The sequence below is a fragment of the Ricinus communis genome, chromosome 2 (genome assembly GCF_019578655.1).
Source record: "Ricinus communis isolate WT05 ecotype wild-type chromosome 2, ASM1957865v1, whole genome shotgun sequence".
Classification (NCBI taxonomy): Eukaryota; Viridiplantae; Streptophyta; class Magnoliopsida; order Malpighiales; family Euphorbiaceae; genus Ricinus; species Ricinus communis.
In genome coordinates this window covers 19,892,193-19,964,281 of record NC_063257.1, presented here as the reverse complement: position 1 = coordinate 19,964,281, position 72,089 = coordinate 19,892,193, and the positions used below count along the sequence as shown (strand labels likewise).

Here is a 72,089-nt window from a genome sequence, read left to right as displayed (position 1 = left end):
CTTTATCATGAGTCTACAAAAGACTTATAAAATCCAAAAAGAGTTAGAACATGTAGTTCAGTTTCTAGGATTGAGATCTATAGAGAAAGGTGCTTCAAACTGCATGAATGTTCTAAACTTCATTTATATAGACATATATGTTAAAAGGCTTAACATGGAAGAATCAAAGAAAGTTTATTAGCGATGTCTCATGACATATCTCTTTGCAAAGAAATGTGTTATGTACACTCATTGAGAAAGAGGTTATTAATAGAATAATTTATACAAAAGCATAATATGCTATTATGAACATATGTCATGTTATGTACTACACTTTATGGTTATCCTAGATTTCGATTGTGAATCATATAGAATAAACTCACAAGATAAATTCATTTCATTTTTTAAAGGAAGGCATGACTTTTGGAAAGAGTTCCGAAAAGATCATTCTTACAATTTGAGCTCAATACATTCATTATATTTGAGGCAATATATGAGAGATATTTGGATCTTTAATATTCTTTTTAAGATTAAGGTGTAGTTGTTAAGTACTATTAATCTAAAGAGTTAAATAGACAATAGAGCCGTTTTCAAACAACCTAGGTCTCAACTGCTATCCAGAATATTGTATTGAAGAATTACCAATAAAATAACTTATTAGTAAAATATAAAGATAAAATAAATACCCATTGAGGATAACAAAGTTGATCCTCCAATAAAGTTGTTTGACCTAGCAAGATCATGATCATCATAAGAAAGAATTTGGTATTAGATACCATGATGATTAACTTTGATTGTGCTTTAGTGCAAGTGGGAGATTGTTAGAGTATGCCCTAAAAACAAAGAGTTGTTAGATCATATGTGTTAATTCATACATCACAATTGATGGTATATAATTATACTAAAGGCATTGTTCGACTCTAATGGTACGAGTAGTTGGGTATTATCAATGAATAATCCAAACCGTGAGAGATGAACACAATGAATGTAAACACAAATGTAAGAGAAATTATAAAGCGAGTTTAAAATGACGAGGTTCTCATTACATACGTTCCTAAACTCTTTTCACAGTCTATGTTTGATTAAGAATTAGATATTAATCTTTGAATATTAATCAAACGCTCGAGACTACCATAATATGTTATCACTTACTTATGAAGTAATCAATTTATCTCAGAAGGTTGAGGAATAGGGATTCCAAGATAAGTATAGGGGTGGTTGTTTGTTGGGAATTGATATTAAAATATAAGAAAAGGTGCAACTGAAGCAATTTATAGTTTTCTCAATTCCCACCAACGATCTCATTGATTAAAATAGTAATAACACACAAAACAAGCAAAAGATGGAGAAGGCTTACAAAGGGAGTTTTTGGCCAATCCAAAAAGTGATTCTTGCTTTGTTGATTCTTGATTCTTGATTCTTGAAGGATGATTAATGCACTTTAAAGCTACTCAAGTGACCAGCCTCTTTTGGTTATCGAAATAAGCTTCTAAGCAAAGAGCTAAACCACTTTTAGGAGATTAAGAAGAGATATTGGAGATTGAATGCTAATTCCAAGCAAGGGAAATAAATCAATTAATCTTATTGATTGATTCACTTAGGTATTTATCTCAAAGAAGACATTTTTCTCTCTTAGATGTGTAACCAACCTTTTCCCTTAACCTTGTCGCCCCATATGCATCTTTTTCTATATATATGGCCTTTACTCAAAGTACTTATAGGTTAAGGATTTCTATAAAACCCTAACTTACTTTAAGTTGGGCTTTGTTATCCTAAATGGACTTTAATTAAAGGAGGAAATAGAATCGAATAATCTACCTTCTTTTTTTCTTCCCGTTGATTCCCCCCGACAATCAAGCTGTACTTCCTTATAACAAGTGGCTGAGAGTCGAGCCTTTTTGCTATAGACACTTTTGCCAATAGATCTGGCACAAGGAAGATTTGTCGCTCTAAGATCTATGAAGATCAGAAACTACTAGCTCTAACAAAGATCGGATTCACCGCATCGCACACTTTCCATTAATCCATAGATAATAAGCCATCAAGGCATCTCATATATAATATGTCTTTGATTTCCATCAGTGCGCATAAAATCATGATATACCCCATTAGGTAACACGTTCTGCTAAAGCTCCCATCCCACGTACAGATCACATTTCATTGATAAAATAATGGCTTAAATAAAAATAACACTTAATAAAAATAGTAGCACAACAACTTTAACAATAATAATAAACATAATGATAATCATAATCATAATAATAATCATAATAATAATAATAATAACAATAATAATAATAATAATAATAATAATAATAATAATAATAATAGTAATAGTAACAACAATTATAATAAGGCCTAATTATAAATAAAATCAAAACTTTTAGCATGTTTTGCAAATTTAACATGACTTCTAATTTTAGCAATTTAGAACAAAAATTCACTTTTGCAATTCGAATATTGATGCCTTTTTTTACATGGCAAGTAGAAATGTGCAACATGTTAAAACTTGTCGAAATAAGGTTCCACGTCATATCCATGTCAATTATAAATAAGAAAATGAATATAATTAATCTACAAACACGACACCATTTCATTTTCTATTAGTTTCTCATTCACCATTTGAACTTAATTTCACGTTTGTAATCAATTTCACAAACCCTAAATCCTTTCGTTCTCTTTGAACATCATTCTATTTAAAAACCTCAAGTGAAATATGAAATCCTTGTAATTGTGTGAAATCAATGATTTTTCTTTCAATTTCAAAGATACGTCACAAGTTGATGGGGATAATGAAATCAAAGCTTTTATGGTCCCAAGGTGTTACACTTTTAGAGACAATGATGAAAAAGTATGATATGTCTTTCTTAAGCAATGGTCCCTTATATATGCCATAAGGTTTTATGTTTCGATTAGTCCATGAATAAAAATCTAGGGTTTTGAAAGACATTTGAGAGTTTTACTGAATATTAGGATTTTTACTAATGAACAATGGTTGATTGAATATTTATTAAGTAATTTGAAAATCATGTGTATATCATAGCTAAAACACTTTGAAAATCATGCATTCATTTCATGAAGAAGGACTGTGCAGATTTTGTTGATCAAGATTTCAGTGTACAACAGTGCATTGCAACTTACAGATATACTTTAGAGCCATTAAATATACAAGAAGTTATGGCCATTAGCAAATGGAAACCCTACAAAGCACCACCCTAGAGGAAAATGCCAAGACGACCCAAAATAGTTATGAGAAAAAGCACATAAGGAATAGCCAAAAAAAATGGAAATAAACTATCAAAGGCTACAACTTAAATGAAATGCCAAAGGTGTTTTGCAGTCTAGGCATAACAACGTAGTTATATCAATGTAGTAATGGACAGACCACCATGTTAGAAAACACATACAGGGTGCAAAGAAGCTAGAACATTTCACATCTTATGGAAATTACGGTTACAAGTAGTAATTGAGGATTTAAGTTGAAAAAAAAAAACTTTTCTTTTATGAACGTGAAGAACACAAAGAAACAAAAAACTAAACCTTTGAAGAGCATAATTCAATTCTCTGTTAGAGAATCAAAGGGCGATTCAAAATTGTAAATCCTCTAGATTATCTAACACAACCAAACTGAAGCAAAGCTATTTAATCCTTGAATATGAAGAACTCGTTCTCCTATTTTAAGTTTCCCATAGTGATAACCTTACTTTGATAACTTAGTTAGTACAACAAGTATGTTGATAATGATAATAGAACTCTCTTGTATAGTGTTAAGAATTAATAATTTTTAACACAGTTGTACATATACATGTCATTATAAAACTCTTTTATGATGACATGTGCCTATTATTATTAATACATTTCATCATCATAAAACTCTTTTATGATGATATATATCAAACTATATTAACACATGTCATCATAAAATTACTTTTTTGAGGACATGTGTCATGCTGTTTCTTAACATATGTCATCATAAATCTTTTTATAATAACATTTGTCATGTCATCATAAACCCTTTTTTTCTAATGACACGTGCCAAGCTTTTTTCTTAACACGTCATTATAAAACTCCTTTTCTAATGACATGTGTCAAGCTCCTGCAACATATAACACTTATATATTTATTATCCATTATCATTAATTAGACATTTATGGACTTTAACTTCGAAAGATGCTAGTGTTCCTACTCGAGGTATAAGTTAAGTCCATCATCATGCTTGAACTGATCTTAACATGTGTGAATTTCTAGGTTCATTATTAATTGATAACAGAAATTTAATAAACTCTTTAATATTATTTAAAGCACTTCAATCAATTAAGGGAATAATTAATCAATTATCCCTTAATCGTCTCCATAAATTATAAGTAACATCTGGCAACATATTATAATTACATATCCAATTAATAACAAAGGTATTGATTGTCCATGAAACCTTTATTTTATGATTACCGTGTAATAAATCCTTACATTGAATAATATCTTAATCAAGTGAGGATTATGGTGTAGTTAAATCCACTAACTTGATTATATGAACAAATCCATAATATATCTTGACTAAATATGATTAATGCAATAACTCTTTTTTCCATTAATTATAATTACCTTAGCCAAGGATTCATAATCAAGATGTTACTGGATCGCATAGGATATTTTCCTTGTTTACTCAAGGCTATGAATTCTTATTGATGAACACCTATCTCCATGCATATGCAACTAGAGCCACTGGCTACAAGTACTTATTCTAGTTATGAACAGATACCTAAAGTATAAGCAAATTCCAATTACATATATATAAGACAATTTTGTCACTTCAGTTCTAAGGATTAGTTACACCATTATAACTTAATAATCAATCAATGACTTAAGTAAAATTATCAATTTGATTCATTATTTGTTAAAGTCATGTTCAGTCCACCTGTTTCATAAGTAACCCATAATGATTAACTTAGTAACTCATACTAAATAGCATAAGACTCACCATCCAATAAATATGATGTTCGGAATTGAAAGTAAGACATAAGAAAAGGTGCAAAGAAAGCAATTTAAAATTTTTCTTTAAAGTGAACAATCTCACAATGTAATTCAATCTTTTCATTGTACTTTTATCCCAATTGATTCATAGAACATGGATACAAGTCTCAACTATAGGAAAAACACATGCAATGGCGCAGTAGAAGCTCTAAACATTTCACATCTCATGAAATTATGGTTACAAGTTGTAGTTGAGGATTTAAGTTGAGAGAAGGAAATAACTTCTCCTTTATGAACATGAAGAACATAAAGAAAAATACTACAACCTTTAAAGAGCAGAAGTCAATTCTTGATTGTTGATGATGTTGCTGTTAGAGAATCAAATAGAGATTTGCAATTGCAAATATTCTAAATTATCTCACACAACCAATCTCAAGCAAAGCTATTCAATCCTTGAAGATGAAAAACTCCTTCTCCTCTCTCAAGTTTGTTACTATGATAACCTTGTTATAATAGTAAATATGTCCAATTATCTTTCTTCTTCTTATGATAATAGGAGTAAGAAACTCTCTTATATAGTGTTAAGGATTGATAATCCTTAACATAATTGTATAAACATATGTCATTACAAAACTCTTTTATGATGATATGTGTCGAGCAATATGGACACATGTCATCATAAAACTCTTTTGTGATGATACGTGTCAAGCTGCTTTCTTATCACATATCATCATAAAACCCTTTTGGTGATGACACGTGTCAAGCTGCTTTCTTAACACATCTCATCATAAAACCCTTTTGGTGATGACTGATGTAGATGATTCTATGCATGTTTATTGACTGTTTATCGGTCATTTATTCGCATATTTGAGTCATATTTATTCCTGTTTGATCGCACTTTAGTATGTTTATGAATTTTTCAGGTTTTCAGACTCTTTGATAGATATTGATTCATTTACGAGCAGAAATAAAGATATTTGGATGATTTATGCATATTAGATGTTATCAGAGTTGATTCCTTATTAACGCGCATTTCGAGGCTTTTGCACGACCTTGGACAATTTTAGAAATTTGGCATTTTATGGAGGTTGGTGGCCGGGCCGTGCATATCTGCACGGGCCGTGCATATTTACACGGGCCATGGCACTGCTATGGCACTTCTGCCTATAAATAGGTGCACGCAAAACGAGACATGGTTCCGCTTCTGATTTCTGGACTTCTTTATGAGCGCGACCCCTCACTTCTGCATCTCTGTTCTTGACATTTTGGGAGACCAACGTCAGTTCAAAGGATTGATTCGGAGGATTCAAGCAAAGATTGAAGTTTCTAGACGATTGACCGAGACATCCGAGATCCATACTTGAGGCTGGTTTCAGAATTGGCACTTGCGACATTCCCACTCTGATTCGATAGAAGAGCGGTTATATGTTTCATTTTCTTTTCTATTATTTATTTCCTTTTGTATTTGTTTGTTTCATTATGAGTAGCTAGGATTGCCGAACCTATTGGGGTTCATCTTTGTTGATGGTTTGTGTTTAAATATTGGATTTTTTATCTGCCATTTTTGTAATCTTCTTACTGTTTAGTAATAAAATTTGATTCAATTAATTTGAGACATTAAATTAATTTTCTTTTGGATTGTTTCTTGACATTGAGAAATGCTTTTTATAACTGGAAATTAAATAGTAAGAACTGGTAGTTAACATTTAGAGATAAGGTTAATTCACTCGTCGGATTAAGAATTAACAACTCTTAATAGTTCTAAATCACGCTTAATGCTAATCTGTAATAATCTGATAGGAAGAGATTCCATTAGGTTAGTGCAGATTTAGGAACTCAGTGAGCTCGAGAGAGGAGCAGAGTTTGATTCAGGATTTAGGCACGGGTAGCAAGATTGGTAGTTTATAAAATCAACCTTAGAATTCCATCACTTAGGTCCCCTTTGGGTTTGCTTCTTTGTTACGGTTGTTTTTCAATTGTTAGTTGTTGTTGTTCCTTTATTTGCATTCATAAGCATTAGTTAATTAATTTAGACTTCTCACACCTTATTTCAGATTAAATAACATAACGAACAGTAGTAACTTTAGGTTTACCCGATCTCCAAGGATACGACCTTGATACTCACTAGTGCTAGACCGCATCGATAGGTTCACTGCCTTAAGTGTAGGTTGCATAAGTAGCCCATCAAGTTTTTGGCACCGTTGCCGGGGAACAGTAACAGTAAACTAGAGTGAATTGTTTTTGTGTTAATTTAGTCATTATCTGTTTATTCATTCATTCTTTATTTTTTTTTTTTTATTACTTTTGTTGATTGGTGGTTGTTTGGTTTTCCGTTTCAGGTAGTTTATGACCAGGAGCTCTAACCTTGACCCCATAGCACCCTTATCTGACCCGGAGCACTCTCTCAGATTATTGAGACGACGTTTGCAGGCAGTTGAGGAGGAGGACGGAGTTACAGTTCAGGTTCAAGGAGTTGACGCGATGGAGAACCTCAACCCCCAAGCCGATGACGATCAAAGGACGATGTACGAGTTTGCTCGACCATCTTTGGATGGGACGAAAACTAGTATAGTCAGACCTGCTGTAGTGGCCAACAATTTTGAAATAAAAGCCAACATTATCCAAATGATCCAGCAGAGCGTGCAGTTTGGAGGATTGCCCAGCGAGGATCCCAATGCACATATTTTTAATTTTTTGGAGATTTGTGACACATTCAAGATAAATGGAACAACTGGGATGTTTGCTTATAGACGGATGCCATTCGAACTGTGCAATGCACCGGCTACATTTTAGCGGTGCATGATGGCTATCTTCAAGGACATGATTGAGGAGTTTTCTGGGCCATGCAGGGTTTTATAGGAGATTTATTAGAGATATTGCTAGGCCTCTCACTCAGTTGTTAGTTAAGGATGTACTTTTTATTTTTGATGATGCATGCTTGGCTGCTTTTGAGTTACTTAAGAAACTTCTAACTAAAGCCTTGATCATGGTTTCTCCTGATTGGGGGCTGCCTTTTGAACTGATGTGTGATGCTAGTGATTATGCAGTTGGAGCTGTGCTTGGACAGAGGATTGAAAAGAAGTTCCAACCCATTTACTATGCTAGCAAGACTTTGACAGGAGCCCAGGAACACTACACCACCACAGAGAAGGAGTTGTTGGCTGTTGTTTATGCCTTCGACAAGTTTAGATCATACCTCGTTCTCTCCAAAACCATTGTCTTCACGGACCACCCGGCGTTGAGGTACTTATTCCTGAAAAATAATGCGAAACCGAGATTGATTCAGTGGATTCTTTTATTGCAGGAATTTAATGTCGAGATCAAGGATAAGAAGGGCGCAGAGAATCTGGCAGTGGACCATTTATCGAGATTGGAAAATCCTCACTTGGATGCACTTGATGAGATGGCCATAGACGATCGATTTCCAGAGGAGCATTTATATATCACTTAGGTATACACTGATACTCCCTGGTTTTCAAATTACGCTAAGTATTTGGTTGCTAGGGTTCTACCAAAGGGTATGACTTATCAGCAAAAGAAGAAATTCTTTGCCAATTTGAAGTACTACATTTGGGAAGAACCCTTTCTGTTTAGAGTCTGTGCAGATCAGGTGATTCGCCGTTGTGTTTATGGCGAAAAGACTCTCCAAATATTGAGGCACTGCCATGAAGGACCCACTGGAGGTCATCAAGCAGCAAACCATACAGCGAGGAAGGTGCTAGAGGAAGGATTCTATTGGCCTACACTCTTCCAAGATGCACGAAAATTTATTCAGGTTTGTGACGCTTGTCAGCGCGCAGGTAATATCTCTTCTCGTGATGAGATGCCCCAAACTAGTGTGCAAGTCGTTGAGATTTTTGATATTTGGGGCATCAACTTCATGGGACCCTTTCCCTCTTCATATGGTAATAAGTACATTCTGGTTGCTGTTGAATACTTCTCTAAGTGGCCTGAAGCTCAGGCTTTGGCCACTGATGATGCCAAGGTTGTTTGCAGGTTCCTTAAACGATTGTTTGCTAGGTTTGGCACACCTAGGGCGCTTATTAGTGATAGAGGAACACATTTCTGCAACACCCAATTAGAGAAGGTACTTAAGCGGTACGGAGTTACTCAGCGATTCTCTACTCCCTATCACCCCTAGACTAGTGGGCAGGTTGAGGTAACTAATAGGGGTATTAAATGTATTTTAGAGAGAACTGTTAGTACTAGTAGGAAGGATTGGACTCTTAAGTTAGATGATGCATTATGGGCGTTTAGGACTGCTTTTAGGACATCTATATGTTTTACGCCTTATCGCCGTGTTTATGGAAAGTCATGTCATTTACCTGTTGAGTTAAAGCATAGGGCACTTTAGGCCCTTAGGACTTGTAACTTTGATATTCATTCTGCAGGTAAGGAGTGACAGTGGCAGCTGAGTGAGCTAGATGAGTGGCGCCAGCAGGCGTACAAAAACTCATTATCTTACAAAGCAAGAACGAAGAAATGGCATGATCAAAGGATTCGTGGGCATAAGGAGTTTCAAGTCGGGGATCGAGTGTTGCTGTGCAACTCTCACCTTCATCTGTTTCCTAGAAAGCTGGGAAGTCGGTGGTCTGGACCATTTCAGGTCAGACGGGTCTTTCCATATGGAGTGGTGGAGTTCCATCATCTCGAGAAGGGAGGTTTCAAAGTGAATGGGCATCGATTAAAACTTTACCATGGTAACTCATTGGATGGTAAGCAACGAGTTGACCTAGTTTTGTATGCATAGGAGGGTTGATCCGGATGAGTCAAGCTTAGGACTCAGCAAAAATAAGTATTTCTGTACATTCGATTTTGGCGATGCTTTTACATTTTTGTTTTTAATTTTTGTTATTTCGTTATTTTCTTTGGACTTATATTTATTTTGATTTACTTGCTTGAGTATGTTCATAATTTGTTTTTATTCCTCTGTTTCGAAGTTTTTGAATATATCTAGTGTCGGAAAAATATAAATATTTTTATATGTAAAAGGTGATTTAGACCAGCATTCCAGGAAATTTCGGGCCCATATGCGCATTCGGGATCATGCACGGCCAAGTGCACGGCATATATCGTATCGCATGACCGGTACAAATGCGCATTACGAACCCTATTTAAAATGAAGTTTTTCATCATTTCACTGGTTTGGCCGATTTTTCTCTCCTTCTTTACTTTTTCTCTACTATTCTACTTTGTCAGAGACAATCGCAGTAAGTAATCTGTATTTTACACTTAATCTTGCTTGTTTTGTTTTTCTGTTCATACATGATTGTCATTTTGTTTTTCTTATACTTTTGTTGATTTCCGTATCATTGCTTTCTCGTTCTAGTTTCATTTCCTGCAAATCACATTTTTTTCTTTTCACCTTAGGTATGTCATTTCTGACTTTAATGCATATTCCATTGTTTATTTGTGTTATTTTAATTTTGTTCTTCTTGCCCTTATTTTTCACTTTTGTTTTCATATTACTTTTTATTTATTCTGTCCTTATTCCATTTTGGATGTGCTACCATTGGGTACGTTGTGATGTTATGCACTGAAATGTCATTGGGCATTGTATATGTAATTATCTGTTATTTTTGTTCTCCCTTTGCACCCTATATTTTCAGCCTTGCAGGATTTCGGCGGTTAGGGTACCTTACCCCTAGCTTCCTGGGTTAACAACTAATTTGATATACTACCGAATTTCTGTTAAATTTTATGTAAATTGAACATGGTCGATCTATTACAGTGTTTTGCTACTTGTGTTGCTATCTAACATTGCATTTTATCATAAAAGTATGGCCAATGATCAGCAGAAAGCTGCTGGGAAGCGAGCTAAAGTTGAGGATGGTTCTTCTAGTCACCAGACCTCAGGCCAGACAACTGCTACACTACTTCCTAGATGACAACCTCGGGCAACCGATCACCCGAGAACCCGAGCTCGACTTGTCCTTACACCTGCAGCTGGCAGGCATCCTTACTTGATCTTCACCAACCAGGCGCATATTGATCGATTTCAAGTGGTAAGGACCAAGTCACTTCTGACTGGGAGGTGCATCGATTGGCAGGCCTTGAGAGATGTTAGGCTTTTTGAAGAAATTTCTAGTTTGCTGGAGACAGTACCATGGAATAGGTTTTTTGACATTAGAGAGCCTACTTACAGAGAGCTAACTTTGGAGTTCTTCAAGCACCTTTTGGCTTCAACCGGTTGTTAGGGACTTAACCCGCCAAACACAGTTTCTTTCAGGGTAACTGGCAGAACCTACAGGATGTCCCTAGCTGAGTTTGGAATAGCTTTAGGGATATGGACTAGAGCGGAGGTGGATTCTGATTTATTTAATCAAGCAGTTAGACATTTGGGGACAGATATAGATTCATATTGGGAGGATATTAGGGTGGTCCGACGCTCTTTCTCTTCGAGCCGGACCAAGGCTTCATGTATTTCAGATAGTTTGAGATACCTCCACAATATTTTAGCGCACACATTGGCTGGTAGGGGTGAGAGTTAGGGAGCTCTCAATAAGCTTGATGTTGCTTTACTCTGGCATATTCGGCAGAGGACCTATTTGGATTTAGGGTTTCTGATGGCTGCACAGATGGATGGGATTCAGAGATCGGCTAGGAAGGCAGTTATTAGCTGTGGACCATATGTGACTAGGCTAGCTAGGAATATGGGGGTGTTGACTCCAGCCGCTGTTTAAAGTATGACAGAATCGGGTTCTATGCTGGCTGTTGGAACACAGCAAATGTACAACATGCGGATGGTTACTCGGACTGAGTCTACCTCAGGCGGTTTCGAGTACCACTTGACAGGTTCCACTTCAGCTAGCCAGACGGGTGGCGATGGTGTTGATGAGGGTGATGATGATGATGTTGACATCACCAAGGAGCAGCTTGTACCCCCACCACGTCCCTCATCTAGGCCCACTGATGTTCCTGACCCATCTATGTTCTTTAATCAATCAGCAGGCACATCCGTAGCATCTAGATTGGATAGGATGGAGGCCCGGATAACACAGCAGTGGGATCTTAATCCGGCTAGTTAATTATCCTTATCTCTAAGCGATTATTAACCAGTTCTTGCTATTCAAAATTCCAATTGCCAAATGGACTTCTCAATCACACAAAGCAATCTAAACACACAATTCACAACGTCTCACGAATAATGATTATCTTATTAATACTGAAAACAAGAAGAATACAAAACCAACTCAAATAATCCAACAATATAATATCAAGCCAACATAGTAAAGAAATCCCAATGGATTAAATCAGTCTAGCTAAACATGTTCATGTTTAAAACAATCTAGGAAATCAATTACAATGATAGAATAATGAAAATAAAACATGTACACCCTTTTCTCTCGAATTGGATGAGCGACTCCAAATCCGGATCTACACTTTGATTAATCTCCCAAACGCCTCTTGAATTACTCCACTACTGTTTTGCACTCGGAACCTTGCGATTTCGGGATTCTTACTCACCGTAACTCTCTTGCACTCAATCATGCGAAACCGAACCAACCGCTGTGGTATGTCACTCTTTTTCCCCTTTTTTCTAAGAAAAATTCATTTTTCTTATATATTTAACTCGGCGGCCGAAGCCGAAGTCCGGGCCGTCTTTGAAACTGTGGATCTCACCAAGTAGTGTTTCACCACGGCCGTGTTGCTCCCCATGTTGGCCACCACGGCCCGTGCTGAAGGCCGTGGTGGCTATGGAAACCATGCCCAAAGTGCAAATTTCAAGAATCAAAGCCAATGGTTGAGCACGGCCAGAGTCCAGGCCGTGCTCAATGTATGCATTGCGGGCTCTTGTCCGATATTGATGAATTCTCGTCCGTTTCCGCACGTATTGATCTATAATTGCTTAAACACCGATGATGGTCCTATAAATGTTCCTGAAATGCAAAAGAACACAAAACACGGGTGATCTGGGAATAAAAGCACAATAATTGCTAAGAACATACGCAATAATATGCAAGCAAATATGTGTAAAACTATGCTCATCAAATTACCCCACACTTAAGCTATTGCTTGTCCTCAAGCAATTAACAACTCAACCCATAAAACTACAGTTAGCAATTCCTTGTAGTTTATGCCCCTAGTCCACAACAGATAGTACTCAACACATCTCAAAGGATACTCAATCATAAATCAAATTGCAAATCATTAACAAAGAATGGAAATAATATTAATGCGTGAGTAACTTAAATGACAACTCAACACAAACATCATGAACCAATGCCTCACAGGGATCACTCAAGTCGCTCAAAGTGTATATTAGGTGAATAACAAATCCCTCAAAGCAAATGCACAAGACCCGCTCACCATAAGCTTGCTCATAAATCATATTTTCGCTACTGTGAATAAGTAAATACCAGAATCAAAGGGTCTTTGCCAAGGTTGTAATGGGGCTAGGGTAAAGGTACGGAGATTTGGATAGAAGTATGAAAATGCTAGAATTCGTGCCTAAGATCATAAAAAGAATCATTCACTAAAATCCCCACTTCATAGAATAACGCTTGCAAATGCTCTAAATCCAATAAAAAGATAAATAATTAAAGAGATTTATTTATTATATATTTTTTTTTTTCTTCTTCTTCTTCTTCTTCTTCTTTTTTCTTTTTTTTCTTCTTTTTTCTTTTTTTTTTTTTTAGAAGAAATGAACTAGCAGCTTATTAGCCACCGCTGCATACAACTCGAATAAACATAAAGAATAACAAATGCAAATTGGATCAAAGGGAGCATTTAAAATATTAAAAAGATTTAGTGAATTTACCAACATAGCAACTAGAATTTTAATCCCACATAAAGTTGAACAAATCACAGAAAGAAATTCCAGCATAAGGGTAAAGGAAAGATAAATGTAAAGAATGGTATAATTGAAGTGTATAGGTGTAGATTATGAAGAAAAGGTTAAGGCTCAAAAACTGGCTAACTAATGGAAACATAAGGTGATAGGCTTTTGGTCAAATGTGGTGATTCCTAAATCGCCCAAATCATCTCATGGTATTCACAATATTCATGTAACTTCAACACGCATTACAAAGCAAGTTCTAGAAGCAAAGTTAAGTACAATCCACACTCAAACAAGAAATATAAAGAGCATAAGTATAATGAATGCTCAATTGGCTCAAAATCTCACTTTCAGGTGTGGTATTAGGTGCAGTTGGTTCGCAACATCATTACTTAAGAAACACATGCATATGATATTATCAACGTTCTAAGTTAAAATTCGACAATTCGAAAAACAATTAAATAACACCGGTTTAACCCAGCAGGGTTGATGTGTAAAACACCATAAATTGTTTTCCAAGGACAATGAACAACAAAGAAAAGTAACTACAATTCTATAAATCAAGTCATCAATCAGCTCAAAAATAGCATACTCAAGTGCATAAAAACACAGTGTCCTAACATCCCCTAAAAATACACAACACCTAGCCATAGCAATTTCAGATATATTAACAACCATATGAGAGATTAAGGTTTACCCATAAGAACCCCACACTTGAAGAACACATTGTCCTCAGTGTAAAATGTTATGGATACCCCGCATGGAATGCTCAACTAAGAGAACAAAGGCAATACAATCCAAGTGCATGACATGTATGAAAAATAAAGTAAATAAATGCAGAAAAATAAAAAGATCTAGGGGACTGCCCTGATCATCCATCGAGGCTGATGTTGTGGAAATTCAGTACCTCCTCGGTAGAATCTGAAAATAATAAAATAAAGAAATGAAATCGAAACTGAAAATATGAAAACTAAAACTAATAAAATGTTTCAAAACAAAAAGGTTAAAAAATTAGAAATTAAAGATAAAAATTGGGGTGCCTCCCAAAAGCGCTTCTTTTTTATGTGATGAGTCTTCTTAGCTGGACTCATGGTGAAAGGCAAATAGGCATGATCGAAGACCATCCATCCTTCTTTCAAGCAAATGTCTTCAAGTATCCGCTTAGAGGGATAATCGTCAATTTCCTCTTCCCGACTATCAAGCAAGCTGCCAGTATGATGGGCAAGACTCGCTCCTCGTATAATTGAACGTAGTCATGATGCTCTAGGGGCTCTTCCAATTTGAAAGCTGGAGTTTCAACAATTGGAAGGATCGACGGTTGGGCAATTTCTTCAGGAGTGTTGATGGTTTTCTTCAGTCCTTGGCTTGGTTCACTTGCTAGGAGAAACTCGAGCTCCTCCAAGACTTCTTTATTGGATAACTCGTGCTCATCTTCCATCATCGAAGGGACTTGTGGAAAATCTACCCACAATTCCTCTAACTGCAACTCAACATCATCAACTGTACATTCCAGTTGGTAGTCTTTCAGAGGGATTATGTTTGCCTCTTCCTTTTCTGGTTCCATCTCCATGTTTAAGAAATCGTCCTGCATAGAAGCATTATCGTCAAACATAGTAGATAAACCAGAAAAATTCTCACCTGAACGCAAAGTGATGGCGCTCAAATGCTCCTCGCATTCAGTAGCGTTTGATGGAGTTCCCCATTGTTCTGCCGCTAGTAACTGAAAGATCAAGCCTACTTGATGCTCTATGTTCTTAATTAAGGCTTGTTGTCCTTTAAGTACCCTCTCTGTTTGTTGGAATCTTTCCTCAAGACTTGTTATGAACCTCATCATCAGCTCCTCTAACACTAACTCTTCATCTTGAGTTGAAGGTGCAAGATTAGGCTGCTGATGTAGTTGCTGAATTCCTAGTGGTTCTTGGCCATCTAAGCTCCATCCAAAGGGTGAATGAGTGCTCCACTCTTGATTGTAGGTGCTTCTATACGAGTCACTTGGCCAACTTCCCGTATAATTCACCTGTTCACAGTTATAAGAACAATGAGCAACATCACTATACAATGGACAATCATTACACACATGTAAACCATAACAAAATTCATAAAAGACTTGAGATGAAAGGATAGGAGAAGAGAGTTGATCGGTAGCCCTGCAAAACGATTCCACTCGAGCATCTAAAGATGCACGGGCATCCCAATTTTTAGCACTCTCTTGGTTCCTGATCCCATTTTCCAATGTGTCATACAAAGAGTTTGAATTTAGCATTGAACCTCCTTATCATTCACTATCTAAATCATAAACTTAAACTAAATAAATATGTACAAATAAAATAAAATAATTAAACAAATAAAAATAAAAATCATAAAATAATAAGAAAAGAAAAAAGAAAAAAAAGAAAAAAAAATTGGCTAAATTAACAAAATGCAAATTTCACTCTAGTTTTCAAACAATTCCCCGGCAACGGCGCCAAAAACTTGATGGGTGCTACTCGTGTTAGCTACAATCTAAGGCAGTGTACCTATCGATGCAGTCTAGCACTAATGGCGAGTATCAAGGTCATATTCCTCGGGAAAGTGAAAGCCCAGAGTTACTCCTTTGTTCTTTGTTATATTAACCTAAAATGGATAATGAATAAATTCTAAACTAACTATTAACTACAAGCTAAGTTCTGAGGGAGATGCAGGAGTAATTGATAAATGAAATAATCAAGACAATAAGACAAACCCAAAGGGAATCTAAACTAGTTGGCAACCGAACAAAAGATAAAGGATCGGTGAGTCTAATTATGCTACTCGTGGATGAATTCTTAACCGAATTCGGTTTCTCTCTCGAGATAACCGAATTCCTAAACCTAATAACCTAAAGTTGGAATCTCTTCCTAACGATTGATTCTTAAATTAGCATTAAGCTTTAATCCGCCTCTATTAAGCTTTGTTAATTCTTAGTCCGGCTAGTTAATTATCCTTATCTCTAAGCGATTATTAACCAGTTCTTGCTATTCAAAATTCCAATTGCCAAATGGACTTCTCAATCACATAAAGCAATCTAAACACACAATTCACAACGTCTCATGAATAATGATTATCTTATTAATACTGAAAAAAAAAGAATACAAAACCAACTCAAACAATCCAACAATATAATATCAAGCCAACATAGTAAAGAAATCCCAATGGATTAAATCAGTCTAGCTAAACATGTTCATGTTTAAAACAATCTAGGAAATCAATTACAATGAAAGAATAATGAAAATAAAACATGTACACCCTTTTCTCTCGAATTGGATGAACAGCTCCAAATCTGGATCTACACTTTGATTAATCTCCCAAACTGCCTCTTGAATTACTCCACTACTGTTTTGCACTCGGAACCTTGCGATTCCGGGATTCTTACTCACCGTAACTCTCTCTTGCACTCAATACTGTGCAAAAACCGAACCAGCCGCCAGGGCTCTATGTCACTCTTTTTTCCCCCATTTTTTTTAAGAAAAATTCATTTTTCTTATATATTTAACTCAGCACGGCCGAAGTCCAGGCCGTGCTGAAACTGTGGATCTCACCAAGTAAGGTTTCACCACGGCCGTGTTGCTCCCCGTGTTGGCCACCACAGGCCGTGCTGAAGGCCGTGGTGGCTACGGAAACCGTGCCCAAAGTGCAAATTTCAAGAATCAAAGCCAATGGTTGAGCACGGCCAGAGTCCAGGCCGTGCTCAATGTATGCATTGCGGGCTCTTGTCCGATATTGATGAATTCTCGTCCGTTTCCGCACGTATTGATCTATAATTGCTTAAACACCGATGATGGTCCTATAAATGTTCCTGAAATGCAAAAGAACACAAAACACGGGTGATCTGGGAATAAAAGCACAATAATTGCTAAGAACATACGCAATAATATGCAAGCAAATATGTGTAAAACTATGCTCATCAGATCATGTGGGGTATTATACCTGTTTACACTGAGGACAATATTTTTCTCAAGTGTGGGGTAGGTATTTGAGTTTTGTGCAGGTACTTATTTTGTTATCTCAAACTTCTGGAAGGATGGTATTTTGCTGTTTTAATTTTATTTTCATTTTATTTGTTTTGACTGATCGAGTCTGTTCATTCTTATTATTTTTATCTTGAGTTTTGTTTTAATCAAGTAGTTGATTTTTTTTCTTTTGAATGGACCCTTATAGCTTTTATCAAATCTTGTTGGGAAGAAGGCGATGAACGAATCTCTTAGTTTCAATCAAGCCAGGTAAAACTGGTGTTTTTCCTTAATTTTTTTTCATTTTACTTTATCTTTGGATATAGAACATTGTTAATATTGATGCTTATTATTATGATTGATTGTTTAAATTTTGGTTTGAGAGCACATGCAATTTTTACCCACTCAAATGGTGAGGTTTTGAGCCAAATTGGGCATCATTATTTTTATGCTCCTTTTCTTCTTGTTGAGTGAGCATTGCACAGAATCTTTGTTTTTAGAACTTGCTCTGTGATTTCTTTTGAGATTACATGAATTTTTAATAGTCATGAGACGATATGGGCACTTAGGATTTACACAATCTGGCCAAAAGCTTAACCCTGTTTCTCCATTAGTAAACCAATTTTGAGCCTTAGCCTTTTCTTTCATTGTAATTCACCTTGACACTCATTTTATCACTTCTATTCATTCCACCATTCTTTCTACCATTGTTGCTGGGTATTATATAAGTTTATGCTGCATTTCATTTTGGATTAATTTGCATTTATTCACTAAGTTGCTAGAATTCTTTTCGTAGATGCTCCCTTCAGTCCAAATGGTACATTATTGTTTTACCACTTTTGATTGAGTATTGTATTACTTCATCCTGCAATTGCAAAAGAAAAAAAAGAAAAAAAAAGAAAAAAAATATATATATATATATATTAATAAAAATAATGTATGTATATATAATTTTCTCTTAGTTTATTTCGAGCATCATCTTATTATGGGAGCAACTTAGTATTGTATAGCATTTGATTCTTGGTTGTTTTCTTGCATTACTTGCATAATTTTTCAGCAACTTTTAACCTACTTTCCATATTTCTCCATACCTTACCTTAACCCCATTACAACCTAGCTGAAGACCCTTTGATTATGACTATTGATTATTTCAAAGTAGTGGAGATTATATCTATGAGCAAGCTTATGGTAAACATATTTTTCTGTATTTTTGCGTTGAGAGCTTGCCGATATTCTTTCACCTATATATACACTTGTGTGTTTTGAGTGACATCTTGGAAGGCATGGCTCTCAAATTCTCAGTTTAGATAGTTTATTATTTTAATTTTAGTAGCTTTGTTCTCTTTTTCAAAGATTTAATGATTTGGGGATTTTGAGGAAATTCGTTACGGAGTTTTAAGACTTGTTTTGAGCTAACCTTCTGTAATGTATTTGATCGAGTCATTTGGTATCTGTTTGATGAGAGAATTGTTGATTGCTTGAGGACAAGCAAACTCTCAAGTGTGGGGTAGTTTGATGTAGATGATTCGATGCATGTTTATTGACTGTTTATCAGTCGTTTATTCGCGTATTTGAGTCATATTTATTCCTGTTTGATCGCACTTTGGTATGTTTATGAATTTTTCAGGTTTTCGGACTCTTTGATAGATATTATTGATTTATGGGCCGAAATAAAGATATTTGGATTATTTATGCATATTAGATGTTATCAGAGTCGATTCCTTATTAACGCGCATTTCGAGATTTTTGCACAACCTTGGACAATTTCAGAAATTTGGCATTACATGGAGGTTGGTGCCCGTTTCCTGGGCCGTGCATATATGCACAGGCCATGGCACGGGCCGTGCATATTTACACGGGCCATGGCACGGACCGTGGCACGGCTATGGCACTTCTGCCTATAAATAGGTGCACGCAAAACAAGACATGGTTCCGCTTCTGATTTCTGGACTTCTTTACGTGCCCGACCCCTCACTTCTGTACCTCTGTTCTTGACATTTTGGGAGACCAACGTTAGTTCAAAGGATTGATTTGGAGTATTCAAGCAAAGATTGAAGTTTCTAGACGATTGACCGAGACATCCGAGATCCATACTTGAGGCTGGTTTCAGAATTGGCACTTGCGACATTCCCACTCCGATTCGATAGAAAAGCGGTTATATGTTTCATTTTCTTTTCTGTTATTTATTTCCTTTTGTATTTGTTTCTTTCATTATGAATAGCTAGGATTGCCGAACCTATTGGGGTTCATCTTTGTTGATGGTTTGTGTTTAAATATTGGATTTTTTATCTGCCATTTTTGTAATCTTCTTACTGTTTAGTAATAAAATTTGATTCAATTAATTTGAGACGTTAAATTAATTTTCTTTTGGATTGTTTCTTGACATTGAGAAATGCTTTTTACAACTGGAAATTAAATAGTAAGAACTGGTAGTTAACATTTAGAGATAAGGTTAATTCACTCGTCGGATTAAGAATTAACAACTCTTAATAGTTCTAAATCACGCTTAATGCTAATCTGTAATAATCTGATAGGAAGAGATTCCATTAGGTTAGTGCAGATTTAGGAACTCAGTGAGCTCGAGAGAGGAGCAGAGTTTGATTCAGGATTTAGGCACGGGTAGCAAGATTGGTAGTTTATAAAATCAACCTTAGAATTCCATCACTTAGGTCCCCTTTGGGTTTGCTTCTTTGTTACGGTTGTTTTTCAATTGTTAGTTGTTGTTGTTCCTTTATTTGCATTCATAAGCATTAGTTAATTAATTTAGACTTCTCACACCTTATTTCAGATTAAATAACATAACGAACAGTAGTAACTTTAGGTTTACCCGATCTCCAGGGATACGACCTTGATACTTACTAGTGCTAGACCGCATCAATAGGTTCACTGCCTTAAGTGTAGGTTGCATAAGTAGCCCATCAATGATACGTGTCAAGCTGCTTTCCTAACATATGTCATCATAAATCCTTTTATGATGACACATGTCTATCTACTTTCATGACATGTGTCATCATAAAACCCTTTTGTGATAACACGTGTCAATCAAGCTCCTTCAATATATAACACTTATATATTATATATTATACATTATCATTAATTAGACATTTACAAACTTTAACTTTGGAAGATGCTAGTGTTCCTACTCAAAGTACAAGTCAAGTTCATCGCCATGCTTGAGTTGATTTTAACGTGTATGACTTTCTAGGTTCATTATTAATTGGCAATGGGAATTTAATATTAAACTCTTTAAGATTAATTAAAACACTTTAATCAACTAAGGGAACAATTAAATAATTGTTCCTCAATCATTTCCATAAATTATAAGTAACATCAAACAACATATTATAATTATCCAATTAATAATAAAGGTATTGATCATCCATTAACCCTTTATTTATGATTACCATGTAATTAAATCCCTCCATTGAACAATGTCCCGATTAAGTGAGGATCATGGAATAGTCAAATACACTAACTTGATTCTATGACCAAATCCAAGATACATCTCGACTAAATATGATTAATGTGAGAACTCCTTTTCCATTAATTATAATTACCTCGACCAACGATTTCTTAGTCAATATGTTATCGAATCGCATAAGATATTCTCCTTGTTTACTCAAGGTAATGGATTCCTTGTTGATGAACACCTGCCTTCATGCATATGCAATTGGAGCCACTATATGCAAGTACCCATTCTAGGTATGAATGGATACCTAAAGCATAAGCAAATTCCAAGTACATATTCATGAGACAACTCTCTCACCTCAGATCTGAGGATTAGTTACACCATCATAACTTAATAATGAATCAGTGACTTAAGTAAATCATCCATGTGATTCATTATTTCTTCAAGTCATGTTCAATCCACTCGTCTCACAAGTGACCCATAATGATTAACTTAATAACTCATATTAAATGGCATGAGACTCGCCATCCTATATATATTAGTATCTCATACTAACCATAGGGTTAAATGCATTATATTGGTCTTCCGGATTAAAGATGTTTAATATTTAATCTTACAACAAAGAACTATTTTATAATATTTATTCTAAAGATCATTCGTCGCTCATATTCTCAACTCTTGAGAATGGAGTCTCTAATAAATATTATTGGATTCATTCAATAATTATATTACTACAAAAATGAATGATAGACAATTGCCATTAATAAAATGATATTACATAATAATATCATAATGTATGAACCAAAAAGCAAAAGTCCAATTGGCTTTTAGGATATACATCTAACATCAATTCTATAATTGAATCAATCATATTTGTTCTTGATAATTGCATATAACATCTTGAATAAGATCTATGAAACACTTTTCATAATCTTCATTCAAACAACCTTAGCCAAGGATTTTCATATTAAAGCATATCAAGAATCATTAGGATAAGGTTCCATGACATATTACCTTAGGCAATGAATTCATTATTGATAACTTATTATCATCATATGATGCTTAGTATACCGATGACTATCCTTTCAGCGCTCCATGGATAGAAGAACATAAGATAGTATCAAAGTATAGCAATTCTCATATAAGATAATATATTGTTATCTCAAGTCTAAGGATTACATCTTAGATGATTATCACAAGAGTATTGCCCATAGACACTTGGGGTAAATTCCATATGGACTACTCAGTAGGGTCGTGTTCTATGAATTTGTTCTTATAACAAGTGCCCATATGCTTATCTCGGAATCCCTATTCCTTAACCTTATGAGAAAAAATGCTTACATCACAAGTAAGTGATAATACATTATGGTAGTCTCGAGCTTTTGATCTATATCCAATGATCAATATCTAATTCTTTATCAAACATCGACTATGAACAAAGTTTAGGAATGTATTTAATGAGAACCTACTGGTTTGGATTATTCCTTACCAAACTACTTGTACTATTACAGTCGAACAATGCCTTTAGTATAATTGTATGCCATCAACTGTGATGTATAAATTAACACAGATCATCTGACAACTCTTTGTCTTTAGGGCATACTCTAACATATTAGTATCCCATACTAATCATAGGGTCTAACACATTATGTTAGTCGTCCGAATTAAAGATGTCAATATTTAATCCTAGACTAAGAACCATTCAATAATGTTTATACTAAAGATCATCTGTCACGCATATTCTCAACTTTTGAGAATGGAGTCTTAAATAAATATTATTGGACTCATTTAATAATTATATTGCTGCAAAAATGAATGAAATACAATTGCCATCAATTAAAAGATATTCATTATATATTAATATCACAATGTATTAACCAAAAAGCAAAAGTCAATCGGCTTTTTGAACATACATCTAACACACCAAAACTGAATGTGAGTTAAGTTTCATATATTTTTTATGGTGATTGCTTATATTAACCTTTAGAGTAGATTGAAACATTTTCAAACTTTTTAGGTGAAAAGAGCTAGGAAGGTTTTGTCACATGATGTGTCACAACAATCATCTTAGCATCAAGAAATGGAGCACATACTATTCAAAAAGAGAGGGCATTGGTAATATCAATTAATGAATGAAATGGTTTTGGAAGTTTGATTAAACTATATAGTTTGTGTTTATCAAATATTTACAATACAATAAGTTATGAGTAAATATGATGTGAGATCCTTAAAGAAACATGCAATATTTATATGAGGGTAAGTCTATACGTGTTTTTCTTACCATTTACGGATATTTAATTATATAGAATTTCATGGATGTTTACTCTAGATGTCAGACAATAGAAGAGTTAAATTTGTCCATGGTGCAAAGGAGTAATAAGGGTACTTCAAACTGTTACATTTGTAGGGGGTAACTCTACACTTTTATATCTAAGACCAACCCCTATTCATCACAAATCAAAAATCCATCAATAAGCACATCTGAAACTGCTAGAAGAAACGGCGGAGGTGGAAGAAATGGCCTAGGTGGAAGAAACGGCCTTGGTGGCAAAAGTGGTGCAACAAACATATCTCAATCTACTTCAAACCATTTAGGCATCTAAAAGAGACTGCATGAGAGCTATTAAACTGTTATGAAATTTAGGCAGGATCTCAAAGAAAAGAATCACTTTTAAAGCTAGTATCAATGAGAATCTAAATAGCTTATGGACACGCACAATTTGAATCTCCCATAGATCTAGTTCCAAGGGAGGGCTAGATCTTTGTATGTGTCAACTTTAATAACAATTATTTAACTATTAGAAAGAATTAGGATATTTTCATATTTTATAAGCTCAATACCTTTAACAATTTATTCAACTTGAAATAAGCTAAGTTGTGTTAATGCTCAATACATTTTTATCGCATAGCATATTCACAATGCATAAGCACTCTTGGAAATATAGATTTTTATGCTCTTTCCATATGCCAAATTCTCTTACACTCATGCAACATACATAAATTAGTAGAAACTAGACTATGAATAATAAGCATAAGTTCATTACGGAATCTTAAACAACTAACTATTGACTAACATAAGTTGGAAATGAATTCTAATGCAGCATTAGTTGATTCCTGCCTAAACCTCAACCACCACTTATATTACAACTTGGATATGTCCATGGAAGCACCACCAAAACAACAACCAACATAATCACAATCAATTTATTTGCCAATCCTTTTTATCTTGAAATCATTTCCTTTAAATTTGTTTTTCATTAGTCGACTGTTTTTTCACAATTTCTAGTTGTTCAATCTTCCCTTCAAGATTTTCATTCTTCCTATACAGCTCATTCTTACACTCATAACCTGTTTGTACTCTTCACTTCTCAATTCAACATCTTTCAGTTTTTCATCCAAAAATTTCTCTATTGAAGCTTTCAATTTCAGTTTCTCTTGTAAATTATCCATTTAATTCTTCAATCTCAATAATACCCCTTTTTGGAATAAGAGCAAATCTGGGTTAAGCCATTCAAAAAACTCATAATCACTAGAGTGGTTCATAGGGACAAAACTCATACCAATTTTAGATAACAAAAGAAAATGTATAAATTTGAACAACACGAAAACAGATGCTTCGAACTCATACCTTTTTAACATGAAACTGGAAAAATCTCCTTTCTAGGCTGTCCTTTATCTAGGATGTCAAGAGATCAATGTCAAAATCATAAGAGCATTTCGTTAATGGAATTGAGTTAGTATAGGAAGTCATTAACCATGACCTTCATGAGGTCCTTAACTGTGAATGGAAAGAAGAGATTCTCAACTGATTTTAGGGTTTTTTATAATACTTAGTGAGAAGAACTAATAAGAAATAAAAGAAGATGATGAAATTTGGGTTTTTACATCTCAATTTGGGACTTTATTTCAACTTAATAAAATGTTGCATTTAATATACCTGATATGGAGTGGGATGACATGTCACACATGTGTCTTTGAAGTGTGACAAGTAGAACATGTCACACATTTTTGCATGTGATATAGGATGCAAATCACCAAAAAAGGCATCAGTGATTTGAATTGCAAAGAAATGAAAATGTTTGCCCTAAATTAAATCCACAAAACATGCTAATGGTCATGATTTTATTTACAATTAGACCTAATTTTGACCTAAGGGTCAATTGGTCTTTATTTTGATCTTAGCATCCAAATTGAGAGTTGATGTAAACCTTCTTTGGAAGAGAATATTACACGCCAAGATCAATACTTATAAGGTTTGCCAAAAGTTATTTGCGGAACTATCACCCTTATTTATAAAGAAATAAGATCAATAGCTATAATGAGATGAACTTAATTAATCCTAAAAACTAACAAGTTAATAGAATTAAATTAAGATAGAAGTGAAATCAAAACCTAAACAATAAGCTTTAATCTCAAGAACACTCAAAGAAACTCTTTATATTCAATCAAAATGTTATATTTTTGCTGAATTACATAGCTTTATTTATAGAGTTTAAAAAAAATAATCCTAATACTAGAATGACTAGGATATGCGGCCAAGACTCCTAAATAAACAAAACTTGAAGTAAAAGAAAAGAAAACTCCTATTTTGACGTGGATTTGTTAAAAGAAAACTCTTATTTTGACTTGGACTTTGACTTTGAATATTCAACCTTGGTCTTGGGCTTTACGTTTGGGCTTGAATTCAACATAAATCAGATCTGATCTTCATGTCTTCACGCTGGGCTTTAATCCATGAATGAAATACAATTAATCAAAGTTGAATCTCAGTAGGACTTCTAATTGGATTAGGATTCCTTTTGTCGCTTGAACTCTTGATGTCATCAGGACTCCTTTCTGGATTAGGATCTTTAGTGGAATTAGGATTGTTTGTTGAAGTAGGATTCCTTGTGCTACATTGTATTTACTGCTACTAATGAATTGGATTTTACTAACTTTGTAACTTGAAAATTTGAGATGAGAATGATGGAAAAGCTTAAATTCTTCCTTGGTCTTTAAAGTAAGCAAAGCAAGGATGGAATATTCTTGTTATTGTTTTTATTGGCCATTTTAGATGTAGCTTCAATCTCACTTGCAGAACCTTGATGTCCTGTCTTTTCAAGGAGCTTTAGCACGATTCAAATCTTAGTGAGATAGGTATTCTCTCCAGCCTTCCACTATCTTGCCTCTTCCAACCTAAAGGAGTTTCTATATGGATAAAAATAAAAGGTTAGTGTGATGCATGTGATGCATGAGACATATGATGCACGTGATATGCACAGAAACAAAGAGAAAGGGTTAGCATATATATAGTTATTATACAAAGCATGCTTTTGACCTATTTCCTGCACACAATGTTCATGGTGAGTTTTCTTCCCTAGGATTTTGAGCCTGGGCTTCCTACCAACGGTATCACACCCATAATCTAAGTATGTAGTCATCCTTTTAGTATTGCATTTTCATATAGTATCTTAATTGAATTAAGGTAGTGCTTAAGTGTGTTTAATAATAAATAATAATGTGACTTAATTGAAATGAAAGAAAGATGGTGGATTGAATTAGGATGAAAGAATAAAAGTTAGAGGGTTCATAAGTAATATGAACAATTCATTAAGGACCTAAGGGGATTTTTTACAACTAATTTTATTCTAAACTCCATCTAGAATCATCCACTCTCTACTCCTAAGTCTCTATATACATATATGTTCACACACACACATTTAACATAAGAAAAGAAAAGAGAGAAATTGAGAGGGTTTCTTCATTAAACAACCTAGTCTAATCTTTTACCAAGAGGAACTTCAGGGTTTAAGCACTTTATTGGCCATAATCTTCATCTATAAAGGCTTTAAAGTTTTATTTTGGTAAGTACTATAAGAGTTTTGATTGATTTGAGTTAGGATTGGTGAGTTGTATTCTCAGGTTGGATTTTTCTGATTTTTCAGCCTTTGTATTTATTTCATATCTTGGGCTAGAAAACTCCAAATAAGTTATGGGTTCATGCGTAGGAAACTTTAGACAGTCTTCTATGACTTTGTAGTTTTATGTTTGTGCTAATTCTATCTTTATCTTCTTTTAATCGGGCCAAACAATTTATTGCTCATTCTGTCAGGATAGTTTGAGATGGTCATGTTAAATTGTGCTTAATTCCTTCTATAGTTATCTAATCGAAGTAAAACTTTTTCTACATATTATAGAATTTAATACCTAGAATTATAAAAAAGATGAGCCTCAAATACCTCATATGTACTTCCCAATAATTTTTCAAAGTTGGCCCCAAAATCTGCCCTATCATGGTTGTTGAGATAGGAATGTAAGATTGAGTTTAAAAGCATAATTTGCACATCATTTGGGGGCTGCATGATAGAAGAGCATAATGGCTTATTATTTTATTGAATTCTAAGTGAAATTTATAAATTAGGTAGTGTAAAAGGCAAGGAAAGTGCAAGTGCAAGGTAGATATTTTATGGAGCTGGTTGGGTATAACTAAAGCCACTTTTGGTGAGTAGATATCAAGCCCTTACAAAGTTGATTTCTTTGATTTGAAAGCTGAATATTGAACTTGGAAAAAAGAAAACTTAAAGTTGTTATTTTAAGCTTATTAAATTTCAGATTGGTACTTATTTCAAAATATATTCTATTGGTTTTACAAATTTGAAGTATAATTATCAAAAGTAGGTTGTTTGTGTTGGATTTTACATGTGATGATTTTGCAATTCAACAACAAGAATATTTCAACTTTTAGTTGATCTAATTAATCAATGTATAATGTTAATTAAAGATCTTGGTCTTTTCTTGATGAACACAAACATTGATAGCCTTAATTTTATCAATTACACATTACTTATATTTCACAATTGTGGGGCAGTATGATATAGTTTCATTTTAATGTTAAAAAGAGTAGTCATCTAATGCCTTTGAGCAAGTGAAAGTGTACTTTGTTTTCAAGAAATGCCTCCACATAGTAATGTGTTTAAAATGTACAGAGATTGATATATGTACATGTGATTTGTTTGTGGTTGTTAATGCACATTAGACAACGGGCACTTGATTAAGGACAGGACCATACTAATGTAGAGGAAGGGTTAGCCATCAAGTGTTCCTAGAGTGGGATTTTGAATGCTGGTTGATTGGTGATAATTGTTGTGAGGATGGTTAAAAAATCTATGAGACTTTTTATACCATTTAAAGTATATGATGTTGATAATTAGTATTGTTATTTTGTATAAGTGTCAGAACAGTTTCTTTAGTGGTGTTTTCTTGCTTGATAAAGGTTAATTGCCTCAAGAATTTGATTCACAATGTTATATACTTTGTATAATTATGTGGTTTTCTTCTGCTTACGGTTATCTAAATTGTTTTATGCTTGTATATCTATTCATTGAGTATTTCAATACTCATTCTACTCTTTTTATAAATTTTATTCAGGAAGCAAGGCTTGATAGTGGGTGGTTGAGCTAGTAAGTGTGATTAAAGACCAGAGTAAGGTTGGCCGCGATTTCTTGTCTGAGGAGTCATATACATACTCATTGTAACTTGTACATAAATGTTCATCCTTGTTTCATACCATGGTGCTTATGTACATGTAAAAGGCTACGTTATAAAGTTGATGTTTAAAGGCAAACTTTGTAAATCAACTTATTTAATAATGTTTAATAAAGGCATTTCTAGTTATAATCGTTGAAATAAAACATCATATTAAAAAAAATTATCTATTTTTCATAATTATGATTTCAAATACATTATTTTATATATATATATATATATATATATGTTTAAGCATGTTATAATTCAACTAAACTAAAAAGATTTTAGCAAGTGTTTGGTTTTAAATGTCCATCTCGGGCTACATGAGATGAGGTGTGATAAACAGGGGATAATGGGCCTGTCGCACATGCCATTAACTCTCAAAGCAAACAAACAAGGCAATATTTCTCAATAAGTATAAAGTCTACATACTTTTAGGCCTAAGGCCTGATTCAATATGTTTTCGGGCCAAGGCTTCCCAATATGTGGGCTTAAATACTTATAAGGAAAAAAAATATCTCAAATAGCAAGCAATAGGGTTCCTAAGGGAGATTGCTACTGTCATTACTATGACCTAAGTCTTCGGTAAGGATAAAAGGCTCCCACAGGTAACAGTGCTTCCTTAACTTGTCTCCCCACTTAAGGGTCCAAGCAATGAAGAAAACTCACTCATTACTTATGAGTGATGCCTGCCCAGTGTCGTAATTCCAAAGTTCGGGTGGAACCAAAGAACCACTAACCGATGCAATCGGGGCTATAGGGACCAAAGTGCATAATGTGTGATAATGGTATAGTGATGCAAGAATTACTCGTTAAATAATAAAATTGAAAATAAGGATACACTAGAATTAGCTTCTCTTATCTCTAGTGGAGTCGCCACTGTGGGCGGCAGTTTCGAGCACGCACCCAAGTGTCTTTAGCGACTATGGCACTGCAAGGCTTTTCAACCTAATCGAAAACACGCTAACTAATTACAAAACTAGCGCGGAGGTAGGAGTCGTCGCCCGGGTAATTCTCCAGGACACTTTTTCTAATTGAGTGGCGTTTCTCGATTCCATAAGAAAGCTTCACCGCATCCATATATGGATCCATAAGCTAACTTTCTTATTTGTGTATCTATCTTTAATTTTATTGTTTAACGGGCTATTCCCTATAAATACAGCAATTATATCTCTACACTTCAAGCATTACAGCATGTGAGGTCCACCTAAGTCTAATCCATTTTTATTAAGCCCAACCTAAATTTAATTAACCTAATTTACTAATTAATTATGTACAAAATTCTTTCTAATCTAGCCCAATACAAGTTATGCTTTAGTTCCAAGCCTTTAAGCCTATTATGGACTATTTCTTATGCAAAGGTCAATTATGTGGTCTTATTAATTATAATTATGACCTAATTAATTATAATTGAAGCATGGCAAAACCCATTAGATATAGATTGATTTTAGATTTAAGCCCATTCATTCATCCTTTAACCTAATGACTACTTTTTCATGTTATAGTCCAATTTTAACCTGAAGTTTATATGTTCATTTTTAATTAGCGTATCACAAAGGAAATATTTGGCATCATAAAATAAGAAATAAAATGCAGAAAATTAAATCTAACTATTACAACCTTCCTACAACTAAAAAAATAAAAGAAAAACACCTAAATACTAAGTACAGTATATAAAATCATTGAAAATACATCGAAACTCGAAATTCAAGCCAAAATTGTGCACAACCGATCAGACCAAGGCATAGAGCCAATTGACTCTAGGGGGCTTTGGATGGTTGTCTATGATTTTCCTTAGTTTTTTCACGCCTAGAAGCCGATTTCTACATACATAGAGGGCAAAAATGATTAGAATATGTAAAATGCTAAGAAACATAAAACTTAACAAAGAAAACCTAAAAATATATAAACCCTAGAAATCAAACTTGATAGTGACAATATGGTATCTTAAGGCAGATTCTAATTTCAATTATACAATCTTAGAAATCTAAGTCAAACAAATATAAATTAATTATGTTTCCTTAGTTATTAAATTAATCGGATTCAAAATCCAATAGAATCATAGCATTATATTCAAAACCTTACATGTTCCTGTTATCATATTTAAAATCCAATAAAATCAACATGTTAAATGGAAAGAAATCCTAGTCTACTCAAGTAAATCATATTTTTTCATTCAGAAAAATAGACCTAATCATGTTTCTAGATTCATAAATAAACACACACAAAATAGAGAAAAGGATGTTGATGATCTGGATGTAGGGGAACTCTCAGGTTGTCACCGTAAGTTGATGTTTTGCAAGTCTCAGGAGACGAGGAAGCAGTTAAATCAAAGATTGGCTGAGAATCCAGTTCTGTTTGAGATCTAAAAAAACTTATGTCCTAAATTAGTTTCCTAATTTAGAACTCTTTCTTAGTGGATTGCCAAAAACTAACTCTTTGTATATCTTATACACGTCGATCAAATTTTAGAGTATAACTTAAAGAGTGCATCTTAGAGAATGTAGTTAACCCTAAACCTAAGATGTCATATTCTATTTATAGTAGTAGAGTTAGGAAATTCTAGAGAAACAGATAAATATTCGATTTATATGAAAATAAAAACTATCGATTATCCTTCTCTTTTATCAGATTAATATCCAATAAAATAAAATTAAGTCCTTTATATTCAAATAATTATCATAAAAAAATATTTAAAATATAAATGATTATCATAAATCACTTATAGAAACTTATTTTTATATTTTTAGGCATTTAAAAGTGGAAAATACACATAAAATGATGTCGAATCGTGAAAAATAGTCAATCGGCACTATGTAAAGCCGATTCGACTATCTGAGAGCCGATTAGTTCTAAGGACTGAAAAATTTAGAAAATTATGGCAATTTGGTCCCTCAACTAGCTAAAACGGTCATTTTAACCCTCAAAGTTAATTTTTTCTAATTAAATCCAAATTGATTCTAGAAAAGTGATTTTAATTTAATTTTTCTCAATCTTAACTTGGATTTGCTTGTTCTCGGTCTCCTGAAACTCGAGAAAGGCAGTAATAAAAATGAATTTAAAAGCTATATAATCATTTAATATGTCCTTTTAATACTTATATAATCATTTTTCTAATGATTCTTTTACAGTTTAGAACTCACCACAATTTAAAAAAAAATAGTTTAAAAATCTTAGAATAATCTTTATGAAGAAAGATAAATTAAGTTACAACCTTGCTTTCATATATAAACATATTTAGACCAACAATAATAGCTATTAACTAATTATAAAAACTATTTAGTTACATAAATTTTAATTCATGAAATCAAGTATGTCTAAAAAAAAAAATCATGAAACTAAGTCATAAAAATGAACTTAAAAGCTATATATATGAATTAACATGATCTAACAAGATCATATTTAATAAATAAATAAATAAATAAATAAAAGAAAACTAGACTTTTTATATAAATTTTTAACCAATAATTAGAATTTACTAAGCAATAATTTTCAAGCAAACATAGTTACTATAGAAAATGCATTTAACAATATATAATATACTTCGAGTATATTATGAGTATATAATCTATTACTATTTTTGGATTATTAAGATCTATATGTTTGTTGCACAATATAGATTCTAATGAATATTTTTGACCAAAAATAATAGCTAGTAACTAATTAAAAAAACTATTTAGTTACATAAATTTTAATTCATAAAACTAATTATGTCCAAAAAAGTAAATAATCATGAAATGAAGTCATGTAAATGAATTTAAATATTATCCTATGCATGCATTAATATGATCTAAAATGATCATATCACATAAATAGAAATAAAAAAAAACTAGACTTTTTGTCTAAATTTTTAACCAATAATTAGAATTTACTAAGCAATAATTTGTAAGCAAACATAAGAGTAAGATCAGAGTTAATGTAAAAAACACATATAACAGTATATAGTATTACTTTGAGTATATTATGAGTATATAATAAGTATCAGTTACCATTTTTGAATTATTAAAATTTATATGTTTTTTGCACAATATAGATTCTAGTGAATAATTTTAACCAATAATTGTAGCTATCAACTAATTATAAAAATAATTTAGTTACACAATGAAACCAAGTACATCCAGAAAAAAAATAATCATAAAACCAAATCATAAAAATGAATTTAAAAAGTTATCCTATGCATGAATTAACATGATCTAGCAAGATCATATCACATAAATAGGAAAAAAAACTAAAATCTTTGCCTAAAATTTTTAACCAATAATTAAAATATATAAGTAATAGTTTTCAAGCAAATACAAGAATAAAATCGGAGTTACTATAGAAAATACATTTAACAGTATATAGTTTATCGAGTATACTATGAGCAAATAATGAGTATCTATTACCATTATTGTTATAATAACTAAAATTAAAAGAACAACAATAAAGCAACAGACAAAAAATAGAGAGTGTGATATGGAGTTTCAGGTCTTAGTGCCCATAAATAATGGCTAACATTTTTTTCTCTTTTAGTCTCCTTCTCTCATTCTTTCATTTTATTTTTTTTCTTACCTTCTTAGTAGGGGTGATCACGGTTCAGTTAACCGAACCGTTAGCTATTTTTAGAAATCTAACCATATATATCGGTTTTTAAGTTCATTAACTCTAAACCTAAATTGTGAGTATCGGTTAACCGGTATTTATGGTACGGTTAACCGAATTTTTCGATTTTTAATCATATTAATTTTATAAATTTTTTAAAAGAATTTTTAATATTTTAGTATATTTTTCCTTTTCTTCAATTAGGCAATAAATTAATAATAATAAAGATAATATAATTAACATATATTTTTTAAATTAGACTTATTTCTTAATCCGAAGATTTTTTATTAATTAATATATTAAATATGTTCATATAAATTAATACTAAAGTAATTTATTAATTAATATATTCATTATATTTATATAAGTTAATACTAAATATATAATGAATATGAACATTACACATATATAAAAATTATAATAAATATAAAATTATACATATATATATTACATATGTTAAAAAATTATATATGTATATATATATTCGGATGGTTAACCGAACCATCGGTGTTTTTTTTATAGAAAACTGAAACCGAAATCAAAAAATGAAAATTTCTAAAACAAAAATAAAATTGAAACCGTTAATTCGATTAATCTATTTTTATCGATTTGATTATTTGGTTTCGGACCAGTTTTTCGGTTTGATCGATTTTTTTGATCACCCCTATTTCTTAGTTTTTTAACTCTCAAACTACATATACACTTTTCTCTCCCTATTGTATTTTAAAAATTTGGAATTAAAAACAATAATAAAATCAATGAAGTAATTATTATAAGACACAACAATTACTGTTGTAAATAATGAAGAAATTAAACATTGAGCCAACTAGGTATTTAAAGGCATAATCTTAGTCTCTTATATAAATCAACTTTATCAGCAGCAAGAATGGTGATTTCTTTGTTGGTGAAAAGCTCAAATACAAAAGAAAGTAGAAGCAAATTGATTGAAGGAAAGAAAAAAAGAAAAACAGCAAAAAAATATATGACAATGAAAAATCTGAAATATAAAGCAGAAAAATAGCAAAAGAACATAAACAAAAAAAATAAAAATTAGAAACGCGTAAAAAAAAAAAGAATATTAGCAAAAATATAAATCTACAAAACGCGTTGTAGAAAAGTAAAGTCGATACAAATAAGTTACCCTATATAATTTCCTCAAATAAAAAACTGGAAATTTATTAAAGAGGGCCTATTCCTTCCCTCTCTTTTCTGAAAAAGAAAAAAAAGAAAACTCTTCATTTACTAATGCCCAAACGCTGGTATTTTAAATTTGTAAATATTAATTTTAATATTTAATTAATTTAATTTTCAATTTAATTTATCATACACTTAAATTTTATTTTTTAACACTTCAGATCTTTTTTAACAACATTTCAACGCCCATGCATGTATATGTGACGCATACATATGAAAAGAATTCCCATATGTGAAATTAACTAAATAATTAAAACTCATACACATAAAATATATATTTAACCTAAATTAATATAAATATTAACATATAAAATTAAGTCATATTTTATTAAAGCTAAATATATAAATAGCTCCAGAACTTATCTCGTTTTTGTAATTGGTCTCTTTTCAACTTTAATTCATGGAATCTATCAATTTTACATTTATCATTGTTTCTAATCCCTTCAATCACAGATATTATTCACATGTATTTTATGCCATCTAAAAATAAATAAATTTGAATAAAATGATAATATATTTAAAATATAAAATAGTAATACATAAATGGCCCTCTAAATTGTTTTTCATTTTTTTACCTCTTGGACTCAACTTGAAGAACTCTCAATTTTACAGATTATTATTTTTAACCCATTTAATTACAAGTTCTATGTGCTATATTTTACGCCATCTTAAAAAATACACAAATTTAAATAAAATAATAATATATTTAAAATCTAAAATAGGTAAATAAAATAAAATAATAAAACAGTAGATTTTAGGTCTTAAATAAAACTCACTGTTTGTTGATCGTCTGTTAAATATTTTTTGCTATGGTTATTGATGTGGGCATCATTTATGAGAATAAAAGTACGCTGTGGTAGAAAAGTTGAAGGATTATTCATTTTAATTCTTTGAAAAATAACTTTTTTATTTTATTTAATAAAATTAATAAAATGATTTTAATATACAATAAATAATACATTAAGATTAATTAAACACATTTTCTACATTAGATCAATCCAAAGCATTTAATCTCTGTCTATGAAAGATTTAAATATAATAACTCATGTAGTCTATATGCCCAATTGAATCAAAACTGAATTTAGAAAACAATTACAAAAATAGAATAAATGTAAGAGCTCAATTATGTATTTTACCTATTATAAATAATGTTGTTAATGAATATTAATCTTTTATTACTACCATTAGTGGAAGAGTTAAAAATAACAACCAGTAAAATTGAAAAATCTAATTAAATAAAAAATCATTTACGAGTTTTATAAAAAAATATAATAAAAATTAATATATTACTTAAAAAAATCTATAATCCATATGAAAATTAAAATTAAAAATGGACAGGAGTGCTTTTCATTCTTTCCATAGATTTTTTTCAATAGATTTTTTTGGTCTAATTACTAATTAAATTCTGAACTGTACACTTTTTAATAATTTTATTCAATTATTTTAAAAATTTAAAATAAATACCTATACTTTCAATTTATTTTCAAAAACACTTGTGGATAATAATTTAAAAATTTTACAATGAGAAAATAACATGACAATTCAATTATACTTAGTAACATAAAAATTAGTGAGTTAATAAAAGATTTATTATATTGTAAAACATGTGAAAGAATATATCTTGAATGATTACATTATTAATTCTAATATAAATTATTTTTATTAATTTATAATTATTATTTTTTTAGTAAGCACAATCGATTTCTTATATTTTTTTAGCGAGTATAATTAAATTTATCACATTATTTCTCAATGTAAAATATATAAAAAATATATTTTTAAAAATATATTTTTAATAATTATATTATTAATTCTAGCATAAATTATCTTTATTAATTTATAATTATTATTTTTAATAAGCACAATCAATTTTTTTATATTTTTTATCGTAAAATTTTAAAAATTATCATTAAAAATATTTTTAAAAATAAATTAAAAAATAAATATTTATTTTAAAATTTTAAGATAATTAAATAAAATTATTAAAAAATATAAAATTTGAGATTAAGCCCCTTTTTTTTTCTTTACCAATCTTTAAATAAATAATTTATCTGGCCAAAGTATTCTCCTTTTTAAGAATCAATAGAGATTTATAGCATATGAAAGTCAATGTCAAAAATTCAATTTCATGGGTCACATAACAGCATCCATGCCAACAGCTTCATGAACAATAAGCCTCACGCACATAGAGGCAAGCTTGGGATGGCCAGAGCCAATCATCATCCATTTTTCATTTGACCATATCAAAATTTATTCCATGTAAATGGAATCTTTGGCTTGAGGAGACTAGATAAAGAAATCTTTCCATGAAAAGGATAGACAATAGCACACAAAACAATCAGAACATAAATGTAACAATTCAGACTTTGCACAATTCAAGAAATAATATCCCAAGAAAGACCTGTGCTCTTAAGAAGCCCCTTCCTTTTTTTCTCTTTTTCCGTCCTGTCCTGTCCTCTCCTTTTTCTTTATCTCGTGATAATTATAACCATTCGACTTACACCAATTAAATAAATAGTTTCCTTGCAAAACCCTGGTTGAACTATCCAAGAATACACAAATCACAACCCTCAACAAGCAAAAATGACCAAAGTTCGACCTGTGCTGACAAACCAAGCCCAACAAATGTCAGCTGCATCTATGCAAGCAAACCGCAAAAGGATGATAAATGAGGTAGACAACCAACCTCATCATAACATCCAGAGGTATGGTAAAGATACCCATCTTCTCAAGTTGACAGAGTAGACTCCTTATCTTTACTCTCTGCATCGGTCTTACTCGACTCCTCAGCTGCAGCTGGCGTCTCTTTCCCAGCTTTCTCCACAGTTTTCTTGTTTTCAACACTCAACTTATCTAGGGCCTCGGCTGCAGCTGTTGCATCTTTGTTCTCCTCTTTTGATTTTTGGGATTCAGCTACTTCTTGGAACATCTCCATAAAAGACTTGCAATCTGATGAAGGCAAAACATAAATAACCAAGAGAGAGAGAGAGAGAGAGAGAGAGAGAGAAAATGATAATTCATGTCTACACATATGACAAAGGTCTAAATAGGCTAATTTACTCCCAGAAAGATTCATGCATCCATGATCACATTAACGTGAAGGGATTTCCACCAATCGGATTAAAATTAAAAAAAAAAATTAAAAAAAGAAAAGAAAAGAGAAGTGTAAATCCCTTCGACCCCTTTCATAGGCTTGTTTCCCTTTTTTGTTAGTCCTTGAATACAGTCCACTTTCCCTTATTTAATTAATTGCCAAAATGCCCCTCATTACTTGACATAACCATAGTTAAAGGTGCACCAATGCGATAAGGGCTCTTAGTGCTTGAGGTGCAAAAAGTAAAATAAAATAAAATAGAACTAGAACTCATAACATAAGACATGCACAAAATTAAAAAGTTTATGACAATCATGTTCAACAGACATTTAACAAACAAAATATAGATATTGTTCAAAAGAGATTATAAAAGTAAAAAATAGTCTTATAAATAACTAAAAGTCCTAGAATAGTAGAGATCCTGAAGCATCTTCAATTACTAATTTACTATAATCTATATTATGGTCCTGATCCTACTTGGACACTCCCTAGTCTCTCGCAAAATATTAATTAGTCGTCGCATCACTCATCAATTATCATCATTAAGCTCCAAATAGTCGTCTTCTTCTTCACCATCATCTTCTTCATCATCAAAGTCCTCTTCTTCTTCTCAATCAGATGTCTTTTTGCTTTTACTTTTGGAGATAATCAGGTGTAGGTAAGCTTATATAACTTATATTAAGTCTATGATGCCGCGTTGAGATCATTTCATGTCTTAAACGAGAAAAAAAAAAAACAATTAAAAATCAAAATATTACGAAGTCACACCTCGCCTGCCTTTTTTGGCTCGAGGTCGCAAGGCTTGCGCCTTCTGCACCTCTTGCCTCAAAGGGGCACCTCAACAAGTATCTTCACCTTCTTGATTTTGATATGCCGCTTTATCAAAAATCTAATGTAAGTAGTCTATAAAGAAAGAAACAATTATGGCATGCAGCAAGAAATCTAAATTTCTTAATCCACATGTAATTCAAAAGTGGCCTATCATAACAATATTACATCATTTGATGTCTTGGAATCATAATCTAAATTATAGTAATTTAGTGTTCTTGTAAGAAATATATTGTTTCCCTAGGTACAAAAATCATACATGCATTGCATAGGTGAGCTAACACCCAATTTAATTGAAGCGTTAAAATTGGTATTTCTCATACCGATATAAAATCAAACCTATATCAGTCAACAATCCACTTTATGTGTTTTCAAAAGCCAAGGATGGTTCAAACTGTTAGTCAAACACTAATAAAGTAGGCAGGCTACCCTCCTCCATCATGTAGGCTACAACATTGTTTTATTTGCTAGATATAGGCTTAGGAAAGTTATGCTTGATTTGCAAGGACGTTTACAGTCCAAGGATAATTATGTTAACTATAATCACACTACGAACATTACTATATTTTCCAATGCAATTCCGTAAAGGTAATGAATGAAAGAAACAAAAAATCAAAACTATACCTGAGAAAAGAGGGAAAACCAAACACTTAAAGTTCAATTTTCTAGCCAATAAACATGCATCAAAACAACAGGACCAAGTCCCAGCAAGATTGCAATGAGGAAAACAGATGCAAAGTGCAAACTGATTACTACTAGACAAGGAAAACGACTAAATATAAGCGGAAGTTTCAAGGAAAAAAAGATCATTAATCTTAAGGTACAAATCCTGCATTGATTCTTCACTTTCCAACCCAATTAATCTTGTGGAGTAAAATGATTAACAGGATTTGCAATGTTTAATTTAAAATGTGAAAGCTAGTTATCAATATAGAAATACAAATTCTATTATTTCTTACATGTAAATACATATTGGCAAAGGAAAAAAAATAAAAGACTGATGCTCTTAATTAGAAATGTTCCAAACATACAAAAAAACTTCACCAGACCCAGATAACAAAAAGACTGCAAAATTTCTTGCTATGCAGTCGATATTAATAAAACATAAACCGGAGAACTTTAACTCCCTAGCTCCATAATATAAGTCAACTTATTTCCTTCACAAAGTATTGGCATTTTGGTATGCAGTTCAATCTAAATTGAATTCTAGTTGACTAAGAAAAGAAAAATATACACTCAAAAGCCAAATTCCATCTTTCTGTACGTTTGCAACAAACTTGCACTACAAAATAAAGCAATGTAATAACATAATCTTTAAAAAGCAGTTTCTTTTCTTTTTTTCTAATCAATGTATAGGGATATACATACCCAATCAACTGGGAAACAAATCAAAGAGTAAAAAACAAACCATAAAATAGTCAAGATACAACTTGCAGTGTCTAACAACAAGTAATGAATACAGTATACCTAACAGATATGCATCGAAACATAATGATATAGATTTTGAAAAGTGAGTAAAGAGCAAAAGGAGCAAACTACTCACTTTCAATAGAAGGAAACCGAATGCAGAAAAGCTCATCCTTCAGTTCACCATCCGCAAAATCAGTAGCATGCCATACACATGATTTCTCATTTCCGGCGTGCTCCTGAACCGTCATGCTTGCAAGCACTGGAAAACCAAAGTAACTAAAAAAATGAAATGCTTAAATAACAGAAGAATATCCTCGCCTATACACAACCAATTGATAAATGATTGACACATATGTTGATCATCTAGTCCCAAGTCTATTTATGTAAATGACCCATTCCCATTGATTCATGTAAATCATCCATTCCCATTGACACCCATTAGCAGGCTTTATAACACTTAGAGCAGGCAAGTCTTATCCGTACAAACTCAAACTAACAGCTATACTGCAAGCCAAAGTAAAACAAGGGGAACAGACCCAGATGATTGGCACAGATCTTGAGAGTCTTAGATTGTCTCATAACGAGACGAACTTTGCCAGTCTCTTTGTGCCTTAGCAGCTTAACTGAACCAGCTCCTCTCTCCTTCCATTGATTCCCTTCCTTATCAAATCGATACAGCTTTGCTTTCCTACAAACGACCAGACAAAATAAAATACCAATTATTTAACCGATCAATATAGGAAAACAATATACTGATAATATTGTATTATTACAGATCGAGAATTGGATCCTCGTCCTCTTCGCCAGTAGAGACGGCCACCTCCTCTAGCTTGACGATTGGAGCGACTTGAGCTCCTGTGTCCTCGTCATCAGCGTGAGGAGCTTCGTCGTCTTCTCTTCGTTCGTGATCGAGCTCAGTGCTTGCCATTGGAGCGGTGGTAATGGTGGGTTTATGCGTAGCTTTGAGTGAGCGTTAGGTCAGGAGGTTTATATAGGGGTTGCAAACAATGCTAATGAAAGGAGGCGTCAAGTTTACGCAAAAGTCCCTGACCCAAAAGAAAAATAAGAAAAAATTGGATAATTGCAGATCCATGATCTCTCATAATTAATTATAATTTGATATTAACTAATATTTATTAAATTTTTAAAATATGAGCATTTTTTCACTGTCAAATATTGATTTATAATTTATAATAATATATATGAAAAAATCAAAATTTTTTCTTCCGATAATATTTTATAAAAACATATTATATAAAATTTTAATAAAAATATATATGTGAATATAATAATTTATTGTAACATTAAATATTAATCAAATAAAATAATTATATGAAATACATTCTAATATTAAATACTAATTAGATAAATAATAAAAATATAAAAATTATCAAATTTTTTCATAAGATTTCATTTGATAATATTTTATCAAACCACGTCATGTATAGTTAATAAAAATAATATATGTAGCTTTAATGTAGTCATATAATAATTTATATAATATTAAATACTACTAAATAAAATGATAATATTAAATGCATTGTAATATAAAGTAATAATTAAAAATAAAATGATGTAATTAAGTGTTTATTCAAATAAAATGATAGCTAAATATAATTAAAAGAATTGTGATTATATAATGCCACTAATTTATTATATATATATCTATTATTTTTTATTATTTTTATTATTCTTTTATGACCATTAAATTTTAAAATTGTTAAAGTAAAATGGTAATATTAAGCACTTATTATAGTAAAACATAGCTAAATACAAATTATTTTCTTATAATATAATATATTTATAATTAAATAAGATATTTGAAATTAAAGATTTAAATTATAAAATTATCAGTAATCGTGCATTACCACAAGTAAATAAAATAATATTACTAAATGCTTGTTAAAATAAAATAGTAACTAAATATAATAAAACAATTAGTGATTATATAATGGCACTAAATTACTATGTATCTATTATGAAGTTTTTGAGTTTTTTTATAATTTTTAATTTTAAAGTTATATAAGTAAGATAATAATATTAACTGCTATTAAAATAAAATAATAACTAAATAAGATTATATTTATAATATCATATTTTTTTATTAAAATAAGATATTTCAAATTAAATATTTATATCATTAACTTATTAATAATTATGCATTAACACAAGCATATCGCTAGTATATATATAAAGTATGGTAAGTTTTCCATGAGACTCCACTTGACAACATTCTATAAATCCACATCATATGTTGGCAACATTCTATAAAGCCACATTCTATAAATCCACATCATATGTTGGCAACATTTTATAAAGCCACATTACGTAGAATTTCAATAAAAAGTACATATAGCTTTGATGTGGTTATATAATAATTTATTATGATATTAAATACTAATCAAATAAAATGATATTTTAAAATAACTATTAAAGTAAAATAATAGCTAAATACAATTATTTTCTTATAATATATTTATAATCAAAATAAAATATTTTAAACTAAAAATTTAGAAACAAAAGGTTACCAATAATTGTACAATAGCATAAGCAAATTGCTAATTATAGCTAAGACATAATTTAAATCTATCATTATAGCATCAATTTCGAAATTAGACTGAGTGCTCTTGAAAAAATTACCTTAAAATAAGCATCCCTAAAGTAAAATCTAAATCCTTAGTTTACTTGATAAGAACCGTTCAACCACCAAGCTATCATCCTAGTTGGTAACGTAATATGATAATTCAAAGCTTAGGCAATTACAATTGATATATTTAAAATAAATTATATTATAAGTCTAATGTCAACTTAGGCATGAACTTCCCTCTCGGATCGAATACAATAGGTCTCGTGTGCTTTAATACCAAGTCACCAGATCTAATTTTTTCTGGCTTGATTTTCTTATTGAACGCCCTAGCTATTCGCTTCTAGTACAACTGCATGTGATAAAGGGCTCTCATTCTTTTTTCATCAATCAGAACCAAATGTTGGTATCTCTACTTAATCTATTGATACTCTAGTATTTTAGTCTCTAATACAAACTCCAACTCAACTAGCAAAACCGCTTTAGTCCCATGAACCCAACAGTATGAAGTTTGTCCTATTAACATTCGCTCAGTTGTTCGATATCCTAAAGTGTAAAGGATAACTAAAATGACCAATTCCAAACATATTCGAGAGTATTTTCTCTAATTTTTTTGTTGGCTGCTTCCACCACTCCATTTGCTAGGGTTATATACGAAGAAGATCTATGATACTCAATCTTGTATTCTGTCAACAGGTCTGTTGTTTCACCCATGAACTGTATGTCGTTGTCTATCACAACATGATATGGGGTCCCATACTTGCAAGTCAGATTCCTCTCTATAAACTTAGCCATCTATCTTGCCCCCACAATAGTGAATGACTCAGCCTCAACTTATTTGGAGAAATAGTCAATTGCCATTACTATGTATCTATGACCATTTTAACGAGGTTTTATCTCTTCGATGATGTCGATTCCCCAAGGTGCAAAGGCCATGGGGATGTCAAATTGTGAAGCTCAGTCAGAGTTATGTGACTCAAGTCACTATATAGTTGGCATTCACGACATTTCCTTACCAGAGCTATACAATTCTTTTCTAATATTAACCAGTAATAAGCTTTATGTATAACCTTTTTGGTTAACACTATGTCGTTCATATGAGGCCTGCATACCCCTTTATGCATCTCCTCCATTATAACTTGTGCTTCCGCTTTAGTAACACATTGGACCTAGACACCTGAAATCATTCTTTTGTACAACACCCCTTCATAGTTGATGTAGTTCCTGGTCTGAATCCGCAGCGCATACCTATCTTTCATAATCACTTCCACAGGATATACCCTGTCTTCTATAAATACTTTCAGATCATAAAACTAAGGCTTCTCTTCTAGTCCCATTTGGACTTGCAATATCTAGTCTTCTTGATAATAAGATGCTTTTGACTTTACGATTACCAACGGCTTTATTGGAAGTTGCAAGGGGTTATCCTACATCGACGCTAAGGTAGCCAATGCATCTGGCATTTGGTTCTCATCTTATGGCAAGTGTATGAAAGAACACTTAGAGAAGTTGCAAACCAAAGTCCTGAGATCATTGACAAATGTTTTCAACCTTTCTTCTTTCACATCCCATTCCTTGAGAGCTTGTTGAATTACTAGCATAGAGTCCCTGTAGACTATCACCTGCTTCACTCCGTTATGCTTCATACTCTGCCATGTTATTTATCACTTTAAAATCCAATTTATTGGCTATTGGCAACATTTCTCCCTTCAGTGTGATCAAAACTACTCCTAATCATGCATCTCTTGCGTTCATAACTTTATCAAAGTACATCTTCCATTTCTAGACCTCAATTCCCACTAGACTTTCATCAGAAAACTCTATATCCCAAGGGTCGTCTGAGCCAAGAATCCTGCTATTGCCCTACCCTTAACTACCTTCTGGTGATGTACTCGATGTCAAACTCTAATAGAATCACCAACCATTTAGCCAACTTCCTTGTAAGAGACAGAGCATCTATTCTGTACTAACCTCTCAAAGATCTTTGACAAAGGTTGCCTGAAGTTGGAAAACTTCCTTGGTTATTGGACAATATTCATAACTAGAGTTCTGCTCCCTCCAGCTTGATAATTCGGCCTTCTGTCGATTCATACAGTCTCCCTCTTATCATTTTCGATTTCTTCGACCTGAAGCCCATTATCATACATTTCCATGAAAGTCTTATAGTTTATCATCTGAAGCCTTTCGACCCATCTAAGAAGAACATTTCGAACCACCATATAAACTTGGTCCTTTTCAGAGGGCTTATTTTTTATCAACCTAGCCTTATTCCTCCACCTAGTCAAGAAATCAAGGAAGGACTCATTTGCTTTTTGCTTTGTGGACTCGAGGTCCCTAGTTAACATTTCCAAATGGGTGTTGTAGTCATATTGCTTAACAAATGAATTATATAAATCACGGCATTCAGCCTTAGCAGATTTCTCTAGGCCATGATACCAGTTTACAGCAGGTCCTTCTAGTGATAATACAAACATCTTGGCTAAAAGGGAGACTGCCCTTACCATTAATGAAGCTGTAAGTGGCATGAGTGCTAGGCTTGACAAGATGCAAGGCATGATAGAAATTAAAGGTTTGGACCTGATCTATGATTTCAAGAAATTGGTGCGACGGGCAAAGACAAGCTACCTACAAAGTTCAGGATGATTGAGATGAACAAGTTTAACAGAACTACCGATATGAAGGTTCATCTAAAGCAGTATATCACCATTATGGGAACTACTAAGCTAAGTAGGAACCCTGGTCCAGCATGAATTCATCAAAATCCCAGAAATTTCAGGGCACTCCCCTTCTAGCAAGGTCTTTAGCATTTGCATTAACATTAGCTATAGTAGCGGCAGCACTAGTAGTAGCAGTTTCAGTGGCAATCACAGTTGGATCAACTATAGGAGGATTGACTAACAGTGTAACTAGGGCAATTGGAGTAGTAGGTGGGGCTTGATTTGTAGCCATCCCAGCCAAAAGTTGTTGGAGCTCTTCCTGAATCACACCCCTCAGATCATTTGTGATAGCATTCTTGAGGATCTCAACATCCTACTTGTTAGCTCTTTCGTTGGTCATTTCAGATATAGCTTTAGTCTCACTTGTGGAAGCTTGATTCTTGGCTTTTCAAGGAGTTCTAGTACGATCCGGATTCTAAGTGAGATAGGTATTCTCTCCAACCTTCCACTATCTTGCCTCTTCCAACCTAAAGAAGTGTTTATATGGCTAAAAAATAAAAGGTTAGTGTGATGCATGCGATGCATGAGATGCATGATGCACGTGATATGCATAAAGACATAGAGAAAGGGTTAGCATACACAAAGTCATTATACAAAGTACCCTTTAGACTTTATTTCTCCTACATGGTTCATGGTGAGTCTCTCTTCCCTAAGATTTTAGGTTTAAGCTTCTTATCAACAGGGGATAGTAGGCTCGTCGTGCATGCCATTAACTCTCAAAACAGATTCAAAACAAACAAGGCAATGTTTCTTAGTATAAGTATAAAGCCTGCATATTTTGGGCTTGGGGCCTGATTCTACATATTTTTCAGGCAAAGGCTTTTCAATATGTGGGCTAAAGTACTTGCAAAGAGAAACATCTCAAATAGCAAGCAATAGGATTCCTAAGGGAGATTGCTACTGTCATTACCTTAAGCTGAATATTGGGTAAGAATAAAAGGCTCCCATAAGTAAAAACTGTTATTTTTTGGCTTGTCTTTCCACTCAAGGGTCCATGCAACGAAGGAATTTCACTCATTACTTGTGAGTGATGGTTAGCTAATATCGTAATTCTAAGGTATAAGTGGAACTAAAAAACCACTAACCGACGCTATCAGGGCTATAAGGACCAAAGTGCACAATGTGTGATAATAGTGTAGTGATGCAAGAATCACTTGTTAAATAATAAAATTAAAGCAAAATACACTAGAAATTAGCTTCTCTTATCCTTAGCGGAGTCACCATTGTGGTGGCAATTTTAGGCGCCCACCCAAGTGTCTTTAGCGACTACGGACTGCAAGGCTTTTTAACCTAATTGAAAACACGCTAACTAATCACAAAGACTAGTGCGGGGATAGGAGTCGCCACCCGAGTAATTCGACTGGACACTTTTTGTAATTGAGTGGCATTTCTCGATTCTATTAGAAAGCTTCACAACATCTAGAGATGGATCCGAAAGCATATTTTCTTATTTGTGTATCTTTGTCTTTAATTTTATTGTTTAATGAGCTATTTCCTATAAATGCAATAATTATATTTCTACACATCAGGTACTACAACATGTGAGGTCCACCTAAGTCTAGCCCATTTTGTTAAGCCCAACCCAAATTTGATTAACCTAATTTACTAATTAGTTACATATAAAGTCTTCCTAGTCTAGCCCAATTTACAAGTTATGCTTTAATTCCAAGCCTTTAAGCCTAAATGAACTACTTTTTATGCAAAGGCTAAATTTATATGATTTTAAACCTATTATGTCCCAATTAATTATAACTAAAGCATGGCAAAGCCTACTAAGTCTATATTTATTTTAGGTTTAACCCAATTACCATCTAATTAACCTAATGGTCTAGAATTTTCATGTCGGGTCCAATTTTAACCTAAAGTCTATATGCCCAATTTTAATTAGGCAATTATTTGACATTATATTAGGCATAAAACAAAAATAAAAGTGCAGAAAATTAAATCTAGCTATTACAACCCTTTCTACAATAAAAAAAACGAAAGAAGAATACCTAAATACTAGGTACAATACATAAAATCACTGAAGATACATCAAAACTTGAAATTTTTTGCCCAAAAGTACACATAGCCGATTGGTCAGAGACATAGAGCCGATTGACTCTAGGAGCCTTGAAAGGTCTTTTCACAAACTTTTCCAATTTTTCACGCCCAAAAGCTGATTTTACATGCACAACGGACAAAAAAATTGATTAAAATATGCATGAATGTGTGACCCACTAATGCTGGGGTACATATGTTATATTATTCCCTCAGTGAGGTCTGCCTCTCCTCAATTATTTTTCTAAGTTAGCTCCCATATTGTTGAGATGTGGTGCTATATTTCTCCTACGTGGCACTCCAAGATGAATTAAACATTAAATGGTCTTTGTATTCTTAGTCTTTGCAATACAAATTTGATGTAAATTAAAACCTTAGATGTGAGATGCTAAGTATTGTATAGTAAAATTATATAATGGGTCAAGAGATTTGATGATAACAAAATCCTATGTTGTGGACTTGCAAATAGTATATTTGAGAAATGTTTATAGCTAAATTGTGGAATGAAATGGTGGATTATGGTTGATAATGAGTTGGATACTAATTAATTTAGTATTAATTGAATTAATTGGGAATTTCGGCCTCACAAACCTTAATGGCTTAGTTGAGTTGTGATTAGTGAGTGAGAACTCGATTTAGAATGCATGTTTTTAGGCTTGCTACGGGCACTGGTAGCCACGTGCATCTCCCGTGTCCTAGCGTTGGTCTGGCCCTGGGTTTGGGTCATGACAGTCATACAAAAGGTTGTATAAAAGTAAGAAAACAAATCCTTATCGCGAAAAACTTAAAGCAATCCTAAATAGGTATAAGGATTATTTTATTGATATTAAGACAATTAAGTAACATAAACAAGTTATGTTACTTATAAATCTTATAAAAATAATATTATAATCAAGTTGTCTTTGAGAAAGACACATATGCCGAATTTCTAAGTGATACATAGGATGTATGCTTACTTTTAGGAAGAGTTATGATAAAGTGTCATATCAAGATTAGATCATGATATGCAATACTTAGATCATGACTAGAATGTTTATTACTTGCAATTACTCAAATTGATAAAGTTTTATAAGATGATGAAATCTAACTTTGTGAAACATAGTTATATCAATAAAAAGTGTTGCAAGCCTTCTCATAGGACATATACTTTTATAACTATTAATTCTAATAATTTCCATTTATAATATGATCATAAATAAAATCTATATAGGATATAAACTAGTATATGATGTTTAAGAGAAATATACACAATTAGACAAAGCTAAAAAGCTTGATCTAATAAATATAAGTTTGTAAGATATCCAAAAGGGTTTTAGGATATCAATACTATCATATACTCTTGAAACAAAAGTGTTTGTTTGGGATATGTTGTCTTTCAAGAAAAAGGATTTTTCTAAAAGAAGCAGTGGGATTTTGATAGATCTTGATAGAGATCAATATACACAATCCGACATTAAAATGGAATAAAGCTTGAAGGTGCTTAGCATAAGATGCACAACCTTAAGCTAATCATATACATAGTTTTCGGCATGTAGTAAGACACAACATATTTATAAGAAATGGAGATCTGTTATGGAATATGTAATTATATCTCATTGTTGATAAGAGTACTACATTAAGAACTAATGTTTGATATTAATTCTTAGAGTTGGCATCAAGCCATAAGATTTTATTATGGATACCATATTATTTAACCAAGTGAAGACTGTGGTGGACCCATCTAAATGGATAAGATCCATTAAGGTGCAAGTGAGTTTTTGAGAAAAACTAATATGGAAATCTTTGGACAAAGGTTAAGCAAAGAAAACTTAATAAGTTACATGCTTAATCAAAAGATTAATTAGTAATGTAACTATAACTATCAACCCAAATAGAATAAACAAGTGTATATGAAGGGTTTAGTGGGAGTATAAGAATGTTTCCTAATTTTATATGCTGTGGACATATAGATAAAAGGAAAGTGACAAATCATTTATCATGAGTCCATAAAGAGTTATAAATCCATAAAGAGTTATAACATGTAGTTTAATTTCTAGGATTGAGATCTATAGAGATAGATACTTTAAATTGCATAAATGTTCTAGACTTCATGTACATAGACATATATGTTAAAAGGTTTAACATGGAAGAATCAAAGAAAGATTCTTGGTGAAGTCTCATGACATGTCTCTTTCCAAAGATATGTGCCATAAACGCTCATTTAGAAAGAGGTTATAAATAGAATGATTTATGTGAAAGTATAATATTATATTATGTATATATGTCATGTTACGTACTAGACTATATAGTTATTATAGATGTTGATTGTGAATCACATAGAATAAACTCATAAGATAAATTCATTTCATGTCTTAAAGGAAAACATGACTTTTGGAAAGAGTTTGAAAAAGTCATTCTCACAAATTTAGCTCAATACATCTCATTATATTTGAGGCAATATATGAGAGATATTTGGATCTTTAATATTATTTTTAAGAATAAGGTATGGTTCTTAAGCGTTATTGACCTAAAGAGTTAGATAGACAATAGAACCATTTTTAAAAAATTAAAGTCTCATATGTGATCCAAAATATTGTATTGAAGCATTACTAATAAAATGAATTATTAGTAAAATATAAAGATAAAACAGATACCCATTGAGGATAACAAAATTGATCCTCCAACAAAGCCGTTTGACCTAGCAAGAACATGATCATCATAAGAAAGAGTTCGATATTGGTAATGATGATTGGCTTTAATAGTGCTTTAGTGTAAGTGGGAGATTGTTAAAGTATGTCCTAAAGACAAGGAGTTGTAAGATAATCTATGCTAATTTATAGATTACAATTGATGGCATATAATCATACTAAAGGCCTTGTTCGACTTTAATGGTACGAGTAGTCGAATATTATCAAGGAATAATCCAAACCATGAGAGATGAACACTATGGAATGTAAACACAAATGTAAGAGAAATTATAAAGCGAGTTTATAATGATGGAGTTCTCATGACATATGTTCCTAAACTTTATTCATAGTTGATGTTCGATCAAGAATTAGATATTGATCGTTGGATATTGATCAAATGCTCGAGACTGCCATAATGTATTATATTGAAGTAAACAATCTGTCTTATAAAGTTGAGGAATAGGGGTTCCGTGATAAGCATATGGGTGCTTGTTACAAGACTAAGTTCATTAAACATGGCCTCATTGAGTAGTCTATATGGAATTTACTCCAAGTGTCTATGGACAATACTCTTATGACAATTATGTAAGACATGATCCTAAGACTTAAGGTAACAATGTATTACCTTATATAAGGATTATTGTACTTTGATACTATCTTATGTTCTCCTATTCATGGAGTGCTTAAGGGATAGTCATTGGGTATAGTAAGAGTCATATGAAAATAATAAGTTATCAATAAAGAATTCATTGCCCAAGGTAATATGTCATGGGACCTTATCTTGATGATTCCTTATATGCTTTAACATGGAAATCTTTGGCCAAGGTTGTATGAATGAAGATTATGAAAAGTATTTCATAGATCTTATTGAAAATGTTATATGTAATTATCAATAACAAATAATGATTGGTTCAAATATAGAGTTGACACTTGCATCCATGCTCTATGAATCAATTGGGATAAAAGTATAATGAAAGGATTGAATTACATTATAAGATTGTTCATTGCAAAGGTTGATTAGAGCACTTTAATCATTCTTACACATTTGGGTGGTGATGGTGCATTGCTAGATGCCAATCTTGATATTTTAATATGGATTAACTTACATTAGAGAATTAACATTGCTTTAAAGGAGTTTAATTCATAATCCATATTAATTGCCAACATATTTGGAACATTTTGGGTCACACACAAATAGGCTTTAAGTGAGGATTAAAAATGAGACTTTAAGCATTAGGCTTAAGCTCTTATATGTTGAGCTTGATTAATAAGCGTTGTATAATAGGCCTATCATGGATTTATTATCCATAAATTAGTTCTTATATTAATTAAATTCCATTTAGGATAATAAAGCCCCACTTAAAGTAAGTTAGGGTTTTGCAGAAATCTTAAACCTATAAGGATTTTGATTAAAAGGCCATATATAAAAGGAGATGCATATAAGGTGGCAAGGTTGAAGTATGGCTGCACATCTATGCAAGAATAAAATTTTCTTGAGAAGTATATCCTAGGTGAATCAATCAATAAGATTAATTCATTCACTCCCATTACTTGGAACTAGCATTCAATCTCCAACATCTCTTCTTAATCTCTTAAAACTAGTTTAGTGAGATCTTTGCTTAGAAGCTTGTATGGATCACCAAAAGAGGCTGGTCACTTGAGTAGCTTTAAAGTGCATCAATTATCCTTGGAGAATCAAGGATCAACAAAGCAATAAGTGTTCCTTGGATTGGCCGAAAATCCCTTTATAAGCCTTCTCTATCTTTTCCTTATTTTGTGTGTTATGACTATTTCAATAAGTGAGATCCTTTGGTGGGAATCGAGAAAAATCTTGAATTGCTTCCATTGCGCCTTTCCTTATGTTTTAATATTAATTCCTAACAATGGTAAGGTCTCGCTCTCATCCACTAGCTCATCATAGGAGTATCCTACTCGGGCCCACTCGACTAACACAACAGTCATCTACCTCATACGGTTCAAACCCCAGGGCAATGGCAGTGGGATGAGCCGAGTAGGCGGACCTAATTGCTAATCCTTGAGCCGGTCACCCATGTACCAGATGCGAACTTAGGGGCCTTCACCAAGAATCGACAATCCTCTAAAGCAAGCATTGCTACTAGAGCCTCTTCGCCACCCAACGTCACTCAATTGACTCTATAAAGAGCCGATAGGCTTAGCATGAAGCCAAATCGGCTCTGTGCATAGCCCGTCGGCTCTACATAGTGCTGATTGGCTATTTTCTGAAATTTGACGTCATTTTACATGTAATTTTGACCTAAAATGCCAAAATTGGTAAAAAAAGAAGTTCCTAGAAGATATTTGTGATAATTATTGGATTTTATTAAATTTTAAATGGATATTCATTTAATTGAATATCTGATAAAATCAAGGAATTTAATTAATTATTGATATTTATCTAATACATCTAGGGTTCCTAAAATCCTACCTTTATAAATACATCATTAAGTCCTAAGTCTAGAGGAGCTACATGGATTATAGGCTAGTATTACTAAAAATACTAAAAACCAACGTTCGATAATAGAGAGCTTTTTTAGTAACTGGAGAGCAAAGTCTTTAAGAAAGAACCTTAGATTAGGAAACCTTTCTATGGAACGATAGAATATTTCCCAAACTTAAGCAGCACTAGATTCTCAACCGATCCTTGATTCAATAGCCTCATCATTTCTAGAGACTCGCAGATCAGTAAACTACAGTGACAACCTGAGAGTTCCCCACATCCAGCATCATCAACATCACTTTCCCTTGAACTGGTTCTTCTGTTTTTATATTTCTAGAAACATGATTAGGATATTCTTTTACTGTTTTCTATGCTTTAGATTTGGGTTTCTTATGAATTAATTAAATCGGTTTCTGGGCAAGGAAGGATCGAAAAAAGATGCAAAATCGATAGTTACCAAGCTCTAGAGCTTATCGACTTTGTGCAGTGCCGATCGGCTCTGTGCTAAGCCGAATAGGCTTTACACCAAATTCAGGCCTATTTTTTGAATTTTTCATGCGATTTTTGGCAATTTTTGTACACCATAACTTAGTTTATGTGTTTTTCTTTTGATTTTTAGTTGTAGGAGGGTTGTAATAGCTAGATTTAATTTTCCTACACTTTATTTTTGCTTTATTTTAGATGTATGCAAATATATGCTATTTGATTGCTTAATAAAAACTAGACATATAGATATCAGACCTTAAAATTAGACCTGGCATGAAAATTATAGTCCATTAAATTAAAGAGATGATATATTAAGCCTAAATTTAAAATTCATATAGACTTAGTGGGTTTACCATGCTTTAATTGAATTAATTGGGCCATATTAGATTTAAGATCACTGAATTGGGCTTTTTCATAAAAAGTAGTCCATTAGGCTTAAAGATTGGAAATAAAAGCATAACTTGTAATTGGGCTAGACTAAGTAGGCTTTGTACATAATTAATTAGTATGATAGGTTAATAACTTGGGGTATGGGTTGAGGTTTAATAAAATGGGCTAGATTCATGAGGACCTCATATGTTGTAGTGCTTGATGTGTAATATAAAACTATTGCATTTATAGAGAATAGCCCGTTAAATAATAAAAGTAAAGATAAATATATACAAATAAAGAAGTTGGCTTCTAGATACATCTCTAGAGTTGTTTCTTAGTGGCTAATTCTATGTATATGTCGATCAAATTTTTAGAGTGCAACTTAAAGAATACCTTGAGGAATGTAGCTAACCTTAGACCTAGGGTATATCATTCTATTTATAGCAGTAGGATTTCAGGAAACCTTAGAGGAATAGATAAACATTTAATTATTTGAAAAAATAAACTATAATTATCCTTTTGTTTATCAGATTAATATCAAATAAAAATAAATTATATCTTTTATCTCAAACTATTATCATGAAAAATATTTAAAAATTCCAAAAATTATCATAGATACTTTTTAAAAACTTCTTTTTACCAATTTTGACATTTTAGGTCGAAAATACACGTAGAACAACGTCAAATTTCAGAAACGGCCAATCGGCTCTAATCGACACTGTGTAGAGCCCATTGGCTTTTCACAGAGTTGATTTAGCTTTATGCTAAGTCGATCAGCTCTATATAGAGCCGTATGCAGAGTCAATTGTCTCCAAGGGGCAAAATTCTCAAAAACTTTAACGATTTAGTCCCTATATTCATAAAAACTGTCATTTCAACTCTCAAACTTTATTTTTTCTGTTAATTGGGTCCAAATTGATTCTAGAAAAGTAATTTTTAGTTCAATTATTCTCAAGCTTTACTAAATTTGCTCCTCCTTAATCTCCCTAGACTCGAGAAGCGGAGTAACTTTCATCATCGGATTTTTCATAATTCCCTCAATATCTAGATCTAGAAAATGGGTGCTGACACCATGCAAGATGTTTTGGCCTTTTGCCAGTTTGTTCTTGTTCTGTGTTTATGTTAATTTCTATGTGTTTTAGTCTATTTGATTCGTTTCTTATGTTTTTATTTCATTATTTCATGTATTTAATCATTTTTTTGACCTTTTGTACATGTAAAATTTGCTCCTGGCATGAGAACTTCAAGAAAAATTGCAGAACCAGCCTAACCAAGCCCTAGAGCCGATTTGGCTTTGCACTGAGCCAATCGGTTCTTTAGCCAAATTTGCCCTAATTTTGGATTTCCATGTATTTTGGTATATTTTGTATGTTGTAGCTTAGTTTTAGGTGCATTCTTTTTTTGTTGGAGGAGGGTTGTAATAGCTAGATTTAATTTTCTACACTTATTTTTGTTCTACGTTTGATGGATGCCAAATATATGTTGTATGATTGCCTAATTAAAATTGGACATGTAGACTTTAAGTTAAAATTAGACCTTAACATGAAAAACTAGTCCATTAGGTTAAAGGATGGTAAAAATGGGTTAAATTGAAATCCATATGGACTTAGTGGGTTTTGCAATGCTTTATTTAAATTAATTGGGCTACACTAGACTAAGAATCACCCAATTGGGCCTTAGCATAAAAGGTAGCCCATTTAGGCTTAAAAGGTTAGAATTAAGTGTATAATTTGTAATTGGAGACTAAGTGTACATAATTAAATAGTTAAAAATGCTAACAAATCAAGCATGGGTTGGATTTAATAAAATGGGCTAGACTTAGAAGGACCTCACATGCTGTAATGAATACTTGTAAGAAATAAAAATATCGCATTTATAGGGAATAGCCTATTAAAGAATAAAATTAAAGACTAAGATACACAAATAAGGAAGTTGGCTTCCGAATCCATCTCTTTATGTGGTGAAGCATTCTTATGGAATATAGTACACCACTCAATTAAAAGTGTCCCAGAGAATTACCCGGGTGGCAACTCCCATCTCTGCGCTAGTCTCTATGATTAGTTAGCATGTTCCTATTAGGTGGAAAAGCCTTGCAGTGCCGTAGTTGCTAGAGACACTTGGTGCATCCCTGAAACAACCGTCCACACCCTAATCATTCTAATCATCAAATTCAAAATCCAATAAAAAAATCAATTTATCTTATTCAAACCCAGCACATATCATTTTATGATATTCAAATCCAGTATTATAGAGATATGTTAATTCATATGAAATCCTAATCTAATAATGTAAATCATATAAAATATTCAAAAAAATTGACTTAATCATGTTCCTAGAATCATAAAGACAAAAGAACTAGTAAGGGAAAAAAGATGTTGATGATGCTGGATGTAAGGAAACTCTTGGGTTGTTACCGTAGATTGATGATTTACGAGTTTCTAGAGATGATGAAGCGGTTGAATTGAAGATCGGATTAGAATCTTGTGTTGTTTGGGTTTTAAAAAGCTTTTGTTGTTCAATGAAAACACTTTCCTAATCTCAATTCTTTCTTAGTGACCTCTCTCTCTGTTTCCTACAACTCTTTATTTAATTAATTAACGTATCTCTAGTAATTAACGAGTGTCGTTAACTCTAAACCTAAGACTTAACGATATATTTATAGGTTTAGGATTTTAGGAAACCCTAGATGTATTAAAGAAAAATCAATAATTAATTGAATCAATGGATTTTATCAGATATTCAGTTAAATGAATATCCATTTAAAATTCAAATATTTATCAATAAAATTCAACAATTATCACTAAATATTCTTTATAGTATCTTCTTTTATTTATTTTGGCATTTTTAAGTCAACCGGCATCAAAATTGAGAAATAAGCCAATCGGCAATGTGTAGAGCCGATTGGCTCCAACGAGTACAAAGTTTGAATAAATTTGCATTTTAGTCTTAAAACTTACGGAAACCACCATTTCACCTTTCAAACTTAATTTTTCTGACAACTGAGTCCAAATTGATTTTAGAAAAAGTAATTTTAGTTCAATTATTCTCAAACCTAATTGAGACCGCCCGTCCTCAACCTCTTGAGTCTCGAGAAAGGTAGCGACTTCCATCATCAAGTTTTCTGTAATTCCTTCAATATCTAGATCCGAAAAAATGGGTGTTTGATGTGCGTAAAATACACACATCTAAATGGGGTTTTTAAGATTGATTTTATGGACATTTGGATGTGAATTGGTCCCAACACTCACCCTATGCATCTGTTTGTGTGCATTAGGTTCAAAAGAAGTCAAAGAATGATAAAGGGAAGAATTGGAGCATAATTGGACGTCAAAGCTGTCGAAACAAGCTAAGTACGAGCATGAGGAAGCTAAACAGGGCCGTGTTGGTTTCAACACTGGCCGTGTTCCTAGCACGGGCACCAACACGGCCGTGTTGGGTGCATCAAACATCAAAGAAAAAGTACTTCTTATGGAGCACGGCCACAGAGAGTAACACGACCAGGAACACCAAACCGTGTTCCCAACACGGCCAAGAACACGGCCGTGTTCCCAACACGGCCGTGTTGGCTGGCGACAGGGGGAATTAATTAAAAAAAAGAAGAGAGGAAAGAGAAAAAAGAGCGGGGGAGAACGTCCAAAACCCTAATATTTCTATCCCTAAGGGTTTTTTGAGCTGAAACCAAGGGAAAAGAAGACTTGGATCAAGGTTTCAATCGGATTCCCTTCAAGGATTGAAGATTGGGCAAGGTTTATTGATGGGTTTTCAAATCGAGCAAGAGGAACAAGAATCGATTCAATTCGAGCAAGAGGAATTGGGGCTGTTTACTCTCATCCAAGGGTGTAATCGGGTTTTCTCTACCTTTACTTTTTGTTGTAATTATATTCTTATGGATTTTGATAATGAACATGATTAGCTAGATTGATTAAATCCATTGGGATTTCTTTACTATGTTGGCTTAGTATTATATTGTTGGATTGTTTGGGTTAGTTTTGTATTCTTCTTGCTTTTAGTATTAATAAGATAATGCATTATTCATGAGACGTTGTGAATTGTGTGTTTAGATTGCTTTGTGTGATTGAGAAGTCCATTTGGTAATTGGAATTTTGAATAGCAAGAACTGGTTAATAATCGCTTAGAGATAAGGAAAATTAACTAGCCGGATTAAGAATTAACAAAGCTTAATAGAGGTAGATTAAAGCTTAATGCTAATTTAAGAATCAATTGTTAGGAAGATATTCCAACTTTAGGTTATTAGGTTTAGGAATTCGATTATCTCGAGAGAGAAACCGAATTCGGTTAAGAATTCGTCCACGGGTAGCATAATTAGACTTACCAATCCTTTATCTTTTGTTTGATTGCCTACTAGTTTAGGTTCCCTTTGGGTTTGCTTTCTTGTCTTGGTTATTTTAGTTATCAATTACTCCTGCATCTCCCTTAGAACTTAGATTGTAGTTATTAGTTAGTTTAGAAATTATTCATCACTCATTTTAGTTTAATATAACAAAGAACAAAGAAGTAACTCTAGGCTTTCACTTTCCCGAGGAATACGATCTTGATACTCGCCATTAGTGCTAGACTGCATCGATAGGTACATTGCCTTAGATTGTAGCTAACACAAGTAGCACACATCAAGTTTTTGGCGCCGTTCCCGGGTAATGTTTGAAAACTAGAGTGAAATTTGCTATTTGTTAATTTAGCCATATTTAGTTAGGTTTATGATTCAGATAGTGGATGATAAGAAGGTTCAATGCTAAACTCTTTGTATGACACGTTGGAAAATGAGATTAGGAACCAAGAGAGTGATAAAAATTGGGATACCCGTGCATCTTTAAAAGCTCGAGTGGAATCATTTTGCAGGGCTACCGATCAACTCTCTACTCCTATCCTTTCATCTCAAGTTTTTTTTGAATTTTGTTATGGTTTACATTTGAGTAACGATTGTCCATTGTATAGTGATGCTGCTCATTATTCTTATAACTATGAACAGGTGAATTATACGGGAAGTTAGCCAAATGACTCGTATGGAAGCACCTACAATAAAAAATGGAGAACTCATTCACCCTTTAGATAGAGCTTAGATGGCCAAGAACCACCAGAATTTCAGCAGCCTAATCTTGCACCATCAACTCAAGGTGAAGAGTTAGTGTCAGAGGAGCTGATGATGAGGCTTATTGCAAGTCTTGAGGATAGATTCCAACAAACAGAGAAGATACTTGAAGATCAACAAGCCTCGATTAAGAACATAGAGCATCAAGTAGGCTTAATCTTCAAGTTACTAGCTGAAGAGCAATTGGGAACTCCATCAAACGCTACTGAATTCGAGGAACACTTGAGCGCCATCACTTTGAGTTCAAGTGATAATTTTTCTGGGTCATCTATTATGTTTGACGATGATGCTTCTGTGCAGGACAACTCTTTGAACATGGAGATAGAACCAGAAAAGGAAGAAGCAAACATGATCCCTCCGAAAGACTACCAACAGGGCGTCGATTGATGATCTTTGAGTTGCGATTAGAGGAATTTTTAGTGGATTTTCCATAAGTCCCTTCGATGATGGAAGATGAGCACGAGTTATCCAATGAAGAAATCTTGGAGGAGCTCGAGTTTCTTCTAGCAAGTGAACCAAGCCAGGGACTAGAGAAAGCCATCGATGTTCCTGAAGAAATTGCCCAACTGTCGATCCTTCCAATTAGTGAAACTTCAGCTTTCAAATTAGAAGAGCCCCTAGAGCATCATAACTACGTGGAATTATACGAGGAGCGAGTTTTGCCTATCATACTGGCAGCTTGCTTGATAGTCGGGAAGAGGAAATTGACGATTATCCCTGTAAGCGGATACTTGAAGACATTTGCTTGGAAGAAGGATGGATGGTCATCAATCCCCACCGTTTGCTTTTCACCATAAATCCAGCTAAGAAGACTCATCACATCAAAAAGAAGCGCTTTTGGGAGGCATCCCAAATTCTATTTTTCAATTTTAATAATTTACCCTTTATTGTGAACTTAATTTGATTAGATTTTACAGTTTGTTTTAGGTAAGTTTTATTTATGTTGAGTGTATGAGTTGAGGACTTATTGGTTGTGTAGGTGAGAAAGAGTGAGAAAGTGCTGAGAATCGCAACTTTTGCATTTTCTGGAGATCAACACGGGCGTGTTCAAGACCGTGTTCATTAACACGGCCCGTGTTCTAATTGAAGAAAATCAAATTAAGATGAACACGTTCACAGTAGGCCACACAGGCATTTATGCCCGACCGTGTCCCCAACACGTCCTTGTGTTCCATAAACACGGGCATGTTCTCAGAAGTTGGTAAGTCCGCATGTTTTAATTCGCTTAACACAGCCAGATATCCAGACCGTGTTCATGAACATGGCCCTTGTTGGTGAAAACGGGCGTGTTCCGTACACTGCCTATATATACCACTTCACTTCGAAATGGCTAAAAATTTTGCTCTCCATTTAGTTTTAGCAATTCTCTCCTCTCTTACTCTCTCACTTCTTATTTCTCATCTCAAAGGCTTTGGATATTACGTTTGTCAAGTAAGTACCCTCCAACTTCATTTTCCGTTATTTTATTTTGATATTAGTTCGAATTTATGTTTTCTTTGTGTTCGAATTTGTGTTTCAATTTTTTTTAGTTTATTTCCTTATTTTATTATTTGGTGCATGCATTTACATTCATGTTTGTGCTTAATTTTCTTTTGTTTTCTTTAATTTAGTTTATATACTTGCTTATATTTTCCGTTTTTCTTTTCTACCGTTATTCATGATCATGATTAATTCTTTATTTTTCTCTTTATTATTATTGTTGGCCGCTAAACAATAGGCTCTGTCATATATAGTCGACTCTGTTGTATCTGTTTTATATTAGCATGTTGGTTTGCCTTGTGACGGATTATGGCGAAGTTAAACTCCATGTGGATGAATTGAAAATTTAATTGGTTAGCATTGGTTGGCAGTGTTGTGGATTGAATTTTCTTTGCAGGACATTGAGCGGTTTAATTTTATCAAGTTAAATCATTCGGTTTGTCCATTTTATGTCGTTATGCTGCCAGAATTTCGTTGATCCTTAGTACTAAAAATTTCTTTTTAGGTACCATGTCCACCAGATGAGGATCAAGAGTTTACAAGAGGAGGTAGACCGATGGTTTCTCTTCCTCTCGATCTTCAGGTGCTGCACCGACTAGTTCAGGCCAAATTAGACCACCGCAGCGCCATCGATTCCTACTTTTCCAAGGGCAGCCCCACCTTTGAGCAGAGATATCAATCAATGAGGCACAAAGATTTGGAAAAGGGGCGTAGGATAGACTGGCCAGCACTGGGAACCGTCGGACTTGCAGCCGTAGTCCGCCGATATCTTGAAACGCCCCCATTTCAGCATTTCTTTGAGATAGTTGAACCAACATATAGGGAGTTGACTGTGGAGTTTGCCAGCACTTTCTTTTTGTAGAGATATCAATCAATTAGGTTTAGGAATTTGGTTATCTCGAGAGAGAAAGCGAATTCGATTAAGAATTTGTCCACGGGTAGCATAATTAGACTCACCAATCCTTTATCTTTTGTTTGATTGCCAACTAGTTTAGGTTCCCTTTGGGTTTGCTTTCTTGTCTTGGTTATTTTAGTTATCAATTACTCCTGCATTTCCCTCAGAACTTAGATTGTAGTTATTAGTTAGTTTAGAAATTATTCATCACTCATTTTAGGTTAATATAATAAAGAACAGAGTAACTCTAGGCTTTCACTTTCCTGAGGAATACGACCTTGATACTCGCCATTAGTGCTAGACTGCATCGATAGGTACACTGCTTTAGATTATAGCTAACACAAGTAGCACACATCAGTGTTGACAGATGTCCCGGTTTGTCAAAATTTATAAGCACCCATGTGATTAAATAAATTGAGACAAATCATAATATCAAGGATACGGTAAAAGAATATGAGATGTAGAAATCTTTGATTTGATGTGGGGACCACGCTCGTTTGATTTTTAGGATTTTTCTTGCTTGATTTTTTAGGACTTCGCCTACTTCAATTTTTTAGGACTTTGCCTGCTTCAATTTTTTATGACTTCGCATGCTTCAACTTTTGAGGACTTTGCCTACTTCAATTTTTTAGGACTTTGCCTGCTTCAACTTTGACTTTCCATTTTCTAGATGCTGAATTTGACTTTAAGTTGAAAAATGCCCACTTTGAGATGCAATTGATTTGAAAGATGTCTTTTGGAGACTGCACTGTTAAATGGCTCATCCAAGGACTAAAATGACACTTTTGACTCAATTTCTAATTCAATTTTATCCAATTCTCCATATTTTATCTTAAATCCTTTCTTTGATTTCCTGCTCATTTCTGAGCCAAATTCCATGACATTAGTTTTTAAATGGCTAGCTTTTCATTTAGATTTGTTGGATCCACCCTAGTTGCGTCGGATTGGGAGTTTTCTCTACCAATTTCTGCCAAAATGACTTTGGGCTGGTCAAAAGGGAGGAAATCCCTATTTTGGCCAAATTGAACACGCATCGAGCATTTTCGAACGTCGAAAAGGTATTTTTCTTGCCTTAAATATTATTTCATGTGATTTAAATACTAGATACACGTGTTATTTGCTCAAAATATATGAAAAATTATGAAAAAAGTTGAAAAATAATTATGCCCTAACCCAAAGAGCCGATATAGTGCACACACCGACGGTATGTGCGATCTTGATTCATGTTAAATGCATAGGTTTGGAGACTGATTTTGAAGGCGTTTTGATGAAAATAGCTATAAATAAACAACATAATTACTTGTTTCGGGTCTCGGTATGTGTATATTATGTATATATACCTGTTTTCGTGCTTTTCTGAGCGATGTTATGTCGATCCAGTTTGCTGAAAACTTTAATAGTTCTCATGAGTGGTTTGACAAGCTGCCGAGCTCAATGCAGGCTTGGATTAGCGATATCAGGTTTCGCCAGTTTGTTACTACCTTGCCGTCCGTCATTAGGAGGACCGATTATAATTTGGTCTACGTACTACTTGAGAGGTGGTTGGACACCATTCGCACATTCCATACCCCGTTTGCTGAGCTGACCCTATCTCCCCTGTCTTTTATTTCCATTATGGGGATTGACTTCACAAGTACCCTTGTACATTTTGATGATGCTATTTATGATCATGGGTTCAGTGTTCAGGACCAGTTCATCATCGACTTGCCGATGCACAAGAACACTCGCTGTCTGGCTTAACAGAGCATCCATTTTCACTACAGGGGGTTCGTACCCAAGACCACTCAAGAGACAGACCAAATGGCCCAAGCTTTTATAGTCTATCTCTTCGGGACTACATTGTTCAGCGATTTAGGGAATTTATTGAACTTTCACTTCTTGACACCTTTGAGAGATTTTGACCAAGTTTCCTCATTTAATTGGGAGTCTACTGCGCTTGCTTACTTATACCACCAGATGGAAGTTACTGTCAGAGGGAGCAAGAGGCTATCTGGCTTTTGGCACGTTGTACATGTAGGTTCTATTTATTTCTTTCCCATTTCAGCTTTCTCACATTTGTATATGAGCTAATGACCTTTGATTTGCAGGTTTGGGCTTTAAAGATCAGACTGCTTGTAGGCTCCCCATCCTATTAGCATGTCCCATGCTTTCCCTCGCTTGAGCCTTTGGGGCTCAAGCTAGAGCATCCCGTTAGAGTGGGCGTAGATCCATGTGCACCGCAATGTGGATCAACTCTTTGACCTATGACATGGTAAAAGAAAATTCATTAGTTGTATTTATATTTTACAAGTTTCAATTACTTATATTTGTAAGCTACAGATTCGTAGCGGTTAGCTCGATGAGTGCCGCCATTAGGATCCCTATATGCTCTTCACGGCAGACTTTGAGCACAAGAGGCTCCTCTTGGTCTAACAGATCTATAGCTAGGAAAGGGGACCCAATAGGCATCAAGTTCCTTTGTCTCCCCCTTTATCCATATTTTTGGACAGCTGATCTTACTGGCGAGGAGTTGGCAATGAGTCTAAAGAAATATGACGACCCCAAGGATCTCACCATCTAATCTTAGAGGACAAATCATACCTATTTCATTCCTCAGTTGCTAGGGCCCGTGCCCTTTGATGATGACACTATGGCTTAGGTTCTTTCCCAACTACCTTATTGAGTTTTACTTTCCTTTCCTTTGCTTAATTGTTTACTTAACTATTTTATTATAGTTGATTTATAGTGAACCTTTAGTTTCTGAGCCGATAAAGGGGTGGTTCACTCGTCATTCTAGGCTCTCTCACATTTTGGGCTCCTTTGTAGGCATTGCGTCTGAGGCGCCTCCTGCAGCATTGTCAAACGTAATTCCAAGGAGCGTCCCATTCCTCCCAAATCTGATGGTATCCTATTAGAGCCTTTTCAGTGCCATAAAGCATCAACTTGCCATAGAGCATTGCCTTCCTTTAGAGTTCACTTTGAGTACTTGTACACATGTAAGTTATATTTTTTTGATACTTTGCATCTTCTCTTTTTCCTAAAATGTTAGTAATACAGGTAATCATACAGGTCTAGAGGGATCAGTTCCAGCACGGACATTAGCTGGTCAAAGTTGGGAGGAGGTAGTTCTTTGTTCTTGGCGAGGATTAGCAGGTAAGAAGTAAAATAAAAACAAATTATGAAATGCAAGATGTATGCATGTATGTTATAAAATTCAAAGCTAACTCCTTTGGGTTTTCTTTAGAGGAGCCACAAGGGCATGCATGGGCAGGTGGATGATCGCCAGTACTAGATCGAGGCCTAGCAACGTAGGATCGACACTCTGACACTTCAGTTGTCCACTTTACAGTCTCAAGGATGGATATTGACTCACATGATGGGATGGAGGATTCAAGAGAGAGCCCCAACTTTTGAATTTATCTCCCTTTCTGTATTTTCCCTTTTTTGCTACTTCTCTATATAACTTCAATTCTTGAATATAAATTTCACATTTTGATATTCGAATCCATGTCCGACACTAAGTTTTTCCTTAAATATTATGTATATAGGACCTGCACATGACCAGGGCTCAAAAGAATGCCCAAAATTCAAGAAAAACTCAAAAATTCGGTTGATGACATCACACGGTTGAAACGATTGTGTGCTAAGCCTGCAGATTCCAAATTAAATACTAATTCTTGGTCTATAAATATGCGTGCATCCCTCACACATCCCCATGTTGAAAGACCATGACTCAAAAAAGTGAAAACCCTCCAAACTCTTCTCAAAACCTTAAATACCAAACTTGATTATGGCTTTCTTTACTTTGCCGTGAACTTTTGGTGCCCAAGATATCATGTTTTCCGATTCAATAGGCAAGAGCTATGTTTTATGATCGAAGAGTTCTCTGCTATTTTTGGAGGCCCCATGGATAATTTTCCTACCAAATTGGTGGAATTATTTAATATGGTCCCTGGTGAGGTACTTTCCCATTCTGTTGGTGAGTACATTACCCTTATCTTGCTGATCTCTTGCTATGAGAAGAAGGGAAGAGGAACACTCACTTGGGTTTAGGATGCTGAGCTTTTGCCTTTATACCCAATTTCTACTAATTTCTCCTCAACGAGGGGGAGATATCAGAATTGCTAACATTATTGATCAAGTGGAGCACGAAGTAGATATAGTTCTAGTTATCTTGGTTGAAACCATCATTGGGTTGGACATGTACAAAACCCATCAACAGTTTGGTGGCAACCTCGTCCTTTTGTAAGTATGCCACCAAACCTCTTTTTCTCTTTTATTCTTTTTCCTTAATTATTACCTAAGCCACCCTTTCAAGTTTTCAACTTAGCAGGCTAATGTCTTAACTTTTGCCTAAGCCGCTCTTTCAGGTTTTCTACTTAGCAGACTTTATTATTGCCTAAGCCGCCCTTTACGGGTTTTCAACTTAGCGTTTTATTATTATTCTTTCTTTTTGTTTTCTTCTTTTTGCAGATTTGGTTTTGCAAGAAGCTTCAGATACTGACCATCCTAACATCAACAAATATGAGTCAAAGCACATGTAGGTTCGCTCCATTGCTACCACACGAGATCACGAGGGTTGGATTTCTTGAATTTGCAAGGTTCAAGAGGACTCAAGAGCTAGCCATTGAATCTAGGAATGCAGATGCAAAGAGAAGAAGAAAATAAAAATATGCTTCTTTTCTAGATCTCATTTATTTTGCTTAGGACTTTTTAGCTTAGTTTTTGTTTCAATTAGTGACAGAGCAATAAATAGACGTATAGATATGTCTGATAAAATTCTAAACAATTTATTCACTTAGTAAAGGACCAAATTGGTACATTTTGATTTCTCATGATACAGCTCATGTGATCAACTAGTCTCTTCAGATTTTCCAGTTGATTATTTTCTCGCTTCTTACCTTGATTTTTGCCAGACTTAGGCAGAATCTCTTTCACTAAGTATGGGCATTCCCAATTAGATTTGAACCTCCCTCTTGGGTCGAATGCAGTATGTCTAGTGTGTTTAAACACCAAATCACCTGGTCTGGTTTTTTCTAGTTTTACTTTCTTATTGAATGCCCTAGCTATCCGCTTATGGTACAATTGTATATGGTATAGGGCTTTCATCCTCTTTTCATCGATCAGAGCTAGCTGCTGGTACCTCTGCTCGACTCATTGATATTCTAGTATTTCAGCCTCCAATACAACTCCCAAAGATTTCATCTCTAACTAAACAAGTAAAATTGCTCTAGTCCCATAAACCATAGAGTGTGGAGTCTATCTTGTCGGTGTCTGCTCAGTTGTTTGATATCCCCAATTATTCCATTTACTTGAGGTCTGTATGGAGAAGACTTATGATGTTCGATCTTGTATTCTGATAGCAGATCTGCTATCTTGCCCATGAACTGCACGTCATTATCTATCACAGCATGATGCGGGATCCTAGTATCTATAGATCATTTTCCTTTCTATAAACCTAGCCATTTTTCTTGCCCCTAAAATAGTGAATGACTCGGCTTCGACCCATTTAGAAAATTAGTAGATTGCTATGACTATGAACCTTTAATCATTCCAAAGAGGATTTATCTCCCTAATGATGTCGATTCCCCGAGCTACAAAAGGCCACAGAGACGTCAAGTTGTGAAGTTCAGTCAGGGTTATATGACTCAAGCCACTGTAGAGCTCACACTCACGACATTTTCATACAGGGCTATACAATCTTTTTCCATTATTAACTAGTGATAACCTTGACATATAATCTTTCTGGTTAACACTATTTCGTTCATTTGAGGCCCACACACCCTTTTATGCATCTCTTCCATTACCACTTGCGCTTTTGCTATAGTCACACACTAAAGCTGGACACCCGAAGCCATCCTTCTATACAATACTTCCCCGTGGCTGATGTAGTTCCTGGCTTGGATTTGTAGTGCATACCTTTCCTTCACTTTCGCTTCCTCTGGATATTCCTTATCTTCTACAAACCTTTTCAGATCGTAAAACTCAAGCTTCTCTTCTAGTCCCATTTGGACTTGTATTATCTATCTCCATGATAACAAGGCGCACTTGATTTTATAATCACCAATGGCTTCATCTGAAGTTGCAAGGAATTGTCCCACATAGATGAAAGGGCAGCCAGTGCATATGCTATCTGATTCTCATCTCACGGTAAGTGTATGAATGAATATTTGGAGAAGTTACAAACCAAAGTCTTGAGATAGCTGACACATGGTTTTAACCTTTCTTCTTTCACTTCAACTCTTCCATGGCTTATTGAATCACTAGTATGGAGTCCCCGTAGACCATCAACTACTTTGCTCTTGCTACCACAACAACTTCTAATCCAAATAAACATGCTTTACACTTCACCATGTTATTTATCACTTTAAAGTCCAATCTCTTAGCCATTGGTAGCATCTCCCCTTCAAGCGTAATCAAAACTACTCCTAACGCTGCACCTCTTGCATTTACTACTCTATTAAAGTACATCTTACACTCTTGAATCTCAATTACTCCTAGATTTTAAATAGGAAGCTCCAGGTCCCAAGGGTCATCACCCTTGATTGCATTTTGAGCCAAAAATCCTGCTATGGCCTTGCCATTGACTACCTTCTTGGTGACGTACTCAATTTTGAATTCTGTTAGAAGCACTAACCATCTAACTAGCTTTCCTGTAAGAGATGGAGCTTTGAACAAATACTTCAGCGAGTCTATTTTTGAAATTACTTACACCCTATAAGACTGGAAATAGTGTCTTAATTTCCTCATAGCCCATATCATATCCAAACATGTCTTTTCTACGAGATCGTACTTTGACTCATAAGACAATAACTTCTTACTGAGATAACTATGCTACCATTACCCCCATAGCTTCCTCTTCTAAGGCTAAATATAGAATCAATGGCTTACAATTCTTCGACGGCTTTAATATCAGCATCTTCATCAGATACTCTATAATTCTATCGAAGGCTTTCTAATAGTGCTCATCCCATACAATGGGTTGGTGTTTCCTTAAAATCTTGAAGATAGGATCATAAGCCATTATGAGCTTAGAAATGAACCTGCTGACATACTACAGATGTTCTAGAAATCCTCTGGCCTCTTTCTCTATCTTTGGTGCTAGCATCTCCTAAATAGCCTTTACCTTGTCTGAATCGATCTCTATGCCCCACTTACTCACTTTATGCCCTAGCAGCTTCCCTGACATTACTCTAAATATGCCTTTCTTTGGGTTGAGCGGTAGGTTATACCTTTCCACTTGTCCTCAAAACCTATCAAGAGCTTAGAAGTGCCCTTCAACTGTTTCAAACTTTACCATCATATCATCTACATACACCTCCACCTCCTTGTGCATCATGTCATAAAATAAGGTAGTGGCTGCTCTTTGATAAGTTTTCCCCACATTCTTTAGTTCAAAAGGCATAACCTTATAGCAATAAGTATCCTATTTAGTTATGAATGCCATCTTTAGCTTGTCCACTACTGCCATCATGATCTGATTGTATTTGGAGAACCCATCAATGAAGGAATACATTGCACTTGAATCGACAATGTCAACTATCACATCTATGTAAGGAAGGGGAAAATTGTCCTTAGGGCATGCCTTATTCAGGTCCCGATAATCCACACACATCCTAACCTTACCATCCTTCTTCTATACTAGGACGATATTCGCCGACCATTCAGGACAGTTGATCACATCGAGGAAATTAGCCTTTGCTTGCTTAGCAGCCTCCTCTCAGATCTTTTCTGCCCATTCCGGCCTCAGTTTTCTCATTTTCTACTTGACAGGCTTGATGTGTGGATAAGTTAGAATGTGGTGCACTGTTATTTTCCTATCTAATCTTGGCATGTCGTCATAAGACCAAGCAAATACTAATTTTCTTTTTTCAATTATTCTTTCAAATTCTCTCCTCTCATCAAGAGTTAAATCATGAGCAATAGAAATATGCCTTAGGTTTTTATCTGTGTGTAAACTAAATGAATCAATTTGAATGAAATTAATGTCAAATATGCACATATCATGATTATTAAAATACATACTACCATCAGGAAAAACATCACAAAAGTAAGCAAAATAAGAGTTTATATAATTGATCTTTGAAGCAAAAGAAACATTGTCCTCATAAAGGTCAGACGTTATTACATCATTATAGAATGCATCAATGATATTCTCATGTATTAGAGTAGCTCGCTCCTATTGACTCAAGTTCTCTGGTAGGCAAATGTACTTTTCCAGCTTCAGCTCTTCTATCTTAGTGGTGACCTTCTCATAGACTTCCTTGATGCTCAACTCAACCATCCTGTTGATGATCAGATTCTAGAATATTTCAAATCCTGGCACTTCAGTCCCAGCTACTATGACAGGTTCGGGCTCCTTAGAGTAGGGCTTGTACTCCTAGAAAAAAATGTCTTTTAGAGTCTTACCCTTTAGTTTGCCCTCATCTTCTTCTTCTCGGTAACCCAGCCCATGTCGGGTCTTCAGCCCCTTGAAGTCTGGCAAGTCTGCAATACCTTGCTGATTCTTTCTTAGCCCTATTCCAGAGATGATATCCATTTTCTTAAACATGCTAGCTACTTTAGGGTCCATGTAGTCCTCATAGAGCACAACAACATGGAATCCAGTAGGGGCTTTCAGCTTCTTGAATGGCCAAGACAACTTTACCACCTTTAGCATTGATGGTTACTATCTTACCTTTATGAGGGAACTTGACCTTTTGGTGCATAGTGGAAGGAACTCATCCTAGGGCATGAAAGCATGGCCTATCCAATAACAAAGCCAAGGTTATAAGGATATCCAAGATAGTGAATTCAACCTAGGATTCATTGGGACCCATTTTTACCAATACTAACAATGTCCCTTCCACATCTCTCTATGTCTCATCTTAGGCTCTTATAACCATGTCCGCTAGTTTCAGGTCTTTCACAGTCATCCCTAGTTTAGGGAGTATGCGAGAAGGAAACACATTGATGGCTGACCCTTCATCCACCATTATATAAGGGGTCATTTTCCCTTTCACTTCTACTACAATGTAGAGAGCCTTGTTGTGGTCTCTTCCCTCTAGTGGTAAGTCCTTATCCGAGAAAGTAATAATCCTGATAGTTTTATCAATTACCGTTTTGATCATTTCCTTAGGAGGAGTAATTATGCTTATGGTGATGGTAGACAAGGCCTAAATTAGACCTTTATATAATCCAATGACTGCATCAACAATTCTTAGATGTCGAATCTTCTTTTTTTCTTCAACTGCTCTAATAATCCTTTGTCCCCTTCTTCTAGTGCTTTCTCGATCTGTTTTAGCTCTTGCACCTCTATATCTTTACCCTTACCCACTGTCTCGGCTTCTTTACTAAAGTCATTGTCCGCCCATATGTCTTTTGCCCACTGTCTTGAACCTCACACTCATCCCCGGAGCTGTACTAGATGTCTATAGGCATAGCCAACTTCTTCTCACCTCCTTCCATACCTTCAAAAGCTAAGAGTCACCAGCCGCTTGATCATCATCATCTAATCCCTAACCACTTAGCACAATATCCTCAATCCAAATTTCAATCGAAGGAGGCTTCGAATAATGGACTTTGAAATCAAATTTGCCTTAAGGCTGCTTTAGTAGGTCTTCATATTCATACCGAGGAAGTTGCTCTACTTGCCATTCCCTGTTGTCTATTAGGTCCTGAATTTCGTGCTTGAGATGATTGCATTAATCCGTCACATGCCCAAAATTTTGGTGATACTCATAATATTGGCCATTGTGAGGGTTAGGACGACTTCTTGGTGCTTGGGGCTTGAGTTTCCCGCTCCTTACTAGATGTTGGAATACCATAGATAATACTGCCCCTAGCTCGATAAAGGTTCTTTATGGGCTTTTTGGCTCTAGCTTTGGCTTTGGCTCGGGTTGGGGTATGTCTTGGAAAGAGTTCATGACCTCCACTACACTAAACTTAGAGGTGATCATGGACACTTGGTTTGGGGGTGGTGTATTGTTGTAGTTCAATAGGGGGTTTATTCTAGTGCTGGGCTAGTCTGGGTTAGTCAGCTTTTCTGCATCAATAAGGTCTTACATTTCAGACCACCATATATACCTGGTCCTTTTCTAAAGGCTTGTTCTTTATTAACCTCGCCTTATTTCTCCACCTGGTCAAGAAATATGAGAAGGACTCATTTGAATTTTGATTGGTGAACTCAAGGTCCTTGATTGACACCTCCAAATGAGTATTGTAATCATATTGTCTGACAACAAAATTACATAAATCTCGCCATTCAGTCTTGGCAGACTTTTCAACCGAGTAGTTCTTATAATGGTGAAATATTACTTTAGATGAACTTTTAGATCATCAGTGTTATTAAACTTGTTCATCTCAAGCATCCTAAACTTCGCAGGTAGCTTGTCCTCACCCGTCAAAACCAGCTCTTCGAAATCATAGGTCGGATCCAACCCTTTGATTTCCAGCATGCCTTGCATTTTTTCATCTCTATTTTGGTCTGTTCCAACATGAACACATCAAAATCCCAGATGTTTTGAGGCACTCCTCTTCTAGCAGGGTCTTTAGAATTAGAATTAGTAGCGACTGCGGTAGCGCAACAGTTTTAGCGGCTAATACAGCAGGGTCGACAGCAACAGAAGCTACTGGTGCAACTAGGTGATGGGCAGGGCTTGATTCGCAGCCATTCCAGCCAAAAGTTGTTGGAGCTCCTCTTAGATCACACCCCTCAGATCATCTATGACAAAATTCTTGAGGATCTCAACGTCCTACTCATTATCTCTTTCGTTGGCCATTTTTTATGTAGCTTCGATCTCAGTTGTAGTAGGTTGACGCGTTGATCTTTTGAGGAACTCTAGTACAGTTAATATCTTTAGTAAGATGGGCACTCTCTCCAGCCTTCCACTATCTTGTCTCTTCCAACCCAAAGGAGAGTCTATATGGCTAAAAAAGAAGGTGTTCGTATGATGCACGCAATGCATGATGCACGTGTAATGCACAAGGAAAAAGAAGAAAAAGGGTTAGCAAACACAAAATATTTTACATGTTACTATACAAATCATCTTCATAATTTTATTACTCTTGAACACGGTAAATTGCTGATCTACGAGTCTCTAGAGACGTTGAAGTGGTTGAATTAAAGATTAGACGAGAATCTAATATTGTTTAGGTTTGAGAAAGCTTTTGTTGTTCAATGAAAAACACTTTTCTAATTTTAGTTTTTTCTTAGTGACCTCTCTCCCTGTTTCCTAAAAATCTCTGTTTAAACGTAGCTTTAGTAATTAATGAGTATCGCTAACCCTAGACCTAAGACTTAACGATATATTTATAATCTTAAGATTTTAGGAAACTATAGATGTATTAGATAAATATCAATAATTAATTAAATCCCTTGATTTTATCAGATATTCAATTAAATGAATATTCATTTAAATTCAATTAAGTTCAAATAATTATCAATAAAATCCAATAATTATCACTAAATTTTCTTTCTAGAACTTTCTTTTATTCATTTTGGCATTTTTAATTAACATATACATAAAACAGCGTCGAAAGTGGGAAATTAGCCAATCGGCACTGTAGAGCCTATTCGGCTCTATGCTAGCTGGTCGGCTCTATGCAG

The 72,089-nt window shown here is 33.9% G+C and overlaps 1 protein-coding gene across 3 annotated transcripts; it reads right to left on the bottom strand.

Annotated features, from left to right (window-relative positions):
* Positions 1 to 36,678: 36,678 nt before the first annotated feature.
* LOC8272398 (ran-binding protein 1 homolog a) lies at positions 36,679 to 40,703 on the bottom strand. Of its 3 annotated transcripts, none has more exons than XM_002516598.3 (5): positions 40,493 to 40,703; positions 40,256 to 40,407; positions 39,853 to 39,978; positions 37,074 to 37,336; positions 36,679 to 36,991 (listed from the first exon to the last, which is right to left on the bottom strand). In XM_002516598.3, the coding sequence occupies exons 1-4, from the start codon at positions 40,645 to 40,647 to the stop codon at positions 37,116 to 37,118; spliced, it is 654 nt and encodes a 217-aa protein (XP_002516644.1). In that variant the 5' UTR covers positions 40,648 to 40,703; the 3' UTR covers positions 36,679 to 36,991; positions 37,074 to 37,115. The 3 variants fall into 3 exon arrangements, with proteins under 3 accessions (XP_002516644.1, XP_015573196.1, XP_015573195.1); XM_015717710.2 differs by having other exon boundaries at positions 36,679 to 36,986; XM_015717709.2 differs by having other exon boundaries at positions 36,679 to 37,336.
* Between the last annotated feature and the right edge of the window lie 31,386 nt (positions 40,704 to 72,089).

Coding starts and splice junctions, on each gene's coding strand:
- LOC8272398 (XM_015717709.2), bottom strand. CDS start 40,647: ATGGCAAGCACTGAGCTCGATCACGAACGAAGAGAAGACGACGAAGCT. Junction 40,408..40,492: donor GAGGATCCAATTCTCGATCT/GTAATAATACAA, acceptor GGTCGTTTGTAG/GAAAGCAAAGCTGTATCGAT. Junction 37,337..39,852: donor TCGGTTTCCTTCTATTGAAA/GTGAGTAGTTTG, acceptor TGCCTTCATCAG/ATTGCAAGTCTTTTATGGAG.